The sequence below is a fragment of the Megalops cyprinoides genome, chromosome 19, assembly GCF_013368585.1.
Source record: "Megalops cyprinoides isolate fMegCyp1 chromosome 19, fMegCyp1.pri, whole genome shotgun sequence".
NCBI lineage: Eukaryota > Metazoa > Chordata > Actinopteri > Elopiformes > Megalopidae > Megalops > Megalops cyprinoides.
The window spans coordinates 26,421,237-26,482,184 of NC_050601.1; the positions used below are offsets into that span (position 1 = coordinate 26,421,237).

The 60,948-nt window shown below is 43.5% G+C and overlaps 4 protein-coding genes and 1 non-coding gene across 5 annotated transcripts; 2 read left to right on the plus strand and 3 right to left on the minus strand.

Annotated features, from left to right (window-relative positions):
- Positions 1 to 2,166: 2,166 nt before the first annotated feature.
- Positions 2,167 to 21,640, plus strand: sdr42e2 (short chain dehydrogenase/reductase family 42E, member 2). The gene is made up of 11 exons (XM_036552138.1): positions 2,167 to 2,559; positions 3,249 to 3,344; positions 4,258 to 4,315; positions 5,067 to 5,185; positions 6,599 to 6,674; positions 11,769 to 11,851; positions 15,255 to 15,392; positions 16,749 to 16,814; positions 17,463 to 17,526; positions 18,332 to 18,405; positions 21,374 to 21,640. The coding sequence occupies exons 1-11, from the start codon at positions 2,167 to 2,169 to the stop codon at positions 21,638 to 21,640; spliced, it is 1,434 nt and encodes a 477-aa protein (XP_036408031.1).
- Positions 21,641 to 23,734: 2,094 nt separating this feature from the next.
- Positions 23,735 to 23,816, minus strand: trnal-uag. The gene has a single exon. It is a non-coding gene; the product is annotated as a tRNA-Leu (tRNA).
- An 8,194-nt stretch (positions 23,817 to 32,010) lies between these two features.
- Positions 32,011 to 41,175, minus strand: LOC118794006 (cerebellar degeneration-related protein 2-like). The gene is made up of 5 exons (XM_036552139.1): positions 41,089 to 41,175; positions 39,738 to 39,850; positions 36,276 to 36,424; positions 35,191 to 35,367; positions 32,011 to 32,821 (listed from the first exon to the last, which is right to left on the minus strand). The coding sequence occupies exons 1-5, from the start codon at positions 41,168 to 41,170 to the stop codon at positions 32,011 to 32,013; spliced, it is 1,332 nt and encodes a 443-aa protein (XP_036408032.1). The 5' UTR covers positions 41,171 to 41,175.
- Positions 41,176 to 41,683: 508 nt separating this feature from the next.
- mfsd13al (major facilitator superfamily domain containing 13a-like) lies at positions 41,684 to 50,973 on the plus strand. The gene is made up of 6 exons (XM_036553146.1): positions 41,684 to 42,145; positions 43,074 to 43,823; positions 44,347 to 44,501; positions 47,515 to 47,598; positions 48,798 to 48,941; positions 49,474 to 50,973. Exons 1-6 carry the CDS (start codon positions 41,987 to 41,989, stop codon positions 49,613 to 49,615), a joined length of 1,434 nt encoding a protein of 477 aa, XP_036409039.1. The 5' UTR covers positions 41,684 to 41,986; the 3' UTR covers positions 49,616 to 50,973.
- A 556-nt stretch (positions 50,974 to 51,529) lies between these two features.
- si:ch211-139g16.8 lies at positions 51,530 to 55,823 on the minus strand. Its single transcript, XM_036552030.1, has 6 exons — positions 55,742 to 55,823; positions 54,049 to 54,375; positions 53,802 to 53,902; positions 53,136 to 53,186; positions 52,226 to 52,339; positions 51,530 to 51,600 (listed from the first exon to the last, which is right to left on the minus strand). Exons 1-6 carry the CDS (start codon positions 55,815 to 55,817, stop codon positions 51,547 to 51,549), a joined length of 723 nt encoding a protein of 240 aa, XP_036407923.1. The 5' UTR covers positions 55,818 to 55,823; the 3' UTR covers positions 51,530 to 51,546.
- Between the last annotated feature and the right edge of the window lie 5,125 nt (positions 55,824 to 60,948).

The following is a 60,948-nucleotide window of genomic DNA, read 5'->3' on the forward strand; positions in this document are numbered from 1 at the left end:
CGAGAAAAATGAGCAATTATCTTCCTGCACTGCGTTTCTCGGCTCAGAATGTCAATCCAGGCCACAGAAAACATTAAAACAAAGTTAAAACGTGCGAAAAATAAACCACGTTTGTTCCGCAGGTAACATAGACGATCGGGTTCTTTGTACTTCATCACCCCAAAGCGCGACATGCGTTTGTACGACGATTGCTCTTTCGAAGCTAACGGAACAGCGGCCAGTCTTCATCTCATATGGTTCGCTTGGCTTCGGCCCCATCCCCTCCCCTGCGCCACAACAATACCTCTCACTTAGATGGCCGCCATCAGATAGGCTACACCAATCCATTTTACGCAAATGCAAAGGTGAGGTAACTACAGCATTCTCGAATTACAGAAAAGACATACAGACAAGTCACATTTATTCGTTGTGGACTGTTAGGGAGAAATTTCAAGCCCACAAGCATTAATTTACACGGAACCCAGTTACAGCATGCAACGGGGTAAAATGTGCGCGTTTTCTCGAAGCCATACGGTAACAGAATTTCAGGTGAAGACGGTGGGCCAACAGGTGATTGACAAGTTGTGGGCATCAGCGGAGAACTAGACTTTACAAGAGGGCTTCGGAAAATTGGGCTGCCCTTCAACAAATGCGGCGCCTTGAGTTTTAAAAGTATTTGTGACTGAAGACTGGCGGGTAATGTATTTATTAACCCCTTTTCTTAAAGACGAAATGTGAAATGTAATTTTGAGGATAACGGCAACCCGAGCCTTACAGTACAGCTACTAGTTTATTCATTAGTAAGACGGTTATATCCACACTGTAAAAAGTTTAAATGTAACAAATACACGCCTGTGTTTAACTGGTTAGTATTAACATTGCTGTGGGTGAAACATGAAATCAAATACGGGCGGCAAAGCTAGAAAACTTCCTCGTTATATTCCTTTTGTAATACCTCGTCCTCGTGTACATAGTTTTATCCTATCATAGCTAATATGTGCTGCGATGCAATTGCATTTTATTTCATTTTGTTTCTACCAGGGGAAATTACATGAATGAGGGGGTGTTACGATGCATTGAGAAGGTTTTGGTATCCTATACAATTCCGAATAGGGTGCTGAGCGCCTGTTCTCCAAGCCCTTTGGGCCAGCGTTTAGACTTGGGAGGAATTTCAGTGAGAGTATTGCAATGCACGTCATGATAAAATATTCAGATAGGTGTAATCATATTAACATTGTAGCAGCCGAAAACAGTAATCTCAAAATTAGCATCCATTTTTATTTAAAACCTTTTCTGTTAGGCTATATAGCCTACTTTTCATGCGTGACTTCATTCATTTATTAGCAAATATAACCTCTCCCTGGTTATAGAGAAGTTTATATCACTTGCATGTAAAATGTAGAGGTTACTGCACAAAATTAGTCGTATTTTGTTACAAATTCTGATAATATTCAAATTTTACAAAAATAAATCGGTACGTTGTGCTTCTTAGAAACGCTGCGTGTATTTGGTCCACGTTGTTCTGGAAAAGTAAACAGTATTCTGGGAGTAAAGAGGTATACACGTGTTTTAAAAGCAGACATTCTACTGTCGATGGGCGACAGTTGAATACTATGCATTTTAAGTGCTGATCATTAAAAGACTTGAACATTGTGCGATAAATGGAATCTTCGAGAAATTGAGTTTGCACGTTTTCTATACGTTCGTAAACTTGTGGAATGTTCTTCGGGGATTAGCCGAACACTGAGTGTGGCGGAATTGCTGACCGTACAGATTAGAGTGATAGGCTATTGTGGGTGTCCGAGAGCACAGGTGGACTGCGCGCGCCACCTCTCCTATCCACACCTGTGTCCGTGGGTTCGTACAGAAAGGTGAGTGAGAACTTGCAGTCTGTGTCTTGTGGATTTGAATTACAATGTTACAGCTTCCAAAGGACACACCAGTGTGACACCAGCTCCAACGCTATAATTTAATTTGGCGTGGTTTCTTACTCCCGGGAAAATGTTAGCAACCATTCGGAAAGGCACGATTGCTTTGTTCAGTTCAAATTCATTGACTGCCAGATCAATTGCATTGTGGACGTCGGTAGTGAACGATATGAAATGAATTCTGGCAGTGGAAGATAACTTATGAGTTGTTTTACTCATTGTGCATGTGTTTTTAGCTGTTCAGGTCGGGGCGGACGCTATGGAGGTGTGCAGCATAAAGAACAGTGGTCCCTCGTGTCAGGTCGAGCAGCTGGCCAGCGCCTGCTTGTCAGAACAGAGCCGGAGCCCCTGCCGGCTCCAGGCCAAAGGTCTCCGCCCTTGGACTGGCAGCGCCAATACGGCCTCCAGCGCCGTCAGACACAGAGCTAACGGAAGGGTGACGAACTGCCGCAGGAGCTCCAATTGCGCGGCCAGCAGGGCGGAGAGCGCCGACCTCGCGAGGAAGGGGGCGGGGAAAGTACTGGTGACAGGGGGTGCTGGATACTTCGGCCACAGGCTAGGCCGTGCCCTGGCCAGCCGGGGGTTCGATGTCATTCTACTGGATCTGATCAAGCCGTGCTGGGACACCCCTGACGGAGCCGTCTTTAATCAGGTATATCGCAGTGTTGGGGTTCCAGTACAGGCGTCGGGTGGGATGGGGATTTGCTGCGTTCATGATGATAGAAGGTCTTACAGTTATTGTTTTCAATTACATATCGGGATTGTTGCTTGAAACAAATTTGATATCTTGTGGAAGAGCTGTTTGAATATTTGAAAGCGATCAAGGGTTAATTTTAAAAGGCACCTAGGGTGATTTGACAGGGGAAAGAAATTCAGGGAGAAGATTTTGTTTGGAAACACCAAGTCAGCAGCCTTTAGAAGGGTCATTTAGAAATAGTTTGTACAACCAAGGAGACTTTTAAATTGGAGGTTTCTGATGAGACGTATGGAGGGGAGTCTGATTGCGGTTTATTTTAGTTTTACTAATTTAATAGAAGTGACACACCAGCTGTCCCTTTTACCATTTGCTTTACAGTGTGTCAGACCCTCTGAATGGGAATTCCTGGCCTGAATGGAATCAGAGAATGCTTAACTAAATTCAGCCAAGGGAAGAGGGCTGTAGCACTGAGGGGTTGCTAGTACCCAAGCAGAGGGAGCCATTGGGGGCTCACATGGGACAGCCCTCCACACAGATGTGATGTGCGAAGGTGTCACTGTCACACTGCCATTGCAGCACTGCTGTGAATTCAGACTGGTGAGTTTTTAGTTCAGTACTGATGTATTTTTTGTCTTTTTTGGCAGGGTGACATTCGCAATCATGATTCACTGTATGAAGTCTGTGAAGGTGTTGACTGTGTGTTCCACACCGCCTCCTATGGAATGTCTGGCCCCGAGCAGGTGAGGACAGGAAGGGTGTGGTTTCCCAGAATTCCTCCCAAAACCAAATGGAATGGTTCCTCCGATGAATATAGATTAGGGCAACATTGCAGCTTTGTTTTTATGCTTATCCAGGGTATCCACTGTTTTTACGCATTGTCTTATTCATCAGAATATAAGGCTCTTCAGATTAAGTGCCTTACGTAAGGTTACAATGAGAAAGCAACATCCTGGAATCAAACCAGCAGACCTTTGGTCACAAGCCCAGTTCCTTAGCTTCCACTCTACACTGCTATCATGTTAACCAGCTAAAGTAGAGCTTTTTTTGCAGTGCAGTAATTGAAAAAATATACACAATTTTGTGTGTTGCTCACTGCTGTGTCATGGGTTTCCTTGTTGCTTTGTGTCTGAGAAAGTTATAGGGTACAGTTTGCCTGTGTGGGCCATACTTTGCTGTCTGGTCTTGTGTGTGTGTGTGTGTGTGTGTGTGTGTGTGTGTGTGTGTGTGTGTGTGCACGTGTGTGTGTGTCCACAAATCCTGTAATATAATCTCCCTAATTCCATCCCATCTGCATGGACTCCCTAAGATCTAAGCATATTACTGTGGTGTGTAGTCAATATATTCCAGGAAGTAACATTGTTTCTAATAATTCAGCTTTGCACTCCCTTTTTGCTATATTACTTTGCTCTGTAACTACAACAAAGAGGTCCAGTCTTTCTTTTTTGTTGTAAAGAAAATGCTTGAAACGCAGGTTATACTGTCCTGTTAGAAAACCATGCTGGATTCACAAGTATTTATGAAATCATAGATTTGGCAGAATAATACTTTAAGGACAGTGAAAGAGTTGCACAGTTGCAGTTAAATGTATAGACACCTGAGTGGGTGGAGGAGTGTGAAGGGTGGAGTGGTGATCTTCCACTCATTGTTTTGCAGCTGAAGAAGGAGCAGGTGGAATCCGTCAATGTTGGTGGGACAAACAACGTCATCAATGGTAAGGAGATTCCCCCCTTCTGGCCTGGCTTTGAATGAACATCAACTCTGGGTTGTTATTTTGGGGTGGGGGGTGTCAGTGCTCCTTTGTGCAGGTTTTCGTGTTGCCTGTGCACGTTGTAAAGTTGGTTGTCCTTATTTTGTGCACAGACTGTAAAACAGTGCTACGTGTCTCTGTGGGGTATACATTTGTCTTTGTTCAGTGTCTATGTTGACAGTTTCCTGTGCTCAGTGTGTCTGTGGGCTACATGTCTGTACACTTTGTCAGGTTGCCTGTCATTTTGCACTGTAATGCTACATGTCACAATGTCTTCCTGAGCTGTAAAGTTACCTGTGCTGTGTCTGTGTGGGCCGTAAAGCTGCCTGTGCTGTTTGTCTATGTGGACTGTAAAGTTGTCTTTACTGTGTGTCTGTGTACACTGTTTCCTGTGTTGTGTACCTGAGTGCTCTGTGAAGTGTCCTGCACTATGTGTGCTTCAGCTGTAAATCACCTGCTGTTTGAGTTGCTTGTGCTGTGTATGTGCTGTGTGAGGTTGCCTGTATTGTATGTGTGTGCACTGTAAACTTGACTGTGCTGTGTGTGTTTCAGCTGTAAAGTTGCCTGTACTGTGTGTGTGTGTGTGTATGTGCATGCTATAAGTTGCCTTTACTGTGTGTGTGTGGGCTGTAAGTGTGGTGTGTGTGCATGCTCTGTAATGTGTCCTGTGCCATGTGTGTGTGTACTGTAAGGTGCCTGTGCTTGCTGCTTGCAGTGTGCTTAGAGCGGGGGGTCCCCAGGCTGGTGTACACCAGCACAGTCAATGTGGTATTCGCTGGCCGACCCATCGAGGACGGGGACGAGGACACTGTGCCCTGTGTGCCTCTGGACATGGTGAGTGCCCATAATTACTGACCCTGGCTCTGTAAACCTTTTTTTTTCACCAAAGGATGGAGACTCAGATTACACTTGGGTTTGCTGATCCTGGATCTGCACAACATCTGCTCAGTCAGTATGTGTAGAATACAAAGTTATGAACATGTATTAGTTTGTGACATCTCATAATTAGCAACATATATATTTTGTGTTTCTCCTGTGGTTTTGGGATACAGTGGAGATTTGTTTTTCCCATTCTCACAGTAGGACAGTGTATGAATGTGGCAGCATCATGCAGTTGTTAAGGAGATGAGCCTGTAACCCAGAGAGTTGCAGGGTCAATTCCTAGGTTGGGTCTGCTGTTGTATGCTTGAGCAAGGTGCTTATCCCAAATTGCTTCAGTAAAATAATGAGGTGTACACGTGGATCATTCGTAAAAATAAAAACTGTTAGGTATGAAAATTACCCTGGTCGGTCATATTTTATATCTCCGTGATGGTGGATTTAAACCTCAAAAACCCATTCACAAAATCAAATTGCCTTGTCAACAAACACTGTTGGTCCTAATATGATGTGGACAAGATGCTAATTGGTGGAATCACTAGGCAGGATGATCCTTTTCTGATAAATATTTGTTGCCCCACTGTCTGTCAGAGGGAAGCACTTTCACCATTGCGCTGTGATGTCATTAAGGGGCAGAACAGGGTATCCTGGCTCGGATGTGTCATTCGTTCCTTCTGTGGAGAAGCTAACAGGATTAGCCGTCTGTGTCTGACACTGAGTCAGCCATGCAGCTAATCCTTTGGACTGGCCACTGATGGGCTCTCTTGTGCTTCCATTATTCATGCTATGCTCAACCAGATAAGGACAGGTATACCTGTCATCACTCACTGTATGGTGTAGAATGTATTTCTCGTTTTTTACAGCATGTCAGATTAAACAATGTGCAATGTTTGCATACAATTGTGTTTGCCCTTGGCAACTCTTTTGGTCTTATTTACTTGAAGGTTTTGAAATTACTCAAACAGCTCCAGCTAAACAAGGTTCTCATAGTTTGTCTTTGTTTTTTTAAATCTACACACCCATCAGATTGAAATGAAGGATTGTTCTGGAGCCAATGTAACTACATATAAATTTTATATTTATACCTCTGTTACCTTTGAAGTACAGCCCTTTTACAGGACACAAGTCTATTACAGAGCCACTACTCACAGTCCCTCTCTTTTAAATACTGACTGTCACGCAGGGATGCAGTAGGTCCTGCTGGCTTTGGTGTGAATAAGCCAGAAATCAAATCCATGACCTTCTGTTGATCAGGGCTGCCATATCTGACAATATACTGAAATGGCCTCCTTGTTTCTGAGAGGGATGGGGGCGAGGTGTGCTCAGCTGCACTGGCCTCATAGTAACATCTCCACCTCTGTCTCTCAGCACATAGATCACTATTCCCGGACCAAGGCTATTGCTGAAGGCCTGGTGCTGGCGGCGAATGGGCGGACGCTGAGAGGTAAGAAGCCAAGCCCCACAGTGCTGGCCACGAGGGGTTGGGGAAGGTGAGAGTGGTTGGGTGGCAGGGTCGTTTCCACCGAGTGGTGCGCAAGCTGAGTGAGGTAATGGCGGCTATGGTAATGAGCCCGCTCCAGGCCCTGCTCTGCAACCTGATACAGCACGACCTGCTGACACGAGTTTTAAATTTAGAGCCTGGGAGTACAATGCGTGAGGAGCACAGCGTAAACCTGATACCAGCGTGTGTTTGTGTGTGTGTGTGTGTGTGTGTTTGGGTAAAAGGAGCAACAGCATATGCCTGCGCACTTACATTCATGTATGCACACACGCACAAACACACACACACACGCTTTCTATCAGGAGCAGACGCACACTAACCTACATCCATTTAAGTGATCTCACACACAGGCAGACAAACAATCATGTAAACACACACAAGCATATGTACTGGTAAGAATATGGACACACAAGCATATAAACAGAGGCACACACACTCCAGCCAAGAGAGTGCAGATGGAAACCCTTTGGTTCACAAGTGATCACATGACAACTGTACAATCATGTGACATTTAATCAGACACCTGTCCTGTTTCAGAACAGTACACCGGACACAGACAGAGCATGTCTACACTGATATCCTTATCCCATATAAAGCATGTCTACCCGGATGTCCTTATCCTAAGTAGAGCATTTTTATGCTGATATCAAAACCTTGCATATTTTCTGCCAAACTATAAATACTCTCTCGTTTTGCAAAATGTTTAACAGAGGTCTCCATATTTAGCACAACTTTCATTTGAGGATGTCTTGAGGTCCTGTTAAAAGTATAGGATCTCAGTTAAAAGCAGCTGATGTCAGCTACAGGAATTCACACCTCATGTGTGAAAATGGAAATTGCCTCGTTCTTTGACATACATCAGTGAGACTTTTCACATGCATAAAAGGGGTCACAGTTGGGGTCCCCTCTGTTGGAGTGAGGTGGAACCTGAGCAGGAGAAGAACGTGAGAGCATCACAAACAGAAGCACGTTGAACACCAAACGCAATGTGAAGGACCGTTGCTGATCATGTGATTGATCACATATTGACCGCAAGGCATACTGGGTAATGGCTGCAGCCCAGGGCGAGCAGGCCAAGTGTCACATCAGTTGGACGCCTCCAGAAGTGCAGGTAAGTGGCCATTGCATTGTGTGTGTCCTCACAGTCTTGTGCACAACACTACAGGATACGTGAGGAAAAAGCAAATTTGCACTTGAAATTCTGTGTTTATTGAATTAAACATTGTGTTCCCATTCCTTCCTTTTTAGGACTGATTGAAAACCCCCATCTGTTGGCAGAAGAAAACTCATAACTGCAAGAGACCTGTAGGGACAATGCCTACGATTAGAGGAGGGTACCACTTACGTGTAAGGAATATCCTTACGTGAGGTACCAATTATGTTGGTGATTATAAACACATGGTAAACACATGGAGGCGCCATACAGAATATGGCATCTACCATAGTGCTTAAAATAAAAGATCAGTCTCAATTTCGTTTGTATATCAGTCTCATAAAATATATTAAACTATTAATTTGGAACTTCAATTAATAATTAAATCAATAATCATAATCGAAATTATCACATCAATAGTTAATCTTAATAAAATCACAATATTATCTATTTAGCTAACTAAACAAATAACACTGATGATTCAGAGGTGAAGTGGTGAAGGCATTTAGAATTTTGATCAGCAGAGGCTGGCGATATTCATTCCACGTGTAACATTACAATAGAAAATTTTGGAAAAATAATGTATTTATTGCAATATAAAATCAAAGTAGTAATGCAATACATTTATATACAAAAAGTGATAGAATACGTGAAGCACGTGTATGTATTTACACTTATATGTAGGTTCGAGTGAATGTCTTGCACTAGTGTGTTTGAGCGCGTCATAGGGTGTGTGCTCCTTTGTTCTGAGTTGTGCTTGTGTTGCACATGCACATATGTGCGCATGCTTGCTGAACACACATGTTCAAAGAGAACAAAGGAACATGCGTGTGGCGGCGAGTTTGAGTCGCCTATGTGCATGTGTTAGCGAACATAACGTCTGTCTGGTACAGGATATGTTTGGGCAGTTGATAATCGTGGGGTTATTCTGTGCGGATTAAAAGAAGGTACCGGGGGTTAGCAAGAGGATACGCATGCAAAGACCCTATGTCTCTGTGTGATATCTTAACTAATGCTGCGCGTTGAATAGTGTGTGAAAAAACAACTAGGATCAACAAAATATAGCTAGCTACATTCCTCGTAATGATCTGAATCACACGTAGGTACAAACATTCATAAATGTAACAGTCAGTTGTTTAGCTATGCAGTGTCCTATTCCCAGAGTTACTGTAGCTCCTGAAATGAGGTCCAAATCTTTAGGTTCTGTGAGTTGTTTCGCTGGCGATTCCGTCGTCGGGGAGCCAGGGCTGGTCTGCTTTGGTCGGTTTGGTCTGGATTGGTTCAGGCGCTGATGAGGGTTTCTTCTGGGAGATACGTTGAGGTGAATCCGGTCGCACAGTTGTCTCTGGCTGGTAACTAACGGTAAGTTTGTGCTGCTCTGATTGCTGGCGCTGAAACTCGGCTCTTGTTTTATTGCTCTCGGCTAGCAATTAATCGCTAGCTTGGTGAATCAAAGCCAGGACAGGGCCTTCGGCTCAGCTGTTCGTGTCCCGTTCGCATGGTGTGGCCTTCAGGAGAGAGTGAGGTACGTCCGGCTTCTTCGGACGCGGGGAACAAGAGAGTGAGGTACTGTCCGGCTTATTCGGACGTGGGGAACGAGAGAGGGATATGTCCGTCTTCTTCGGATGTGGGGAACGAGAGAGGGATACGGCCATCTTCTTTGGATGTGGGGAACGAGAGAGGGATACGTCCGTCCTCTTCGGACGTGGGGAACGAGAGAGGGATATGTCCGTCTTCTTTCGACATGGGGAATGAGAGAGGGATATGTCTGGCTTCTTCAGACGCGGGGAATGAGAGAGGGATATGTCTGTCGTCTTTGGACGTGGGGAACGAGAGAAGGATAAGTCCGGTTTCTTCAGACGCAGGGAACGAGAGAGGGATATGTCCTATATGCCCTGTCCTGGCTTCTTCAGATGCGGGGAACGAGAGAGGGATACGGCCATCTTCTTTGGACGCGGGGAACGAGAGAGGGATACGTCCATCTTCTTTGGACATATGAAACAAGAGAGCAAGACAGATAGCAAAGGAATGCACTAGGTTTTTACTAGCATCACTGCAGGGGGGCATTTCCTGTTTGCTATAGCTGTCCTTGGTTGGGTGAGAGGTCGTGAAACTGCAACATCACTTCCTGTGAGATTTCACATTAAAAGCGATTTATGTATTACTGTTCGTAAAAGTTGAACAAATAAAATGAACGAATCTGTGGACTGCACTGCACTGTACCTACAGACCGCATGCTGGTGCTGTTCCCATAAAATACATCCCAAGCCATATCTTTCAGTCCTACCGATGCATGAACTGCATGAACTACAGCAGTTTGTAATCACAAACTGCTGTAGTTCATGTAGAAAGGCAATAAAAATAAAAAAGTGAACAGAGTGCCTCTTGAGAGAAATGTCACCTGAGTAAAGGAGGTGCAATATCCACATGAACTGGTGAGTCATTCTCTGCATTCTTCACTACATTACAGTATGCTGTGACATAAAACAACTTCTGCACTGCTTCCACTAGAGACATTGATTTTACCATCATCCTGAAATTATATACAGTAGTGCTAACATACTAATATGTAACATACTAATAGTACTACATACTAATAACATTTTTTTCCACAGAGAATAACGGAGCTTGATATGTCATCTGACACATCAAAAGTGGGAAGATCCAGCACTGACCACCTGTGAAACAGTTTGAGATCCTGTCCTGTCCTGTCCTTCCTTCTGCCCAGGTTGATACATACCAGTGGTGGCTGCACATGGAACCAGAGAGGACATCCTCTGGTGCTCGCTGATAACAGATCAGAGACATGATGTTGAATAAAGTCTTCAGTTGCAAAAGTTTGTTTGTTTCTGTCATTTATATTGTAGAAAATGTATGTACAAGTCTTCTGTGATTGCTTTGCCTAAATGTACTTGGAAACATACATATGTGTAACCACAGTCATTGGTAACAAACCACAGCTGAAGTACCAGATGAAGTTTCCCACACAACTAACCAAACCTAGACAAACCGGTCCCATCCAGGACTATAAAAATCCCATTCACCACTTCCTTTCTGCGTCAGCTGTTCACAGCATCCCTCCTCCATCCCATTTTCTTGTTTTCTTCCCCCTTGACTCTAAGCCAAATATACATACCATTATACCCACACCAATCACAATTATGCATTGATTGTATGTAAATTCATATCTACTGAATGCAAAATTTACTTGTACAGTAAGAGGTCTTAATGGGTAGACGCAAAGGAAACAGGAGGGAATTAAATATTTTGTTGTTAATATTTTATGTGTATTATGTCTTTGTGAAATGATTGCTAATGTGAGCTATTCATATGATTTTGATGCCAGTGTGGTATTGAGTCATGAACATTGGATTTGAAAGCAGTGCATGTCATATGTGATTTTTTTGCTGTGTTTGCAAAGCAAAAAGTGTTTCAATCTTCTAGTTGACTGCTTAGAAAATGAACAGACTTGTTTCAGGAGATGTACTGGAGAGATCCAGACTGGAAAATTGTTCTTGCTGCTGCATAAGAACACAAACAACTAGAATAACTTTCACTCTGTCAAGAAAAATAAAATTGTGAGCTTAATTGTCACATTTTCTGAATGAACTATCTGGATTGTTCTGTGATTGGTCTATGTACTACAGTGTGTGTTTTATGGAAGTCCTTTTCTCACTTTCCCCTGCTGTAAGAGTTGCTCTCCTTGCTTGGCATTGTAGGAGTTTTCTTTGTGGCACAGGTTGACGTCATTGGCAGAGGAAAGAGCTCTGGTGTTTCATGCAGCAGCCAACATACAGTGCACACTAAAGGCACAGAGGGTAATCTGCTAAATAAATAAATAAATGTTAATATAAATGTAATCTCAGGTCTGTTTCTTTCCACAGACGGCGGCTGCCTTCGGACCTGCGTCTTGCGTCCCTCGGGAATCTATGGGCCGGAGGAGAGACGCCACCTGCACCGAGTGATGGTGAGCGGCAAGTCTGCTCTCTGGCTGTGTTCCTCGCCTCCTCTCTACCCTTTCTTTCCTCTTCTCCCTCTCTATCTTTCCCCTCTCTTTCCTCTTCTCCCTCTCTATCTTTCCCACTGTCTCCTCTCCCCCTCTCTACCCTCTCTTTCCTCTTCTCCCTCTCTCTCTTTCCCTCTTACTCCTCTCCATCCCTCTCTTTTCCCTCTCTCTTTCCTTCTGTCTCTCTCACTTGTGACTACATGATGTATGGTTGGAGAGTAGCAGACAATCTTGCAGCTAGGCACAGGGTCTGCTCTCGGTGTCTTTTAAGGAGAATGTTAGATGGCAAAAGGGATGCTGTACCCAAGTGAAATTTGGTGCTGGTTCATTTTGGCTTTCAGAGCGGCCAATTTTCTCACTCGATGCATAGGTTGCCAGTAAGTGCTAACTTAGGACCAGATCCCCCAGTACCAATTCAAACCTCAACTATTATAAACTAAACATACCAACTGGTCCGAGACCAGCACTTACAGTGTGAGTGTGAGTGTGAGGGCATGCTTTCAGCTTTCAACTCTCCCACACTAGGGTGTTCTGAATAAATCCACAAGAAAGCCTGCAAGTAGTGAGCTTAAAGTTTTGACACCCGTGAGCTGCGAGTGCTGTCTGTGGTGTTCTGGGATGAGTTTGCTGGGGGACCTAGGGGCAAACTAGTAATCAGCTCAGGTGTGGCTCATTACCTTTGTTAGGCCTTGACTGAAGTACCCGTGTGCCCAGTGTGCGGGAGTCACTGATAGGGACACTGCATGTTTTACCCCCCTACCTCCCCCACGAGCCAGCCACTGGAGGACTCCCTCAAAAAAATCTGAATGGGAAAACCCTCTGTAGTTTATTCATGTCTGCTTTTAGGTTTTTGGTGTTTGTTGAACCCCATCATAGAGGATAGAACTGTGGGAAATGCACCCTTCTTTGAGCTTGTTTCCAATCACCACTTAGCACCAGGCCACCTGGGCCTCCAGTGGAGGACTGCTCATGGAGTGTAGCCACAGGCAGACGGCTGGCATGCACAGAGCTGGCGCTGCACTAGGACTGCCCTTCTGTGGGGAGGAGGACCCCCTAATTCATGCTCATGTGCTGCGTGGGCCATTGAGCCCTGTTTTTTTTTTTACTGTTGAGAAAGGTGTGAAGGACATTTGGAGCGCTTTATGGTCCAGATAGTTTTGTGATGTTTTGTGACATTAGTTGTTCAACAAAATGAACCCTGTAGAAAGTGCATTATTTTGTGCTTATACCAATTCAATGCACCTTGTAAACACTTTGGTACATCCAACTAAACACTTTCCCTGGGTTTTAATTTTTCTGCAAAGAACCACTGCATGAATGCTTCTCAGTGCTATGGCCTGGCCTTGTACAACTTGTTAAACGCTGCGGCCTTTAAACCTGCAGAGTGTGCCTAAGGGCCGTGCAATATTAATGTCCCCTCTCCCAATATCCCGTTACGTTTGTCCCAGGAGCACAAGGTGTGTGCGGAGTGCCGGGTTTACTACAGGGCAAGATTCTAAGCTCTCCTAGATTATGAAACTGCCCACCTGTTGCCCCCCCCCCCCCCCAAGCTCCTGTGAGCGTTCTCCTTATTTACAGCCATAAAAGCAGCTTAACACTCGAAGATGTGGCTGTGAGGAAAGGTCTATAGGGTGATTTGAAATAAGACTCCCTTAGAGAAAGAAAAGAAAGGTTTCCCTTCACTGTGAAGTATGAGGTATCCTCAGTTGACATCAGTAGTATGTCATATGTTCCATTGTGCTTGTATTGTTACAGTCCCTTAGTTGTAATGTAAAGCTCTCCTACCTTGCAATACATTCAATAGGTTTGTCATAGTTGTTCAGTCCACTTCAGAATGTGTTTATTGAATATTTGCTCTTGATGGTAAGGTTGAAGTGGCAATGTTGATGGCTGATGTTGAAGTGGCAATGTTGATTTTGAGTTGTTTAAACTCTGTGCAGTTTACAAATTATCATCTGTTTTATGACCAAAACCGGTTTTTCCCCTCATTTTTTTAACCAGCTGCTACTCACTCTCAATCCCTCTTAATTATGTCAACTCAATCTCAAATAGTGCTTGATTGGCATGAATTCACAATACACAGTATTGTCAAAGCTGGGTTACATTTGTGAAATGATACATTACATTACATTATTGGTATTATTGACACTCTCTTTGTCAGTCTTTCTCAAATTCCTCACTATCTCCCTCTTCCCTTTCCCCCTTCCCCCTCTCACTCTTCCTTTCCCTCTCTTTCACCTTTTCTCTAACTCTCATTCCTGTCCCTCCTTCTCTCTCTATCTCTCGATCTCCCGCTCGTTCAGTCTATTTCCCCCTCTCTGTCTCCCTTTCTCAATGCAGTTTTATTTATTCAAACCACTTTATTGGCATGACAAATTAGTTCATAGAGTAACATAGCATGAACTATGTGTGTACTCTGTGAATGTGCATGTGTGGGTGTTTGTGCCAGTATACAGTTTTCCCCTCTTTTCGGGACAAGCGGTCATACAGTATATTTTGTGGCTAATTTGCCACATTCACGCACTGAATAGGGTATCAATCAGTCATCATGATGAGGTAGTCTTCTGTGGAGTATTCTCTGTTTAGAGCCAAATAACCTTACAGTTTAATGTGGATTTTTGTCATTTGAGTTAATTTTCTTCATTAATAATTTGGTTTGAGTGAAATTTCTGAGTGAGTGTTTCACTATCGTGAGGCTGGTTACTGTTAGTTGCTTTAGTAGTCATATTAACTAATTCATTAGATAATCCATTGAGTCTCAGGACCTGGCTTGGGGGACTCTTCTCCATGTTCATCTCTTGACTTTTTAGGGTTTTAAAATGACAGGGGTTGGGGTAAGTTATTTTCAGATGTTTCCAGGATTTGATGTTTCTGTTTTCAATATGAATCAATAGGGGGTATTGGCCTAATTCTGCCCTGCATGCATTGTTAGGCGATTTCCTCTGTACTCTGATGATGCTTATAAAAATTCTGCATGCAGAGTTTCAATTGTATTTTAATTCCATTTTTCAAATGAATCACCCCATTCCTCACTATTATTTAGTACAATGGGTTGAATAACTGATTGGAATATTTGAAGCAAGATCCTAATCGGAATTTCCAAGTGAATTGAGTTTTTAATGGCATAGAAAGCCCTTCTTACTTTCTCTCTCAGTTCATTCATGAATACATGAAAATGTCCTGTGGAACTTATTTTCAAGCCTAGGAATATATAGTTTGTTGTTTGTTCGATGTTACTGGTTCCAAGGCTGAAATTGTAGTTGTTTCCTTGACATCTGGGTCTTTTTTGAAATACTAGTATTTCAGTTTTTGTGGATTGATGGTCTCTCTCTCTCTCTCTCTCTCTCTCCCTCTCTCATTCCAGGTAAATGTGGAGAGGAGGTTGTTCAGTTTCAGCTTTGGTAACCGTGACGCCAGGCTGAACTGGGTTCATGTGGACAACCTGGTGATGGCCCATGTGCTGGCTGCTGAGGGCCTGACCCTGAAGAAGGGCTGTGTGGCGGTGAGTCTCTCCAGTGTGTATCCAACCGTGGTGCCTCAATTTAAAATTGCACAGAGGGGCTACTGGGAGTTGTAGTTCAAACCCAGAGGTTGTGACTCAGGATGGGAGAGTGGGGCTTTATGCACTCCATTTTGGGGGGGGGGGGGATTATGTACATTACATTACATTATTGTCATTTAGCAGAAACTCTTATCCTGAGTGACTTAGACAGGGTACAATTTTTACGCGCTATCCATTTATACAGCTGGATATTTATTGAGGCAATTCTGGGTTAAGTACCTTGCCCAAGGGTACAGCAGCAGCACCCCAGTGTGGAATCAAACCAGCAACCGTTCAGTTTTGAGCCATGCTACTTACTGCTATGCCACATTGCGGCCCTTTAAATGTTATCAATGTCTCACTGATGTGAGCATCTAAGAGAATCTTGCTGTGGAGGGCAAAATCTTTTAATGGTGTCTGCTAATGTCAAAAATGTAAATGTAACATTAAATGTGCTTGCAATGTCTTGTACATCATTCTGGATGAGAGCATCTTCTGGATATAATAAACCCATATTTTGTATTTTGGAGAACAGGATCAGCTTAATGTGAGTGTGGGGTTAAATGTACTTTTATCTGGTACATCGCTCTAGATAAAAGTATCTGTCAAAATGTAAATGTGGTTTAAGCCAGTCAGTGACTGACAGCACATGATAACCCCACTCATCATGGTGCTCAGAAAACCTCAGTCTCCATCACTAGTCATGGCACACCAGTGAGCTGTGTTTTGGCTTCACCTGCAATCAGCACCTCTGCAAAATGTTTCCAACTGCTCTCTCAGGTGGTGTGTTTAACTTTTTACGACGTATGTCAGTTTCAGTTATGAAGCCACGGTTAGAAAAAGCTAAGCTTTTTTGTATTCAGAACCCATGATGCATTTTTACAGGGGGAGCTGATGCACAAATATACTTCAGCTGCCATCGACAAAGAGCACATGACAACCCATGTGCCAGCAAGGGTCTATCTCTCTCCCTCTCTGTCTCTCTCTGACTGTCTCCCTCTCTCTTTCTCTCTCTGTGTCTCTCCTCCTCTCCTTCTCTTCTGTCTGTCCCTCTCTCTCCTTTTTTCCTGAGATGTTTCCATTGACTGCTTTTCTCTTTTTCTGTCTCTCCCTCCCTTCTATCTCTCTGTGTCTCTTTCCCTCTCTTTTTGTCTCTCTCTCCCTCTCAGTCTGTCTGTCTCTGTCTCTTCTTTCCTGAGATGTTTCCTCTGACTTTTTATCTTTTTCTCTCCCTCTCTCCCTTGCTTCGGCCTCTCTCTGTCTCTCTCTCTAAAAGACACTTCCTCCTTGACTGTTTATCTTTGTCTCTCTCTCTAGAGCGGACAGGCCTACTTCATCAACGACGGCGAGTCGGTCAACCTGTTTGAGTGGCTGACCCCACTGGTGAGGAACTTCTTAACTTGTTTTTACTAATATCCTGCAAAGAAAACATTGTTTTTGAAGTAGTATCACTGTACAAAGTACAGGATTGGCAGCTGGGCTTCCAATCACAGGGTTGCAGGTTTGAGTCCTGGGTGAGGACACAGCTGTTGCACCGTGGAGCAAGGTATTTATCCTGAATTAATCACTTCTGGGAGCATCCATCTGGATATTGTGTAAAAAATATGTTGTATAAGTTGCCCTGGTTAAAGGGATCTAAACGTCAAAATATAATTGTGAAAAGGCAGTAGCTACATGTTTCTCTCAGATTCACTGTTTGTGTTAAAATGGAAAAATAGTGTTTAATTACATTTTGAACAACTGGAGATGAAACATGTTCCATGTTACATGAAGAAAACTGTCAAAAATGCACAGGCAAATTTATGTAGAATAATTACAAATATACAGAGCTGTTTTACACTGTACATTATATTTAAATCTTTCTATAGCTTGAATGAGTACAACATATCTGCTTTTACATTTCAGGTGTGACTTGAACATTTAAAATTGTCACTAGGTTTTCTTTGCTGGTGTATTTGTAACTTTGCTGTGATGAGCTGGGGCATCTAACACATGCTCTCCCCTCTGTGTCCTTCCACTTGCCTCTCTTAGTTTGAGAAACTGGGGTACAGTCGACCCATCATCCACCTCCCAGTCTCCCTGGTCTACTCTGCAGGTAGGTCACATCCACCGCCCAGCTGACAGCCAGCAGTCACCCCAGTTAAACACTGCCATCTAAGCACTTCTTTACATTTCACTGTGTTCTTCTGCCAATTTCTCTTTCAAGGGACTGCTTTTTTTCATATTAGTGGAACACAGAAAAACTGAATGAAAAACAATGTTTATCCTGTTCACCATGTCTGCATACCATAAAATTTCTATTAGTAGCCCAGGCGTTTATTTGGTTAGAACCCTTGGCCCTAGCATCAGTAAGAGAGTACTACTACTGCTACTGTTGGAGACAAGTGCTTAATGAATATGATATACTGCACAAGTATCAGTTAAATATCATGTAGATCACACAGCCGTCCTGCTTGTGGAGGGAATCCCTTATTGTTCCTCTAGTCTCACCTCACACCTCAGTAATTATCCTTTCTGTTGTGACACTCATCTCAGCCCAGCTCAGGAAATGCTCACAAGTCCTTAAAAATAGGTTTTATTTACTGTGGAACACATCAGTAAGACCTAACTACTGTATATAAAAGGCAACCTCATCTAAATATAGGTGAGTGTCCAACCAACTACTTTCCCTGGTTTTTAATTCCTCTTAGAAAAAAAAAAAACCTATATCTGATAACAGTTAGCCTCTGAATAAAGATCAGTTGTGCCTGATGTTCAAAATGCAGTGATACTGTACTGCACATGTTAAAACTCCAGCCCACTGTAATTTGACTGTGCTTGGTTATTACCTGTAATAATTGAGGGAGTGTGTACGCTGTGCCAGGTAGCAGTGAGACTGACAGAGTGTCTATTCCTTACAGCCATTCTGATGGAGCGTTTACACATGGCCCTGAGGCCTATGATGGAGATCCCACTGATTTTCACCAGGAACGAGGTACATAGGTCTCCATCTGTTTCTTTATCTTTTGCTCACTCCTGACATCCTGATCTTTCCTTTTCCTCCATCTTTCTTTCTCCCTCTTCCAACCTCTTTGTAACATTCTCCATGTGTTCCCTGGCCTTCTGTCCCCTCTCTGTCCTTCTCTCACTCTCTTTTTCTTTCTCTCACTTTTCTTCCCTCAACCCCCACTCCTCTCTCTCTTCTCCTTCTCTCCCGTCCCCCTCTACCCTGCACCCCCAAACTCAAAAATTCAAAATTCCTCTACAGCTGTCCACCCTTCACTCTCCCTCCTCTTCCTTTCTCCCTCTTTCTTCTTCCTCTGCCCCCTCTCTCTTTTCCCTACACATGTCAAAGCCTGACTGCACGCCCTTCCTCAGCTCCATCGCAGCAGTTTGGCAGGGTTTCAGACTGTCCGAAAGACCAGCCTCCCCAATTAAGCAAATGAGCCGCAGTTCAGTAACGGAGATCTGACCAGAGAATAAGGGCTTAGGCAGTAAGGTGCTGCTGCTCGTGGGGTCTGACGTTTTGTTGCGCACAGTGATAAAAAATAAATGACAAGTGCTATTCCAGCTTGCCATGTTATGCGTGTAACCTAAATCGATAGTCTCTCTCTCTGTGCTCCGTTAGATTTCAACGCTGCGGTAGCCCACACAGGGTCTCTGTGATATAACCTCCACTTCGCGTCACGCCAGCGCCGGGGCAGCGGCGCAGAAGGTGTCAGTTACAGTCTCTGATTAGAAACTCGTTTATGTCTCAGAGTACTTAACGGAGATAACAAATCTCATTAAGGGAATTATTTTTCCGGTACGAGCCTGCCTATCAACTATCTATCTCTCTGGCCGGTACGTGTTATTAATTACGAGTGATTCAGACGGCTTTAAAGTCGTTGGTAGGGCTCAGATGCAGTCATGGCTTGAATAACGGTTTATTATCGCTGTCTAATAGAATTCAGATTTACTTGCTACGTGTTTATGTTTCCAAGAACTGACCGCGACGATCAGCTAAAAAAGGCACCCGCTGACACAGCACATTGGCATGTTATTTTTGCCACACCACAATGGACAAGCAGCCCGAGGATCCCCCATTAACTCGTGATGAGAAACTTAAGACTCACTCCTGCGGCACGGATAGAAGATTGACGATTTGGCTTGAATAAAACATGAGCTGGGTGTTCGACGCAGCTGTGCACCGGAGCTCTGACACGTGCCAGTGTTTGGCACTGGAGGACTCAGCTTAAGACACGAGTGTCACGGCGGTGCCCTTTGCGCGGTCCCAGACATGGGGAGACTTGGGCCCTCAGGACTTCGGTCACAGGATAAGTTGCGGATGTATCAGTTACCGTCTAAATAACGGCAACCCGACTTCATAGCGTTTTCCAACCACAGTGCTCGGCAAAATTGACACAACACAAAACGCATTCGTGAGTGGCTTTTCTAATTTTACGGAAAAACCTGAACGTTATTGGGAAATGGGTTGGTGTTAATTGTAGGGTATATGTTGCTCTAAAATACACTAAACCGATAAACAAAGCTAAAAGGAAAAAAAAAAAAAACATTTGCACATGCAATCAATACCAAGCACTACTTTCTACAGTAGTACTTTCTACACCTAGAATTTTCCATTTGTGAAGAAGTCAATGTTCTCTGTACTGTCTATATTTCCTGGAAATGCTCAAGAAAAGAAGCGTTGAAAAGGTATTGAAATATAGACAGTGTCCCCTGTCTATATGCAGTGTTTCCATGGTTACACAGGTGCTTTTGAAGGATATGGCACCAGAGAAATGTGTTCTGGATTGCATAGATGAATACGTATGTGCATCTATGTGTGTAAACTTGACACTTTCAAGAAGATCTACACATCCAGGTCAGGCAGCAGGTCCCACCAAGTATGTGAGCATGCCTTATACAGGAAACAGTTCAATCTGCAACACTGTTTGTGTCATGACCTTTGACCTCAAGTGTGTATTAAGCTCATACATTAAGTGCCCCTCCTGATAAGGCTGAAAAGACGACATTGATATTTTCAGTTAAGTACTCTGAGAGCAAAAGCACTTGTTGGCAACTAGCACATACTCCATCTTTACTGCATTCCTCACGTGACCTTGAGCAGGTACATTGTTGGGCTAGGGCTTGTATGAACAGCAAGTAGAGGTACAATATTTGCTGATGCAAACTTCAATTTTCAATCCTGCCAACTACATCAGAAGATGTCTGGGGAATTTCTATGCTTGTTCTTGCAAACCGTATTTAAACATACACAGACACAAACCTAGGCAAACACAAACCTCAGTACTGCTATGTGTGCTGGCAAGTATGCAGGCATGCAGTTTGGAAAGTATCCATGGATTTTGTGAAATTGGATATGGGCAAACAGACTGACAGATCAACAGGCCCAGAGTGACAAACATACAAGTGTAAAGACACACACAGTCTGACAGATAGAGAGAAACCGACAGACACTGAACCATGGTAAACACTGTCCACTTTATTATAAAGATGTAGAGAGGAGAGAGCGTGGGTGCTGTCACCTCTCAGTCAGGATGTGTGTGAGCGGAGCAGTCTTGACTGTGCAACAGCTTCTTACACTATCAGGATTTTCCACCTGGATACCCAATCTGCCCCAGAGGTAAGGGGATATTGGAACTGAGGGCATTCTCTGGGGCCAAAAGCGCATGTGCACAGGGAGTGTAAATGGGGGTTAATCAAATGATCCTGACCCTTGGCTGCCATCCGCAAAGTCTCACTGCCTCCCTGGCAACCCAGCAGCATGTCTGTCTGAGTGCCCACAGCCGAACCACTTCAACACAGATATTTTATATGACAAGCAGATAAAGCAGGGGGCATCAGTCAGTCACTGAATTTTGTGTTTGATGACAGGTACAATGAGAATTGAGCCTCTTGTGGGACTGCTGTCACTCTGTTGGCCAGTGCTCTGATGGACAAGTATTGTCCCTCCCCTTCAGGTGAGGAACATCGCGGTGACCCACACATTTAAGATTGAGAAGGCACGTCGAGATCTGGGCTTCTCCCCACTCAAGTATGACCTGGCTGACTCAGTGGACCAATACCTGAAGACCCGCCCAGTGCGGCCCCGCCCACAGCCACTGACTCTCCCCAGGGTTCTCCTGGGCCTGCTGGTGCTGCTGGTCAGCATGGCTGCCCTGCTGTTCTACTCCTCCGCCTGGGAGAGATGTGGCCCAACCCTCCGCAACAACAGCTCCCAACCCTGAGCGGGAACATGCGCGCACACACACACACACACACACACACACACACACACACAGACCATATATATACACACATACTCACATCCCCCATACATACGCACACATACACACAAACACACACTTACTCACACCCCCCATACTGTCCCTCTAAAACAACAGCTTGCAACCCTGAGCAGATACACACATACACACAGTAACACTCACACATAAAAATAAACACACTATATAAACAGTGTGTTTAATATTCACACACTTACCAACACCTACCACCCCCCCCCCACCCCCCCACCCCCACACACACACACACACACACACACACACACATACACAGGTACACATTATGCTAACACAAAATGCTTGTGATGTTAAGGTAACATCATAACATTGTGTCTATATTGCAGCAAGTCTGTGATAAATAAGAAAGAAATTAATGTCTCAGATTAAAATGTGTCTTTAATCACATTGCACCAGTATTATAATGCAGGTTTAAATATAAAAGTTGAAGTGCATTAAACTTTGACTTTTGGTTAATCCTGGCATTTGGTGCTGGCATATCTGACAATGAGAAGAGAGAGGTTCTTTGAGGAGCCAAGGAATCTTCTCATAATGCATTTAAAAGCAATGTCTTTTTCATTTACTAAAGTAGATGTTAAAGTTTATACCTCCTGATCAAATAGTTAACAGTGTCTAGTATGTTGAAGTTCTACATGTTAGCTACTGCAAGAATATGAGTTTGTGTGTGCATATGTGTGTGTGTTTGTGTGAACAGTCTCCTGGCAAATTTTTGTGCAGTAGTTTAAAGCCAGAAGAACTATTTTAACTCTTAAATTTCAAGCCATATTAGAAATGTATGGCACAGTATGGTATCTATGGCACATCTATGGATCAGTTTTAGTACAAAGAGGTCTGTGTATGAAGGCAGAGAGCTTTCCAATAGATGATGAATGTCTCAGTGGAATATCTGAAAGTGTTAATTGCAATAGATAATAATAAATGATTTGTGTGAATAGAATTATTTTATACTGCACTCAAATTACTCTTATTGTGTTATAGCCTCAGAAGAATAGGGGGAATGAAATAGTTTGTGGATAACAATGGACTTTAGCATGAGCATAACACAAAAAAGGCACTAAAGTCCTAGAAAATAAGTGTGAACATGATTGACCCGCTGTATGCCAAAAGATCTTCAATGACTCTAAAGAATGAGCTAATTAGAACAACTGTTTTCTATTTTGTTTGCGGAGATTATGTTTGTTATTAAGTATCTCGCTGTAAGAAAAAAACTTCTGAGTGTAGCAATTTCATATTGAAAGATAATCGTTTCACTTTTAAATGCTATCATAAAATTTTGTGTGAGTTGAGAATTTGAATTGGTTTTTAGTAGTGATGATTTTTAGTAGTGTCTTCAGTGGTATAATATCTCATAAATCATGTATTGCTATACTTGAAATAAACACGAATACACGCACACATGCACGCACGCACGCATTTGTAATTTTTAAAGAGCATTGTACGACATGATTTTTAAGGACAAGGTTATATAGTATACTTTTTCTCAGAAAACTCCACTTGAATGTAATTACGAAGTGGTTATTTATTTATTTATTTTTTGAAAATCGCTGTAAATGACAATTATTCAATAAATGGTATCTGACGACAGAATTTATAAGTCGTTGTCTTCTGATAATATTAGCATTATATACCTGCGGTTGTCTCTGATCAGGTTTACACGTTTATGACACTTCAACAGTAACATTAAATACATTAAATAGACTATAAAAGGAAGGGGGAGGAATATTAAAATGCTTAACAATTAGAGTGGTAATGATAGTGAGTTTCTTCTTGCGTTACACACTAATAAAAGGCGACTAGTTAAATTTGCAGAGGATCGCAAGCAGGACAAATAAATGCGAAACCGCACGAGGGCGCTATTACACAGTTGTACAAATGACAGCAACGGCATGCATGACACCTTGATGAATTAGCCGGCTGCTTCCACTTAGTTTAATTGAATTTCACGCTCTGGGTATGATGAAGTTGTGTACCACCTACAGCAACACCGCTGTAAACAGTACGTTTCCTGAAAGCAAAATCATGTGGCAGCGGTGGGATTCGAACCCACGCCATCGAAATGACTGGAGCCTAAATCCAGCGCCTTAGACCACTCGGCCACGCTACCTTTTCGAGCGCTAAGGGGCTGTGCAGTATTGATCAATAGTGTAATACATGTGTACTGTAATATACAGTTTAACAACACAGTGAAAAGTATTTTCATAAACTCATGTTGTGAGCATACTGCTGCGCAGTAAATTCATATCATATTGCTAGCTAGCTAGTAGCTACTGTCAGGCTTTTGCGTTTCGTTTCACCCTGGCACTAGATTTCCTAAAATGTAAGGAATGCACTCTCCCACACTGCACAGGCTACTTGAAGATCTGCGTGAACAAAACGTTAACGTGAGTAAGTACACTGTTGCAAAAGTGAGCGGGAGTGGTTTCTTTTTACATTGTAAGGGTATTTGTTTTTTTTCCGCCAAAATTCATTAAAAATAGATATAATTACAAAACGTTGCTGTGCTTCTCTTGTGCTCTAAAACTCTAAAAGTAGGCTAAGTGAATTCATGCTGTGAAAACTCACACGCCCTTCTTCTCCGACGTAATGCATTTGTTCATTTTTTGTGTCGGTATCGCCAGTGGCGCCCTTCGGACACAAACTGTTTTCCGGCGTTTGTTATGTGCGGAGCGGTCAATTTTAAGGAATGTCGCTGAGTCGGGATATCCGATTATGTCGGCATGTCATCAACGCACATTTTATTTTAAAAAAATACTGTCCTGTCTCTGGTGAAACGAATCTGTCAGTTGCTGTCTTACTACAATTGTATTAGGTGTCGCAAATCGGGCCGCCGCACAAAGTAGCCTACAGATCTCCACATGTTGCAGTTTACTTCTATTCTTTGGAGAATATGCAGGTGTGATGGAGATCAGTCGCCATACCTGTTCTCCTGTTTTCCTGTACGTCATGGGACGCTTTCACCAGCTGCAGTGGTCTCGTTAGATTATAATTGGCTCCTAGGAGCGATCACTAAAACGTTCTTAGATTTGAATAAACCACAAAAACGAAATGGAGTGAAAATGCACCGATTGTTGCTGGGGTGCCAGTTTTCACGCATTCGGCATGATTTTAGGACTTTATTGAAGCTTGTTCTCATTCTATAGGCCTACTTGGGCAACTGTGCGACAGTTTTGTTGAAGTTCCAATGTGGAAAAACGGAACGCGAGGACGTCAGCCCATACACATGTAAAATACAAGGGGATCTATACGGTTGACAGAATGGGCAGTTCACCGTAAATATGGTAAACTCTATGAAAGACGCATTTGACGGAAAATAGTGGGAAATGTAGACTATGAGAAGATGATGTTCCCTAAGCTGGTGAACTTTTTCTCTCTTTGGAAGAGAAGTAAAAAATGTGGAGTCCAAACTGGCCCATCATTAAAGAACCTGTAACCCTGATTGTCGACAATTGTGGTCCTGACATTCGAAATCTGACCATCTGTTCACCTCCTTGTGTAGCTGGTTAAAAACATCCTTCCCTCTACACCTCAGGTCATGTGTGGTGAGCGTTCTGGTGCAGAGCAACAGATATGTCCAACTGTAGGTTGCACAGATGGTGGTTAATCCTGCCCTTCACTGAGATAAAGTCATACATAGCCTACTATAGCCTATGCATGCAGTATAATTTTTACATTTACTTAGCAGATGCTTTTATCCAAAGCGACTTACAAAAGTGCATTCAGTAAGTATAGCGACAGTACGGGGACAGGATGTGTACAGTTCCACAATGAAACAGTTCTCAGCTGAGAGCAAGGTCTGTTTGAGGACACAGTACTATCAGATTTGTACAATTATAGCCTATAGGGCAACTAATACAATACACCTTCAAACAGCAAACTTCAACAACTTCAAACAGCGCAATGAGCGTCAGGGTAAAGGCGGCAACAAGAAACAATTTAAAAAGCACAGCAATTTATGACAGCACTGATTGGGGGGGGGGGGGGGGGGGGGCAGCAATTGTGTGCTGGGTCAGTCCAGGTAGAGTCTGAAGAGGTGCGTCTTCAGGCCCCGTCTGAAGGAATGGGGTGAAGGAGCTGTCCATAGTGAGACAGGGAGTTCGTTCCACCACTGGGGAATGATGTAGGTGAAATGCCGATGTCTGGCAGAACGAGCAAGGAGTGAGGCGTCCAGTTGCTGCTGAGCGCAGGGGTCAGGCTGGTGTGTAGGGCTAGATGAGTTCTTGGAGGTAGGCAGGGGCTGTCCTGTTGATTGCAGAGAAGGCGAGGGTCAGGGTCTTGAATCTGATCCTGGCAGCGACAGGAATCGGCAGGCCCGTGACATGCGAGCAATATAATCCTTGAAGTCCAGGTTGCTGTTGAGGATGACGCCCAAGCTCTTTGCTGACAGAGGATGGTATTGTGGTGCCATCGACGGTGATGGAGAGGTCATGCAGGGGGGAAGGGCTGGCTGGGTGAAGAACAGTTCCGTTTCACTGAGGTTCAGCTTTAGATGGTGGGATGACATCCATTGGGAGATGTCAGCCAGACATGCAGAGATTCTTTCGTTGACCTGGGAGGTAGAGGGAGGGAAAGAGAGAGAGTTGGATGTCGTCAGCATAGCAGTGATTGGAGAAGCCATGTGATTTGATAACTGAGCCAAGAGAGTTGATATAAATTGAGAAGAGTAGGGGTCCCAGTACTGAACCCTGTGGAACTCCTGTAGTGAGGGGGGGTGGGTGCAGAGGTGGAGCCTATCCAGTAGATCTGGGAGGATCTACCAGTCAGGTAGGTCTTGAACCAGGAGAGGGCGGTTCCAGAGATGCCCATCTCAGAAAGGGAAGAGAACAGTGGAGGTGAATGCAGAGTGGGAGAGTGTGTGGAGGTTTCTTCTGAAAGTGAAGGTGGGGGGATCAGTAGGGGGGTTCAGGGTGGAGGGGAGAGTGAGGGAGAATGATACGAAGTAGTGGTCTGATACGTGGAGGGGAGTCACCGTGAGGTGGGTTGTGGTGCAGCTCCTGGTGAACACGAGGTCGGGCTGGTTGCTGGCCTTGTGGGTTGCAGGTGATGGCGAGAGGTTGAGGGCGAAGGACTGGAGGAGGGAGATTATGCCGGCCATCGCAGAGGTTGCAGATGGAATATTGAAGTCTCTCAGTAGAGTCAGTGGGGTGTCATGAGGGAGGGAGCTCAGAAGAGTGTCAGAAGATGCCGCAACACCAACTAGATGCACACTGATGACGTAGACTATGAGCACCGGCATAGTCTACGTCATCAGTACCGGCAGCCTCTGTGTTAACTAAATACCTGTGATGCTAATTAGCTTGATCAAACGAACAAAGTACAAACAGCTGGTTACAGCTGAGGACAGGTGATACTAATCGATGATTAACACCACAATAGAACGAAACTGGTCACTGCAAACACGAAGTTAATTACAACTACAGCTGACAATTATCAACAATTATGAAAGCGATACACTTAACCGTGTCCTGCGCGAAGATGCTGCAACGCCAACTCATTATATTTTCATGACCATGTTCACCATTCCTTGGGGGTGACAGTTAATTTGTCAGTCTTTTCAGCCAAATATTTCTGTGGATCTCAGCCATACTGGCTCACCGATCAGCTCAACACAAATCATGTCAGAGCTCATCTTTCCAGCTTGGTGGCTGCATTTGACCTCAAGACACGCCATCCCCAAAAACTGACTCTGAGCAAGCACAACCCCCAGACATGGGGGTTTGAACCTTACTCTGCCCCCCAGTGGAACTTCTCGACCATCATTACGTAATAGTTTCCCCCCAGTTCACAACATTCCCAAGTCATGTAGCATTCCTTAGAAGGGATTACATGATAATTTTAAAAGTGAGATTATTTTGAAAATCCCCTCCGTGCATAAAGTCATAGATGAGGAATCTGTAGGTCAGAATTCCTTGCTTGGTATTTAAGGATTCACTGTGATTATGTTAGCCCAAAGCGATGCTTAAATATTGCATAACTAAAAAGGTGGTAACCTTGCATATCTATCCCTCTATTAACAGAAACATTAAATTATTTATTTACTCTTTATTCTGGCCAATTGGTTCATTATCCAGTAATTACAATACGGATATAATAACTACGGCTGTGCTGTTATAGCCACTTGGTATCCTGGTCTTTTGAAATCACAGCACCTGGCCTTTTCTGTGTTAGTTGGGCTCACTTAAGAAGGTTTGAATCAGCTGAATGAAATCAGCAGTTATGTGCTGTAAGTCCTCAGTAAAAATGTTCTTTGCCATTTTTGTGGTAATTGTGATGAAACTATAGTTTTTTCTGTTTATTTTTCATTTGTGCCCTTAAACTCGCCAACTGAGATTAATGGTAATCTCATTTAGGGATATTAAGACTAGTTGTTCAATTCATTATTATAGAGCCTTGGGTCATGGATTAATCAAACAAAAATTTAATCTATGTATGGGATATTCAACCAACTTCAACAACCACAGCAGTCACCTGCTTGCCATATTTTCTCCTGACTGCCACTATCTTGTGTAAGACACAGTAAAGACACATTCATTTCTGCAGAGTTATGTTTATTGGTTTATGATCTGACATCAAATCTATCTGTAAGGTTTACAACCTGCTGTGATGCCACTTCAATAACCTTAAGAGCTTTCCATTCTCACATTACAGACAGGTCTTGTGTTACAGCCTAAGCATTTTTAAAATGCTCAACCATCTTGCAGTAGACATTTACATTTCTCAGTCCATGTTACGGAAATTATATACATGCATATTTACAAAATGAAAATAAATAGTTAAGTAATAAAATAACTGAGTCCCAGTTCATTAACAAATGTGGCTGGCACTGAGAGAGGCAGATCTGGCAGGGAGATGGTGAGAATCCTCAAATTTGGATGACTCTAGTGACCGGATGGCATATGAGAGGAAAATGTTTCCTCTTAACGGACGAAATGCTTCAAGAGGGTTTAATATTCAAAGGGATTTGAAACAAGTTCAAACTCCATTGCAATTGTGTTGAAGGATAACAGCAGAAGTGTCCATCCTTCCCCACAGAGGCCATGCCCTGAAACTGTTCTTCGGTATGTCGAAAATCAGTTGAAAATCACTAGTTTTTCCTCACAAAAAATTGAAAATCATAGTTTGTTGAAAATCATAGGTTTTCCTCACAAAAATATGAAAATCATAGTTTGTTGAAAATCATTGTTTTTCCTCACAAAAATTTTTCACTGTTTCCATTTACAGAGCTAAGTATACTGCATGTGGATAAAATAAGATCACAATGTTTCATGGTGAAAGAATCGCTTCATAAAATTATGCTCTGTGGTTTTGATCCGCTGCTTGGCCACTTAAGTATTATTTCATGTTCTTGTGGCACACGTCGATCACTACTGAAAACATATGCTGATCCAAGTGCCAGTCCTGAGTGTGTGTATGCCCTCACCAGAATAACAGGGCTATAAAAAGACTGCAGCTGGAGGATGCTTGAATCTCCATAGCTTTCATCTGCCGGCATTAGCAGTGTGCAATGAGAAATGGCATCAACACAAATGGACACATAAAGGATTGCTTTGATAGAAACGTCTCAACTAACAGGAAATAATTCAGTGACTAACAGGGAAACACATTTACTAAGTGCCCACCCTGCCTTCACCTTTTTCACCCCTCACACAAATCATAGACAAAGAATTACTGCTTTCCGTGAGGCATCATCTTTTGATGTACATCATGTTTCACTATCCAATATGAAGGTTTACATGCAGGGAACAGCCACCTGACATTCTAGAATCACAGCATCTTATCTTGGATATGGAATTATATTTCAGCTTTGAATAAAGGGTACATTCGATCTCAACCACCACTGCTACTCCGCTCTCCCACACAAGTGCATTTTTCCATTCCTTTTGTAATGAATGGGACTGATCTAGTAACTTTATATTTACGCACACAGAACTGTCTGGCCTTATAATGCCCTTCAAATATATGCATTTATAATAAGAGGAGGAGGCAGGGGTTGGACGGGAACAAAGGAAGGATTTGTCATCGCAAGGAGTGATTTCCGATTCTTATTCTCTAGCCCTGGTCCACAGACACAAAAACCACATTCATTCTAACAAGACAGAGAGAGAGACCTTTTCTGTTTATTTTTTCAAAATGATCTCTGATGTATGTCTGTCTTTTTAACAGGGGAGGGGGCCTTTTAGGGAAAAAATAATGGATGTTTTCATTTTAATGTTTGAAGTTGAAATGTTGGCCCGTCTTCCCCATTCTGTCACACACTGAGTCATTACATCTTGAGTGGAGGCCTGAGCAGTGAGACCAGACCTGCATACACATTTAAAGCAGAACTTTTATGTTCTGTGCTTGAAAGCACAGTGGATATGTTATCTGCCCAGGTCCAAAGGGTATAATTAAACCCGAATCCAGAGAATGCAGAAACTCCACTGGGAAGCCAGGCTAAAGTAGGGAAAAGGAGCACAGCAGTCTGAAGTCTTGAAATAACAACTGCCAGATATTTGCATGAGATACTGTGTCTCTGTACTCTCCTAATCAGAGTCTTCCCTCCTGCTACATTTTTTGTGCAATCGTCATGTTTCAATCATGACAGGAATCATACAAACACGCGCACACACACACACACACACACACACACACACACACACTTGTACACTGTACATCTTTTCTGAATTGCACCATCTACACTTTCAATCACATTATAATTCCAGAATACAGTGGAAAGGCCAGAATAAGCATCTAAACATAAATAGCTCAATCTTTCAAGATAAACATTTATATAAAAAGGTAAATAAATACAAAACTGAACTGTACACTCACATAAAGTGCATAACAGCATGGAGAGAACAGTGGCGTTCGTCTGCTTAGGCTGTGGTGACTATTGTGCTGACATAAACGATAAATAATAAATCAATACAAATGGTGATAACTGACAGCAGTCAGCAGTGCCTTCAGGTACAGCCAATGGTTAAGCCTAGATGTGTACGCCTCTTTACCACTGCATCCTCCGATGAATTAACTTTCCTGCCACATCTGCTACAGATTCACTTCTTTGTCTATACACTAACAGGCTAACAGGCTTTGTTCTACAAATGCAATAATATTTAGGAAAGTACAGCCACATACATCTTACACCTGGTAATGCAGATGTGGCTAAATTTCCATAAATAATATATTTGTCACCATATACATCATGTGAGATCTACACTAGTGTGTCACAGACTTTTAACTTGCATGCATACATTTGGAATGCCTTGCATTAAAGAACATGCCTTTTAACATGTACTTTGCAGACACTCTTATACAACAACTTGCATCACTTACAATTTTTACATAATATCCATTCATATAGTTGGATAATTACTTCAGGTTAAGTATCTTGCCCAAGGGTACAGCAGCAGTGGCCAACTTGGAAACTGAACCATTAATCTCTGGGTTACCAGCCCTGCTCCTTAAGGCTATGCTACAGTGATGCCTACATACATATTAAAGCACATATTGACTAGAGCTATAATCCCTCAGCAGAGGTCCTATATACTGTCATTCACTACAGATACACTACAATGCTCCTGCAGCTACAGCACTACAGCCCTCTCATAGCTGCATTTGATGAATGCCCCGATTATACTTCTTTAAGGACGGTAAGAGTCAGCTCCTTAATTCCAAAACAATTCCACATGGAGTCACATGACCCGAAAAGCATAACAGCAGCTGGGTGAACCCCTAATAGGAAGCTAGTGCAGCACTCAGAGGCACAAGCAGGTTAGTGCAGGCCAAAGCGATGGAACTCTTAAACAACCAGGGCTGTTACTGCTACTAATTACTGCAAAGACAGTAGGAGTGCGGGATTGGTTTGGCGGGACAGGGGTCCAGGTTTTTGCAGTCAGATGGAGGCTGGGGAGCAGCACTGTGGTCAAGGCATTGGGATGGTGGGCCGGACCGATCCAGCCCAATTTCACAAAGAGTTCTTCATAAGAACCTTAAAATACCTGGAATACCTGGAGAAAAAGTTGAGCACCACAGCCCTGCCCAAAATCAATTCTAGATGGGAGGGGAAAATAAGAACAGCATAAGAGCTGAGTCTTTTGGTGGATTCCCTTCTCAGTGGCCATCTAGTGGCAAAACACAGACACTGCTACGGCCTTAGGGGAGCCAGTTGTCAATGAGTGTACAATACTACTCTCTCAAGGACGGTTAAGTCGCAGGCCGGCAGTGAAAACGTTGCCGGCACAGTTCTCAGAACTTGGTGAGTGACCAGGTTCTGAGAATCACCACTGGGAATCACCACTGTAGGATGCTGTATGGGACTGTTACTGTGCCTGACTCAGGTCCTCTCTGGTCTTCTGGATGCAGGTGAAGATCTCCTGGAAGAGGGCCCTGTATTCAGGCTGCTGGGCGTCCTCCTCACCGGGGCAGTGGGGGTGGGCAGGTGATGTGGAGGCAGAGTGCCGGTGTTGGCGGGCGTAGGCCTGGGCCACTGGGGTCTGCACCGCCTTGTGGTTCTGTCTGTCCGCCCCCTGCTGGCAGCGGCGCAGCAGCTCCTCGTAGCGGGCCTGCAGGGCGCTGTACTGGGCGTCCACCTCGTTGAGCAGGGACATGCCGCGCTGCTTCGCGGCCCGGGCGCGGCGGATGCAGGTGAGCTCGTGGCCCCTCCGGATCTCATCTGCGCTGGGGCTCTTAAGCAGTCCCTTCAGGCCCCGCCCACTCCATTCTGGCCCTGCTTCCAGCTCTGCCTCGGTCCCCTCCTCTGCTTCCTCGTGCCCCGCCCCCTCGTCCCCGTGGAAGAATACTGAGTCAGGCGGCTGGGCATCCACCTTCCTGGAGCTGGCTGATTCAGAGCGCCACATGCGCCTCAGCTCCTCCAGCTCGGCCTCCAGTTCCCTGACACGCCCTGGCCCATGGCTGACCTCCAGCTCTGCCAGCCGCTGCTCCAGCTCAGCGATCTCCTGGGCCGTCAGCTCCGCCTCCCGCTCCGCCTCCTCCCGCCGCGCCCACTCCGCCCCCAGCTGCTTCTGCAGGGTGTGGACCGAACACCTCAGGGCCCCGTTCTCCTCCTCCACCTGACTTGTGTCCATTGACGACCAGGCGTCGCCTTCGCAGGCACAGTCACGCGATGCACATCTGCAGGGAGAGAGGACACCCTAGTCATCCCTGCCCTGAAATACAGCACCCTGCGGAGCCTGACAAAGATCCACACACGGAGAATGAACATTACAACAAAAAATTGGGTACAAATTACACTAACCACAAACATTATGCTTTATAAGATGCACTTTTCAGAAAACCATCTGTAGAGCATATGCACTCCAGGTGCACTCCAAGGATTGCTCTTATCAGAAACTTCTTGAAATTTTTTAGTGGTCTTATAAAATCTTTAAAATGAAATATATTAAGATTATTCTACATAAATTGTCTTAGACTGCAATTTCTTATTTCAAGATCATTTTTGCCAGATAAAAACATATCTACTTGAGAGATTTTCTTATATTGTCTATACTGTTTTCAGTTGTTTTCCTTGCAGTAAGAAAACAGTGGAAAATTTCTGCTTGGCCGTGTGACTGTGTATGTTACTCAGCCTCTGCCGGAGTAGCAGGCAGGGATTAGAGAGGAAAGTCCTCAGGCAGATTACGCTGCCGGGTACATACTCCTTGCCGGAGCTGAGTCAGCGGCCGGCCGCTAATGCCATGGTGTCGCATTGGAGATGGGCCAGGTCATTGCCAAGAATGTGACAGAAAAACGCAAGAGCGCTGGCAGTTTCAATGTGCTGCACCCTGCACATGAACTATGTGATGCGGCATCTTTCTCCCTGACACTAGCTCATAGCTGCGCCTCCCAGCGAAGGCTGACAAAAATTCAGCCACAGAGAATTCCAATACAACAGACGTATCCAAGGTGATTGCTCAAAAATAGTTACACTGTTTCACTACGGCTTGGTATGTTTAATAATTACATTTACATTGTCCTTGTTTAGCAGATACTCTTAACCAGAGTGTGAGTGGTGCATTTAATTTAATTGGCATGAAAAGGTGTACAAACAGGACACTACTGACAACATTCCAACATGTGTCAGGACAAAACACAGTGTGTTGAGATCACAAATGCATGCTTGGTTTAACAAGTATGTGCAACACAATATACCCTACAGTAGGACTACACCATTCCAAAATGAAAGTGACTGAATTACTATGGTCTGAACTGCAGTGATTACTGTAGCGCAAGTGTGTTTTTCTACAGTTGTAATGAACTAAAAACAACCCAGTAAATAATCTGTTTTTTTTACACAAATAATCATACTATGATGAGCTATGTAGTTAGTTACTCATGCTGCCATGTTGTTCATTAGCTGATTGTCATTTGTAGTTCTTGGTCTTATCACTTAAGTACAGGTTGTGCTTCTGTTGTTGTCACTACAGATTCAGTTACATAGCACACAAAAGCAAACTATGGTATGCTAAACAGGGATTTTGGGGTGGTGCAGAACCTCAGAAATTCCCATTTGAAAGGAGTAAGCTTTCTAAAACCTGTGTAATCGGATATTCAGGGCTACAAATGTTTCTGAGTCTTGAGGATTGGAGTAAGCTTTCAGCATTTAGCTTTCTGGAGAGACTTTTTCTGAGCACAAATGTACTGTTATGAGAAGGTAGTAGGTGTATGCAAATATGTGGAAGATGATGAAACACAAACTATACGCAATACAGATTTATCTGCCAAATATCATTCATTACATATTAATTTATTAATGGAAGTCATACACCTTGCATATATCTTCAAATATATTGTAAAAGTTGTCACATGACATGCTACCACATTGCAGGCAGGCAAATGGGAATTCCACCTCAAAGTAAAAATGGATATGTTGTTGCTTTTGACATAAAAAGGTCTCTTTGCTCTGACAATTTTGAGCAGAACTGCTTAGAGGACACTGTAAGACTCTAAGGAGAGTTTTACCCTCATTACAGATGACAGCTAAAGCTTGGGTCAGTCTCAACAACTTTCCCGAACCAGCCAGCACCAACTGCAAGTATGAGCAGATCTTAACAGGGCCAAGATACTGAGGGAGCCAGCTATGGTCAAATATGGCTTGGCCAGCTAAATGTTACTGGTTTTACAAATCTTTTCTAGGGACATTTTGAAATCCTTGGATCAGTCATTCAATAGTGAGAATCACGTGTATGTTACTTGGCTGTGGCTGACAACAGGAAGTATGCAGTATCATAAATGTCTAGGAAGCTAATGATGCTTGCTACTGCCTTTCAGTGGAAAGCGACAGCTGCCTGCAGTGGGCATGCTCACTGCTGTGGAGAATCTGAGTAGCCACCAGCCTACAGTCCCACCTTTCCTTTTCACCTGGGAGGGAACTATTCAAATGTAACTGAAAGGAGACTCAGGTGCGCATGGAAAATCCTTGACACGGGCAAAGTTTTTAATCTGAGGTGCGCTTTTAGACTCCCCTGTGTCAAACTCACAGGCCGTGGCGGGTGTGGGCTCACCTGTCCCGCCGGCTGTGGTACAGCTCCTTCAGACAGCACACACTTTGGGCTCCCAGGGTGCACCTCTGCTCAGCCTGCACTCGGCTCTGCGGGTCTGGCGAGACCACCTGGAGCTCCTCCACCTGCCTCTGCAGGTCCTCCACATGGGACTGCAGGCCCTCGATGGTCTCTGTCAGTCTGAGGAAGAGGAGGGGGAAGAATAGGGAGCTTCATTTAACCTTCTGCTGAAAGCCAAAGCCCTATTAAAGGAACCTCTGGTTTAGAGGAGTGTAAAATTACTTTTTCAAAAGGTGGGGAGTGAATTAAGTGACGTGATGGGTTTTTTGTTCCACCATTGAAATACCTAAATATTTATAGCATGATGCATTAGTGTGGCTCTGTCCTTCTCTGCCACATACCCCATACCCCACCCTCTTTAATCTCACCTCCCATACCCATCCTCCACCTCAGCCCCTGTACCCTCCAACTCCTCCAATTCCCCCCCTCTACCACATCCTCCTCTAATTCACCCCCTGTACTAGAGCTGGGCGATATAGCCATCGTGATATATCAAATAGCTATTTTTAGTGCAATAACAGCTATCCCCAGTGTGTGGCGTTAGGTTTCTTCCCATATTTTTTTCCCTTTAGTCATACCTGATGTGGGAGCACACCTCCGAAGTACAGTGAAATGCTTCTGGGGCAGAAGAATATCACTTGTATCTATATGTTGGTTAGCATTAGCTTTGAAAAACACATAGCATATGTTTTCACTCTATCTTTGTAGCCATGTGTTTCTATCTACCACATGGAAGCAGCATAGTGCTGTTGCTGTGAAATCACCATTGCATAGATACGAGTGGCGTTTTTTCCCCCAGAAGCGTTTTGCATGGCCTCGGAAAACTGGAGGTGTGCTCCCGCATCAGGTATGACTAAAGGGAAAAAAATACGGGAATAAACCTAACGCCACATACCAGGGATAGCTGTTATTGCGCTAAAATAGCTATTTGATATATCGCGACAGCTATATCACCCAGCCCTACCCGGTACCCCAACCTCCTCCACTTCACTGCCTGTGCCTCAACCTTTTTGTCACCTCCGGCTCACCTCTGGATCCTCTGCTGGGCGGTGCGCTTGTCCTGGACCAGCCTCTTATGGTCCAGCTCCAGCTCCCGAGCAGCCCCATCCAGCTGCTCGTACACCTTGGCATGCGTCTCATTCACCTGCCGCAAGAGGTCCACCTGCTTGGACAGGTACTGCAAGAGGGGGAGGGGTGTCAGAGAAGCAACACTCTGGGGAAAAACAGCCACATTACTGTTCTGGAAGAGTGGAGGTTACAGGGCTGTGTGTCTGTCTGTGCAACCATGCAAGGATGAACCTCCAATTTACAAGAATTGGAATGACTGTCTCCTAGACCATATACATAATATATATGTCTAGTTTCAGGACTTATATATACAATAATTTCTTTATAGAACTGCCACATATTATATATGAGCTATTCATAAATGGCCAATTTTATCTGAATACAGGGAAAGGGGTCCTTCTAACTCAAAACAGTGAGGTCAGCGGGTGTGCAGTTTACATCCCTAGGCTGGTCTATCATAGTCAAGTGCCGTTCAAACTATGATTTCATCAAATTGTAGCTTATTTTGTGTGATCATTTTTACTATTTCTTTATTTGCTTGATTCGTCTTCCAGAACGCTGGATCAAGTTATACATGGTGTCATGACATGTGTGAGCACTGCATGTCAGTTATTTCTGACCATGCAAAATGACAATATCCCTGACAATCGCTTTGAAGTTGCTCTGTTAACATACTGTGCCTGTAATCGAAGACTGACTTATCAGGCACCAGAGTGGCGTGCTCTCAAGACTCAATTGACAGGCACAAATTAAAAGGCCAAGTGATAAAACAGACTGAAGCAACTACGGTTGCCAACTTTCTGAAACGGAAATAAGGAACACGGGGGGTGCCCATGCCCACATACTTGGTTGTGTGAAGTCCTATCCATACCACACATAATCACAAGGAAACTGCAATGGCTTCAACCATTTACCAGACATGTGTCTATAAGCCCATGTATTAAGACAAGCAAACACATAAACCTGAATTTGATCAGTTTTGTATTTTTGAGCCATAGGAATGTGCGTAACAGATTATCGCTCAAGAATATTATTTGGGCTGTGCAAAACAACAGTTTATATTATATATATAAAAATATATTATTTTCTCATCCTTTAGAATAAAACAGAACTGTATTTCAAGAAAAACAACATAAATAAAAACTACATTTGATGGACTCGGATAAGGTTCTTGAATCCCTCATTTTCGACAGTGCTAATGGGAAGCATGTCTTTTGCAGTGCAATATGCAATTGCATTTGTGATGTCTTTGTGTCTTTTGTTTTGTTTTTTTTTTGTCGTAAAGCACAGTGCTGGAAAAAGCTGATACGATCGTTTGCTGCTAGGTAGTCGCACTGGGTACTGGCCTGGTGCTTGTCGAGGGTCCACTAGCAATACTCGTTTGGGACTGTAATTTCTTACTTTCTGTGTGTTCTAACGGGTGATATTGTTTTCAAATGATGAAACAGGTTTGTGGTGTTGCCTGTCTTTGATGGTTCATGTCTTCGGCACAGTTTGCAGTGCACGCTGCTCTGTTTTTTGTTGGATTGTAAATAGCCAAAATATCTCCAAACTACTGAAGCTGAGTGACCTTTCTTGTCGACGATGTCTTCGTCCTTCGAGCTGGTCATGGGCGCTGCTTTTTCTTCGGTGTCGCTCATTTTGCTCATTTTGCTTATTCTGCTCCAACTACAAGCCTGTCAGCTACTGTGTCTGTAAACAATACCATGTGCTGGCCTGAATTTATACCTCTCACCATGCAACCTAACTGTGCAATGCATACCTCTATTCCTGCTACATGATTGGCAGTTCGTGATTCATTTCAGTGAATGCTATCTAAGCATTGAAAGTAATTATATTGAACATTTATACCTCTATTCCTGCTACATGATTGGCAGTTCGTGATTCATTTCAGTGAATGCTATCTAAGCATTGAAAGTAATTATATTGAACATTTATCGAACATTTTTTATATTTCTATCGAGGAAAATCATATTGAGATAATTATTGTTATCGTTTTATCGCCCAGTCCTACTTTTGAATAAAACAGACCTGGTATTATGAAAGAATTTCAATCATTAGCGCTGTCAGGTGTATCATAGCAATGCTGACAGCAGTTCTCATTGGTCGTGACTTGATTCTCAAAAATACGGAACAAAGCGTGTCCCGTCTTTTATTTTCCATTTACGGAATGATTCCGTATTTTACGGGACAGTTGGCAACCCTCGGAGCAACGGACTAAGACAATCACACCCAACATGAACTCTAGGTACCTCAGGAACACTGTGCATCAAATGAGGCACAAGAAGAATTGTTTTTCGTGAAATTTCAATAAATGAGTTTTAGAGTGAGGGTGCACTTACATAGAACGAGGCCTGAAGGCCTGCTAGCAAACAATGACCCTTAATCATCACAATTTATTGTTCTGAGTGGTCGGGCCTTAAGTCATAAACTAACCCATAATTCAACCTACAAAAATGTTATATTTCTGGACACCGCTTCAGCCAAACGCTTCTTTCTGGGACAGTAATGTTTCTGCCAGATTCAGAGGGGGTTTTCGCCAATTAGAGAGACCAAGGAAATCACATTTGTCAGAGTCAGTGGGCATGGAACTGTGTGATCCCCTTAGGGCGTTTACATCCACATTTAATTTGTCAAAAAATCTCCTGTTGGTAACCCTAAACCTAGCCCTGTCAGAGGTTTGGACCGAATGCTCAAAGGGAACTTACACATGTCAGATGAACAGTAAACCACAGTTTACATTACAACCATCACTATGACGCATCTAACTGAAGCTTCAAATAAATTTGTTTCCTTATTAAAAACACTTAATAATATACAAGGAAAATGTAAAACATGCACCAAACAAATAGCCCTTGCAAGTCTGATTAATGAAACCTGCAGTAAGTACCGCATATCCAATCAAAGCACATTTCCAGGGTTTTATTTTTCCATATAAAAATCAAAAGTGCCTTTTACTTCTCATAACCACAGACATGAGTCAACAGGACAGCAGAAAAGGACTGCAGTTAAAGGCCACTTATAGATACACAACATCAGGCAAGGCACAGCAAATAAACCACAAACAATGGGACTTTGATCAAACTGAACAACACCTAGATGTGGAACGTTGCATTCATAGCACAAAACACAACGTGTATTTCTGTAGATATGTAATGTTAAGCTATTTTTATTGTTTGTATAGCAGACTCTCTTTTTCAGGGATGATTTGCAAATTAAAAAGTCACCTGTTCATACACCGAACAGAATATGTTAAAGGAAATACCTTCTTCATGAGCAGTATAATACAGTCCCACCTGCGATTTAAAACAAAAAACCTAGCCACTATGCATCACACGTGTCTTTCAGGTCCAGTGCAAAGGGGAAGGAGTCTAACCAAGGCCACTCTTGCTGCTTAAGATGACTAATGGGCAAAGTGTCACCTCTATTTCCTGCTGCTGCTCCTGATTGGTGGAGTACATCTGCTGAAGCCCCTCCTCCAGCTCATGGTTCCGTTCGAGCAAGGTCTTGCCCAGTTCAGCAGCCAGATGCAGATCTGTGACACACACACGACAACAGTGAATGCCAGGAAGAAACAGTGGGGAGCACTCAGCCCAGCCGTGAGGAAAATCTGGTATAGCGCAAGTTGCCTGTACCGGTGTTAGGGGATGTGCTGAGCCAGTGATGGACATCCCTCTCGAATCAATTCTGGAGCCACAGCAGGACCACATGCTTGCGGTCACATGGTGTAAATGTCACGAGAATGTTACCTTCAAGCAACAGACAGGGCTTTCACACTTGAGTAGTTTGTAGAATGATGGTCACACGAGGTCAAATCGACAACAACAGCTACATTCATTTGGCATGTTGGGAAAAGTCTTAAAATCGATTTGTATAACGTACGTATGTGTGCGTGTAAAAGCATTTTCTCTATATTATTAGTCCGAACCTGATTTTTAATAGCTGCAAAAAGGATCAATGCAAATTTAGGTAGTGATATCACACTTCAGAGAGCTGATCAGACACGCAACTAATCGCTGGACAAACGCACGTAATGAAAAGAGCTCAAAGATGTTAATTTTTGTTCCCGTTTCTAACGCCATAATGCAGTTTCAGGGAAGTCTTAAAACCACAGGAATCGAGTTCACTAACCGTCGCGCTGTAGGCTATTACATTTCAGACCAACGAAAACACAGCAAGACTTTAAAGGCAATCGAAGCAGTGTATTAAATGCACGAGACAATATGTCAAAAGACTCTTTAATTTGTTCATATTTTCCCTTTCACAGACAAAGACGAGAATATGCTAAACAGGCTATAGTACTAGCCAGAGGTGGGTGGTCACGGTCCAAATTAAATGCAGCACTCGAGTATCTCGGTCAGCGCACACTGTACCACGGAAAGACTGATTTAAGGCCACGGGGAGGTTCACGGTTTATGTGATTACGAGTTTTCATCAGTGATTCTTCCGCCTTAATTAAGATATAGTCAATGACAGAGATAACACAGACTGGACATCACGTCTATGGGGTTCAACGTTTTATTCTGCAATCGCTCTCAGAATTTTTCTTAAAAATCATTGTACCTGGTAACTTTAACAACTGTCACGGTAGTGTAGCATTAGTCGTGTGTAAGTCAATAGCCTGGTAGCTAGCAAACTAGAAGTGAATTAGAGAGTCCGCTAAAGCGTCCTGCTACACTCGTTTTAAAGGGCCCGACCGCCACCGTGACTATAGCTAACTGCCCATCCCCTACCAGTTAAGCATCGCCAGCTGTTTATTGTCTGCTGCCTTACCACGCTCAAGGTCCCGCTGATCGTACCACGGTTCCTCCTCTTTGACTTCGAACTCTTCCTCCGTAATCATGTCTGTCAGCATTTTCGCCCGAGCCGCATCTGCTATTGTAATCCAGCGGTCACTAAGTTCCCAGTCAGGCGGAGTCCCGTACGACCAGTGTCCGCTGAGTGATACAGCCAACGTATTTGCCGGCGACTTTTGTTGCGTACAGAACCTGCAGCAACGTGGCAGCCCCTCCTTTCAGCCATATGCCAATAAGAAAACTAAGACGTTGTTTAAAAAAACAATGCAACATTTTTGATTGACATCTCATTGGCGAATGCTTGGGGAGAAGGCGGAGTCGGAGTATTCATCAGCCAATGAATGTTGACTAAGAGCTAGCACACCCAATTGGTGCGAAACCCGCTTGTGTCTGAGTTTCTGTAAGAAATGTAACATGTAAAGAGTATCAAAAATGCTTACCGACGTGCAGCACTTGCGGTAATGTCTGCGGTTACGGTTGTCGAGAGTTGGCTGTAGAGTAATTGATCGACGTGAACACTATCTCACTGTCAAAACTGTGCAGTTTCCGTATATTTTCGCATGGAAGGAAAACATACGGCGAGCCGAGCGCCAGTTGTGTGTTTTCAAGCTTTTACGAAACTAGTCTATTGATTTTGCAGTTAAACTCGACACATAGCGTTTGCTGAGGTCTGGTATTACCTCCCAGCTCTATTGCCAAAGTAGTTATTTAGCTCGCTGGCAGGAATCTGTACTAACTTTTTAGCTAGCTTAGCTGCCTAAGTGGCAGCTAGCCTATGTAGCTAGTTGGGCATACATTTCAGCTCCATACGTGTTCCAGTACCAGGAAAGCGAATTCAGACAGCTTTGAATTCGGGCTCCGGGACATCCCTCATCATGCGAGTGCTAGCTCGTTTGGGGGCGCATCCCGCAGCGGTCGCTTACTCCATGACAACGCTGGGAGCGGGGATGATGAATAGCATTTTCAGTTTTTACTACGTGAAACTTTTCTTGAACAAGTACAAGATATCCGAGTCTGCCTTCCATCAGTCACAAGTGAGTAACTGCAATGTCGTGCACTGAAGGCCCATAGACTTGACATTTGGCTGACACCGATGTCACTTACCGTTGCCTAAATGTTGTAAAATAAACATTTCCATGACAGGCGCTTTTATACTGGGCGCCTCGTATATCTGGCATCTGACATATCAGTTGCTACTGTTGGGTATTTACTGGTGAAAAATCTTCCTTTCGAGTAGCAGCGCACAACTTGGGAATCAAACCAAAAGCTTTGGGGAGCAGGTTCCTGAATCAAACCTCCATGGGGTTGACTATAAGGGGGTCACATTGTATTCAGCTGGTGTTCAGAAGCTGGTGAGAAAGAGGCTGGGATGATGCCTAAGTTTTAATCACTATACACTCTATTACACACGGTCTTCTGGGACAAATGAAAAAGTAACACTGAGCACAGGCCGATCCCCAATAACCTTGACATTCCTGCTGACGTGGCAGAGCTGGTTTACATCCAGGGCTGTTTTCCTCAAAGCTAATCAGCGAGCCCTTAGACACCCCTAAACTGAGAAGCTGTCTTCTTTGGAAGATGCAGCAATCTTTTGAACCTTGTTGCCTCTCCTCTTGAGTACTGTGGGACTTGAAATGTGCAAAATAGCAGCTGGCTGCTGAAAAGTGAATTGGATGATTGCACACACCTCGGTGTAGCATGTCCTGTGCACGCAGTAGGATGGGTTTGTGATGACATGAGCTTAACGCTCTCTTGCTGATCCCAAAGCCCGAAGGGCGAACATGGAGGTAAAAATCAAAAGGAACGTCCCTCTGCCATGTTGATAGCTTTGGTCATTTTTCATCCTAGCATGTCAAACAGAACGTGGTGATTTCTCTTCAGCATTCAGGAAAAGAAAGAACATTCAATCCTCACGTTCCAGAGCAGTGTGCAGAGTGAATGTGACTCTCTCTCCCCCTGCAGGTGATCTACATGATCTGGAACGCGGTGAATGACCCGTTGTTCGGTTACCTGCAGGACAACTCGCGGGCAGCCTGCTGCACCCGCCGGCGGCTCTCCATCCTGTATGGTGCACCATTCTATGCCCTGGCCTTCCTGCTGCCCTGGTTCCCCTGGCGCTCCTACGAGCCGGGAGACTGGCTGAGCGGCCTCCACCTGACGGTGGCGCTGTGTGCCTTTGATGGCATGCTCACCTTTGTCCTGCTGGCCCAGTGCGCCCTCTTCGCTGAGATCTCGGGCCACCACCAGAGTCGGCTGCAGCTGGTGGCCTATAACCAGGCAGCATCGCTGGCGGGCTCATCCAGCGTGCTCTTCTGCGGCCTGCTCTCGCGCAACATGGACGACTTCAGCGCCTTCCAGTCAGTGGCGGCACTGGTGGCAGTGCTGGCCTGCGGCTGCATGACCTACACGGGGCTCCACAGTGAGGGCCGCTTTGACGGGCGGGCCTCGGAGCCCCCGCAGCAGCAGGGCCATGGCCCCGGCCCCAGCCCCGCCCAGCCTGCACTCTCCCTCGCTGCCATCACCTCTATGACCTGGCAGATTGTGGCACACCGGGACTTCCAACTCTTCGTCCTTATGAACTTTTTCCAGGTGTTCATGGTGGCCTTCTGCAACAACTTCACCATGATCTTTGCTGAGCACCTCATCCCACAGGACGTGCTGCCCTCGCTGGCCAAGAGTGTGATGTATGGAGCCGGGTTCATCTGCCCCCAGGTACAGCCGGGGGGTGGCTTGGTGGGGGATGGTGTACTGATTGGAGAGTTAGGTTTTACCAGCCCTCAGAAACAGACTTTGCAACTAGTTGTAGTGTTTTGGTATGGAGGGTGATAGCATCTAATTGGTTTGTACAAGTCAGTGGTTGATAGTGTATGGTAGCGCCCCCATACTGGGGCTCATGAAGCTTCACTCTTCTATCATGAGGATTGGAGTTGGGAAAAATGTATGTCATCTAGAATGACGGTGCTCTAGACTGTGGATTGAATCCTCAGACAGAAACTTTTCATAACTCACTTTGATAACATAAGTGTATGTCTTGAGGGGGATACACATTTCCGTAAATATCATATTTGTGGGTTGCTTTGGACCAAACTTCCATACCAGAGATTTCCAGATGTCTTTGCACCTCTGTGTCACATGCCGATAACTTTACCAATACACTTTATCACTAACATCTGGGACTAAACACACTGTTATCATTTAATCAGGGTGGAGATTTCTCTCTCTCTGTTGCTTCCAGCTGTTGGTCCTGAGCAGCCAGCGTTTGCTCCGTGGCCTGGGATACTACAGACTGATCCTCATTACCTTTTATGTGGAGGTGGGCGCGGCTGCTGTCATGCTCCTCCTGGGTCCTCAGCACCACTACGTCCTGGCACTTTTCCTCACAGGCATCATGTGAGTTACTGTATCGTCATGACAACACTTACGCTGGGGGGGGGTATCCTCACCACCTTATTTATTGGCTGCATCCTAGTCCAGTCCCTGGCCCCTAGCTGTGATTGGTCCTCTGTCACACATGCTGCATCACCAGGAGGGTCACTCATGGGAGAAGGGTTAAAATCCGGGCAGGGGTCACATTTTTTTTATAATCTGTGTTACCGGCACATGTTTCTAGAGGTAGAATTGGCAGCTGCAGTTGCCCTTGCAGTGGTCGCCTATAAGCTTTACTATAAATTTAATTTGCCATCCTAACAGTCGATGGTATGGTTATGGTATATAAACAATGCTAATATTGGTGATTATGTGAATGCACAATGATGTAGATATTCAACTGCAATGTCTTATTAGAAACACCAAAAGCATGTATAACATAGTTACAATGATATGTTGGTAAATCATACAAATTTGATAATTTGTGTGTAGGAACAATATAAAAACAATGTTATGATATCAATATGGCCATATATATACAGTACTGTGCAAAAGTCTTAGGCACGTAAGATTTTTCACAAAACATTTGTCTTAAAACAGTTCTTTTCTATCTTCTTCATTAGTGTGTCAATAACAAATATCATATTTTAGATTTCCAAACATTTCTTTTGAAAATAGTGAAATGTACCACTAAAACTAAATAAAGAAAGAAAGTGGCAAACTAACACAAAACCTTCCAGACCCTCCAAACCTTTTTTTGTAGGCATATACTCCAATGCATGATAAAACAACTATACCAAACAACAAAACAAAACAGGTGGTAATCATTAGCAACATAAGCAGGTTTAACCACAATTATTAACTGAAACAGAAACACCTGTGTAGAGGGAATAAAACTGAGTGAGGATCAGCCATACTGAAAAGGTGAGGTTGCAGATTGCTAACACCATGACAAGGGTGAGCACAGAGACACAATACAAGGTGGTCATCCTGCATCAACAAGGTCTATCACAGGCAGAAATTTTGAGGCACACAGGTGTTTCCAGATGTGCTATCCAAGCTCTTCTGAAGAAGCACAAAGAAACAGGCAAGGTTGAGGACCAGAAATGCAGTGGTCGGCCAAGGAAACTTTCAGTTCAGCAGATGAAAGACACATCAAGTTGACGTCCCTCCGCAATCGGAAGCTGTCAAGCAGTGCCATCAGCTCAGAGCTGGCAGCAACCACAGGGACCCTGGTACACCCATCTACAGTCCGGAGAAGTCTGGTCAGAAGTGGTCTCAAGGGAAGACTTGCAGCCAAAAAGCCATTCCTCAGATGTGAAAACAAAGCCAAACAACTCATCTATGCACAAAAACACAAGACCTGGGATGCAGCACAATGGCAGCAACGGTGCTCTGAACCGATGAGTCCAAATTTGAAATATTTAGCTCTGGAAGAAGGCAGTCCATTCGTTGAAGGGCTGGAGAATGCTACAAGGATGAGTGTCTGCAGGCAACAGTAAAGCATGGTGGAGGTTCCTTGCAGGTTTGGGGCTGCATTGCTGCAAATGGGGGATTTGGTCAGAATTAGTGGCCTCCTCAATGCTGAGAAATGCAAGCAGATTCTTATCCATGATGGAATACCATCAGGGAGGCGTCTGATTGGTCATAAATTCATTCTGCAGCATGATAATGACCCCAAACATACAGCCAGAGTGATAAAAAAACTCTCTTCACCAAAAAGAGGAACAAGGAGTCCTGCAACAGATGGTGTGGCCCCCACAAAGGCCTGATCTCAACATCATCGAGTCAGTCTGGGATTACATGAGGAGACAGAAAGAATTGAAACAGCCAAAATCCATACAACAACTGTGGCAAGTTCTCCAAGATGCTTGGAAAACCTACCTGCCAAGTACCTTACAAAACTGTGCACAAATATACCTAAGCGAATTGGTGATGTTTTGAAAGCCAAGGGTGGTCAAATATTGATTTAACTATTGATTTTTCTGTTTCGTGCACTTTGTATGTTGTTAATACATACATTAAAAACTATTCATTTCATTATTTTGAAAGCATTCTGAATTTACATCACTTTTTCACAAGTGCCTTAAACTTTTGCACAGTACTGTATATATCCTAACAGTGTAGTATATTAATAATGTGTAATATTATTAATATAGAAATATTATATTTGAACTTTGTAATACTGTTTAAGCATAAATATCCAAAGATAAACTTCTACACCTCTACAATGCATGTACATTGTGTGCAACCACTGAGCCTATGCTACTTAATGCAAAGCATTGTGGGGTACCCTCATAGCCAGACAAGTTGCTGGTTCCATAGAGGATGGTAACAAGGGCCTCGTAAGGCTCTAAACCCTTGCTGAACTTCACTCACCTCAGACATGGCATATTCTGGCAAGAAAGCTCAGAACAGAGAGGTGCTGCACAGGGGAAGGGCATTGGGACTAGATTAAGGATGTAACCATAAAAAACTGGGAGATGATGTTCATGTTGCACTTTTCCCCTTCAGTTGCTTTTTTAGCTTGAAATAGCACCCCCTTCTGGCCATTTGATGTCACTTTGAGTAGCAACCCTTTCATTGGAGATCTCCTAACCAGTCACTGACCAGCCTGAGCCCTGCTTTGTTTCTGATCTCTCAATGGTATACAGATGTATAGTCTAGATTATTGCCTAACTCTGTGAAGGAGACCTTGTGCTTCTTAGTCTCATCAATCAAGATGGCAAAAAGCCGAACATAGGTGAAAAATGGTCACATACAGGAGCTTGCTGTAGATTTTTTTCAAAAAGGCAGAAAAATTCAAAAATGGCAGAGACAGTAAATGTGTCACAGATGAAAAGCAAGCTGTTTGTCAGGTAAAATTCAAACCTAATGAGTATGAAGTCATTGCGCTGGATAGACCTATAAGCACAAACTCTCCATAGCTCCTCCTCAGGATTTGGGTGGCAATTCAGACTGTGTTAAACATGTCTTAATGGTTGGGGCCTCATTGTAATACAGTGCACATTATGACATTGTTGCTTCTGTGATCTAGGGTGCTGATCCAGGCCGCCTTCAGCCTCTTCAACTTACCCCTGGCTGACATTATTGACTCAGACTTTCACAAGCACAAACGCCGGTGAGAGCCCCCCTCCTGCCCCTTCCTGCATGAGCTCAGTCTGCCTGGCCGATCTATCATAGGTATAAATAGCCTGATATTCCTTTATTCTGAGGTCGTGCTCGCCCCTGATGGTCTGTGAAGGGCACTCAAAGTTAACCACTGAAAAGGATTAAACCCAGGGGAAGTGCTGCTTTCACAGATATTGAGCGTGTGGCACTCAGCCTGGCAAGCGTATCAAACTGAACTTGGACCAAAAGCATCTTTTCCCTTGATTTTCGAAGCACAAGGACATGACAGAATCCCAGAATCCTGCCTGTTCACTAATGGTTAGCGAACTGCTAAGGTTTTTGGATCAACTCAGTTTTATAGTGCCTCCTTCGTAATGGTTATGTGAGGAAGCCAATATTCAAAAAGTCAATAATTTATTTTAAAAACCGACAAACAAAAGGGATTAGCCTTTGACACAGTCAACTGCAGAAGCAAAAAGTGAGCTCACCTGCTTTGCAGCCACTCACCTGTCTTTTAATATGCCTTTAATTATTAGTTGCCCTATACGCTGTAGTTGTACAAATCAGATAGTACTGTGTCCTCAAACAAACCTTGCTCTCAGCTGAGAACTGTCTCATTGTGGAACTGTACACATCCTGTCCCCGTACTGTTGCTATACTTGCTGTATACACTTTTGTAAGTCGCTTTGGATAAAAGCGTCTGCTAAATAAATAAATGTAAATGTAAAAATTAGGCAGGTGTGGCTCATTAACCAGGCTGAGGCTAGTTGTCTACAATTAAATTAAATATAATGACAATTAATTAACCTGCTCGTATTGATGCTGATAGTATGAGATTTGTCAATTGCAAATATAGTACATTCCTTAAATTAAGCAATTATACAACACATACAACATGTGACGAGCACCACATTAATATTGCAATGATTTTGGGAATAGGTGAAGGCTCCTCTTTCACAAGCCAACATGGTGTTTGACCTGTCATCAGCCAGTCAGATGGCCCTGTGGTGTGTAATTTAAGGCATTTTTGGTGTATTGTAGGGAACAGTTTTCACTTGCATAGCATCATGCACCTCTTGATAATATCCATAGTGTATTATAATGTATTGGTTGATACCACACTGGAGGGAGAGCTATGCGTGAGGTGTGGTGACAGGATTGCATGTAAGTGGCTATGTGTTTGCCCTCCCTGATGGTCTTCGGCTGCAGGTCCCCTCTCTCATCCATGGTTTTCGGGACCAACGCCCTGTTCACCAAGCCGGCGCAGTCCCTGGCCCCCATGCTGGTGGTGTCCATCCTCAACCAGTTTGGGTATGAGGACCTGAAGGATGCCAGCCCAGCTGCAGACTCGAGGTGCGGGACTGCTGACATCAATCGCTGTCAATATCGCCGGCATAATGACAAAATTTACTTGGGTCCTTCTGGGAGCTATTTCCCCTTCCATCACACATCCTGAATCTGTAGGTAGCCTCAGGGTAAGATAAATGATAATAATTGCATACACAAGGTTAGCCTTGATAGCATCAATGAAGTAATGATTTAAAATACAGCATTTAATTCAAAGCATAGTGGAATTTGAAGTTGGAATTTGACAGGAAGTTTCTTAGATCACTTCTTACCTCTTTCAGGTGATTTACATGTAATTTACATGTATTAAATGTATTATTATTGTATTACATGTATTTTACCTAGAGTGACAAAAGTGCATTGAATAGGGTTAGCTGCACAGATACTGGAACACTGCTGAACAGGTGGTGTTCAAAGGCTTTTACTGACTCCATGCCTCATTTTTCTCCTTTGTAAAATGAACCTGTTTCCTGTGTGTGTGTGTGTGTATGTGCATGTGTGTGTATGTGTATGTATGTGCGTTCTCTCTCCCCTCCAGCTCTCTGCAGACGCTGCACAGTGTCATGTTCTACCTGGTGTGCCTGGTCCCGATGTTTGTGGCTACGGTGCAGATCCTGGCCTGGAGGCCCTTCTCCATCCGCGACAGCCACACAGTGGACACCAAATACATTGACACCTAAACCTAAATGAGCCCCACATTCCTCATAGTTTCTTCTCATACAGTCATTCTTATCGGCAGAGAGGATGGAGGACATTTTCACAAACACTGCAGGCTTACAGAAAGAGGGTCGGCCATGACAGGTGTTAATTCCACTACTGATGGACCTTTAGCAGGCTGTACAGCTGTGATCACACACACAATGAGTCACTGAGTTAGTCTTTCACAAACCAACCTCAGCTGAAGTTAAAAATCCAACAGGAAACTGAAAGCCAGTGAAGAATGAAGGAAAAACAATGCCCTACTCTAAAGGAGGCATTTCTGTGTGCATAGATCTATGATTGTTATCAATGTAGCACCCTGCAGGAATTCTGCCAGTCACATTTGAAGTGCACTTTTCCGATTCCAAGTTACTGAGTAATCCATATGACCTGTATGAGGTACGTTATTTCTAGCCATAGGAGACAAATATATGCAACCAGTGTCAACCTTAAACTCCTTACATCTCTACAGTTGTATGTACAATATTTTCAGCATAGAAAACTGTTATTAAAAAGAGCAGTTGGCTATGCATTGATCAGCTTGGCAATGAGCTAAGGGGTGATACAGGGTTATTGGGTTCTGAGAACATAAAACCCAAAGAAAGTGGTTGGTTGGACATCCCCAAGCATTTTGCAAGGCCCATTTACACATTGTGTCCAGATAAACACTTTACCTGGGGGTTTGGTTTTTGGATACCTATTGGCTTTTTCCCAAAAGACAACAAATTTGTGTCAAAGTCATGCCCCTTATTCAGACCAGTCCTTTATGTCTTTCAAAACCAAATCAGTTTTGTGGATGGTTTTAGTGGGCTTTGTTTTTATGCTACCTTCCAGTTTGTGTATTTTCTTGGATACATTTGCAGAAAATGGAATATTAAATTTGTGCCCAGGAATCAGGTTCAACTTGTGCCTTTATTTGTCAGTGGAACTGAAAGTAGAAGCCAGTGTATTATAAGGTCACATAGTTTATTTGAATCGATGTGGTGGGGGAAAAACATTTTCACCTTCTCAGAGACTCACTTTTTGTACTGTGTCTTTTTAATTAAACATTTTGTGAATTCGCCGCTTTACTTGTATTGATTTATTTGAACCTGAAACTGTGACAACTTGTGTTGGGCTCTGGGTACCCATGTTCTCCAGTCTGATGGAAACTTCAATTAATTGTTGATACACTACCATAAAGTTGGACTGACAATTTAAAGGGGATAGGAAAACCTGCATGTGTTTTTTGGCCCTCTGACAGCAGATACTTGTAGTCAGCTAACTGCTATCAGAGACATACTACAAACAAAAACAGATAATTGATTGATTGATCAGATAATGTTGAGCAATGGATTGCATTCTCGTTAACTGAAAAAACGTAATCTGCTTGAGTTTGAGGTCTTCTATTAACAGAAAAAAATCAATCAGAGCAATAACTCCAGACAAACAGGTATGATTTGAATCCTGATTTGTTCTCTCATCACTTCCCACATATTAGTTCTTGGTGTGACAGGTTTTAAGAGGCAGATTTCCAGCTTATCAGCAGTCTGATCCTGCCTCGCTGGGATCAGCACCAGCTGGTTATCAGGTCCTAACCCAGTACAGGTGAGCCTGGCTGAAGTGCTGCTCTTTCTGAAGAATGTGGAAGCCAGACAGGAGAAGGAGGCATGAGTCTTTTCTATCTCTTCAGGAATGCAAGCACTCACACTGGTGTTATCAGCATTAGAGCAGCTGTCCCATGAATCCAGAATAGCAATAGTTAAAAAGCATTCAAGGACATAAAGATAAAAGGCTATCCCTCCCCTGCCTCTTTAACTCTCTTCTTCCCCCACATCTCTTTCCTTGAATCATCTGTCTCTGTGTAGAGGTCAGACGGACATCTGGTCTGGGGAAGAGAGGCTCCATCTGTCATTCCCCTCCTCTTCTTCTGTCACATGTTCTGGTACACATCCTCATCCGGTGACTGAGTGTGGGGATGTTCAAACTGGAAGACACAGAGAGGAGAGGAGTAAGAGTGGAGTACAAGCGGAGTAAATGTGGAGTAAGAGTGGGGTAAATGTAGAGTAAGATCAGAGTAAAGCAGGAGTGGAATAAGAGGGGACGAAAGGTGAAGCAAGAGTGGAGTAAGTCACAAGTGATGATGCAGTTGGTCTGATCAGAGGCAAAGCCCAAGTTGGTGACAAAGGCAGTGTTTTCAAGCAGGGAAGACTAAGGAAGCCTGTGTTGAGGGGGCTGGTCCATCCCCGGCTACTGTATCATTATCAAAACCCTCAAATACCTGTGGTCTGTACACGTATAGCACGTTCAAATACAAGTTCTCATTTTAAATGCAAACTTCCCTCCTTCCCCAGAGAAGAAGAAAAAGTTGCAACCATATGCCAGAGTAAGATCTGCTGGCAGCCTTTCAAGCTAACAGCAAACAAGGCCACAGCTCCCTCTTCTACATCATCATTCACAGAGGAAATTTTCTGGAGCTACATTCTGTTCATTGAGAGCAGCTCTCCCTCCTTCTCAATGGCTGTAGCTCTACTCTGTATATGTTCTGTTTTCCTTTTCAGTAAACTTTGAGCACTGGCCTGGCTGTGTGATCGCGTGGGTCGGTACGGTACCTGGTTTTTGTCACAACGTTGGTGGTTTGTGTTCCTGTCAGCATGGGGCAGGGACCTCTTCCCATACAACTCTTGCAATACAGCACGGAAGTGCGCCCTCCTGGTGGAGGTGGGCTGCAGGGAGGGAGAGGGGAAGGGAGAGCGGTCACACTCAGCTGTCACGTTTGCGTCTCCCCATGTATGTTACTGTCCACATGTGTTATCGAATTAGCTGCCCGTTCATGGGCATCCAGACAACGCCTGCATATGCTGATTTTTATATTATCTGGATGGGTGGATGGGCATCTAACAGGGAATGGGTATGGATTATTAGCCCATGCATGTGGTTTAAAGATCACTGCCTCACTGCAGTGCTTGATCTGAAGTGATGTCAATGCAGATGGACTAAATCTCCCCCAAACCCCTGCAGAGCTCTGAACAAATTGTACCCCAACAGATGTTCTGAATCTTGTGGGTGGCATTGCTGTGGATTTTACAGTTCCCTTTCAGTCATGTAGCAATTGATTTCTGGAACAGTAATCGAAGTAACTGGAATTGGTATGGATGTATTCTTCACCCTGATCAGTGATCGTACAGCAGTATGCACTCTAAATAAATGATTGAGTGCTCATTTAGTGGTTGGGTAACTTGATCCTGGATCAGTGATCAAAGCCCTCATATCAGGATAGCAGCTTATTAATTAAATAAGTGAGAGCTTGGGCAGAGCAACTGGTGGATCCTGTGGCCACCCAGGACTGGGGCTGCGTATTCCTGTGATTGGTCACGAAAGTGGAAACTTGCTGCGCCTCCTGTAAACTTTGTCAAAGAGCTCTTTCTGATTTATTTCTCTTTTGATGATAAACTACCTTTGGCTACCAAGGTGATCAAACAATCACGCCAGTCAAAGAACCAGAAAGAAAAGGTATCAAACCTTTCTTGAGCTGTCCTTCCTTTTTCTTCCATGGCTCATGCCCCATCTGGTCTAACATACAGAGAGAAAACATTCAGCTTGTTACAGTCTGCTACCATGGTAAGCCTTTCTCAACTCACACTAGTCCATTTCCTGTACAGAGCAGGTTACATAACATAGGGAACTGACTTGTCTTTTCGGTAGTAATAATGATATATAATGATTTACATTTATATAGCACCTTTGATCACTATTAAAGGTCTGAAAGTGCTTTACCCTGTGGATGGGTCATCTGAATGCCTATGTAGCCCCCATCTGGGTGATACCCAATAGATGATATGGAGAGGGAGGGGTATATTTAAAGTAAAATAGAGGTATAAATAGAATGAAAGAAAATGATAAGGAAGGGGTTGGGGGGGGGTACACATCCTGCGATAAATGCCACAGGTTCAGAGGTGCCCCTCTTCAATGGCCAAAGTGAATCTTGTTTCCATGTCTTATCTTCAAGATAGCCTCTCCTACACCTGTTCCCATCATTGCACTAGGGCATTGTTTTTCCCTCTTTGTTTTAGAGAGTGAACTGTTATCACCGTTATTATTATAATAGCCTTGGTTTCCCATACAGAGTAGCTCTTTGGCCTGGTGCTTTTCTGCAGGTCAAGTCCTGTATAACTGCTCTTACGGTACCTTCTTATAAATGAGCAGAATGAGGACAATCAGGCTGTACACAGCAGCGATTGCAAACAGGGACCACAGCAGTGCTTGCCCATTTATGGTGCTGGGATTTTCTGTGGACACAAGCAGAGGAGTTGCTTGTAAAAGTGGGCATGGCACAGACAAAAATTGCAACATCTGCTGCCTTCTGCAGCACGACGTGAATTAAATCCAGTGTCCTGGTAACTGCCAAAACACCCAGAACTCAAACTGCACTGACCTCTCACCACTAGCCGTGTTCCACTTCCTATGCTTGGCGCCACCTGCTGGTTGGAGGTCTTCAGTGTCGCTGCACAGTAGTACACCCCGCTGTCATTGGCCTGGACAGAGTGGATGCTGAGGTTTCCCTCATGGATGCTGTATTTGGGAAGCTGGATGCTGAGGTGGTGGTGAGAGTCCTGCCTGAATACAAACCAGTGGCTATGCGTGTCCGCCTTTGAGCATGTGGGTGTGATTGTGCAGGGGAGGACGGCTGACTCCGCCCCAATCTGCGCTGTCATCTCGCTCAGCTGGCTGATCGTGGCACGGCACACGTCAGCCTGACGCACTGTCATGAGAAGAGAACACAATGACATGCGCAGATGCCATTGTTCTTTTCAGTTTTCTTTTTTTTAATTATTGCTATAAAGTCAGATTTTCATATAGGAAACATACAGCTGAGAGTACAAATGGAGTACAACTAATGGTGAAGTTTAAAGGAGAATCTGAAGCTGAAGCAGAACTGAATGGCAGAACTGAATGTGAAACCAATTAGTTATAAATCAGATGCAAAAACATTTCTGTTTTAAAAATCTGTGTGTCTGGGGTTGGCTTTAAAAGGATAAATGGAGGCCATGTATCTAAAGGCTCATTGACTGTCCTCTCTTAACGCTCAAGGAGTTTCATGGGTCAAAACAGTTACCATCACAAATTACTGTGGATCACTTCCAACTGTGGATCACCTGACAAATTCATTTCATTTTAAGGTAATATACCACTTAAAATTGTACTGTTAAATAGTATTTTTACGAAACATAGTGTGAGACTGTTTAGAAGATCACTTTCTAAATAAAATAATTCTAAATAATATAATCACTTTCAAACTCACGAAAGCCAAACCTGCCACCAACAGGGTTTGTCAATGACTACAGCATGTCAGGACCTTAGTTTAGAGATTACACCTCCCACAACACAGAATCCCTAGCATTGCTGTTTTTTCAGAATTGTTCAGAGAATAGACTATTATCACTGTTATTATTATTATTATCTACTTGGCTTCTCTTTGTAAACAACTCTTTGGCTGTGAGCTGTGAGGGTTATTTATATATAAAAAAAAGGTTGTAGTTACTGGACTTTCTTGCCAATGAGTAGACAAACACTGCCCAAATAATATTGTTTTATATAATCCCACCATTTTGAGGAGCACATTAAAGCTAATCCCTCCACCAAGGATGAGGACTGAGATAGACTCCATTTTACAGTTTCAGACTTTAGCATTACTGACTTCTGTAGTGCAAAACTAACGGGATCCCTGGCCCTGCTCACCGAGTTGTGAAGTTGAACAGCCTTCATTTATGTGCTCTTTCCTCACTAGAATACTACGTTTTCAGTTTGAAGAAGTTTAGAAGGGACTAACACTACATCTACACAATGCACTTGAAAAAAAAAGTCTTTGTCCAAGTGTATGGTTAATATGGTTTCTAACAGGCAAATTAATTAACAACAATCAGCACTGAAACAAGCTGGAGTGGTGATTTTCCATTTATAGTAAATGTCTATAATAGTAAGCAAATCCACAGATTGATTCATTAGGTCTCTGTGACATCCAGCTAAGTTCAGCATGATGTATCACAAGACTAGCGAGGACACATGTATGACCACTACGAGCACTGCGTCTGTGTGCTAATACCAGTCTTCATTAACCCCGTCCTTACCTGCCATGCAGATTAGAGAGAGGGAAAGCTGCAGGAGGACCAGCACAGCCAGGGAGGTGCTCAAAGTGGCGGCCATATCTGACTGTGCAGCAGCGTATGTGTGCTTACGTCTGTGGAGCCGCAGTCTTATGACTCCTTGCAAAACATAGGGCACTTCCTTCCTCTTTGGCTTGGTGGTGGTGTGATCTTCATGAAACTCCCTCCTTACATCACTGGAGCCCATGGCCGTAACCAGCGTTTGAAAAATAGGGAGGTCCGGGGTTGTTGGTGTTTAGGTTTTGTCAAAAGTACACATATAAACATTACATACATAGAAACCTTAGCTAAACCTTAGAAACCTTAGCTAGCTATAAAAATAAAAGAAAAATGCTTGAGAGTAACACCATTACAAGCTAACGTCATTATACACTATTCATTTCCAAATTTCGCTTTTGAAATGTGTGAAACATTTGCTAGCCTACTAATATGAAAGAAATAGCCTGGCCTTCATCATGGCCAGAGTACGCATATTTAACATGTTTCATACAATTGCATTTACTCCAGACGCTGTAAACGGTTACTGTTTTGAATGTTTCTTACAGATAATGGCATAACAATCATTGCTTTCTCTTACCGAATGGTATGCTGCCAGTTCACACACAAGCCACCTGCTGCTGCCAACGTGCGTAAATTCCAATTGCTGCTGTCAGTGGAAGTGCTGATGATGCAAGGGGCTGCGCTCGCGCCCTCTCTCACAACTCTCACACACAGCGGACACTTAATTACAATTCTAAACTGAATTAAGAATGCACTCATCTCGGAGGAGTTCTCAACCACTGATTTTTTTATCCAGTGGTATTTAGCTTCAAATTTTATTTTTAGCTCTAAAAAAAGGGGTCCGGACCTCATAGCTGGTTACGGGCATGCTGGAACCCCATGTTATTTAGCAACTTGTACTTTCACAAATGGGTCCAGTAACATGGGGGCTTTGATGTAATTTCTCAATTTTTCAGTAAAGGGGCAGGTCCACGGGACAGGCCTAACCAATGAGGTGTTAAGGGAGTACTGTGGCACCAATGGAAGTAATATTCCTCCTTAGTGAATGAGATGTTTGATTGATGACCATTTCTGTGTTATTTTGTTCTGAGGGTTTGTGGTAAATGGGTCAATGCCTGCTCAAGACCAGTGCAGGTACATGGTTTTCTTGCTTTGATTTTGCTCAAGTCAGATGGAAGGAAATGACATTTCACTGTGTGTAAAGACTTACTTTTTGTGAAACTGAATCAAATCTTTCAATCTCATGCTAATTGTCTCCCAAATTTCTACAGTTTCCTGTATTATTAAAAATACAGAACACCAAAGGAAATGGTCCTATGGATACACATTTTTGTTGCATACATTATGTCATTGTACAGTGCCATAGATCATTGATGTAAAGCCTTAAGAATCACCTTTCTCTGTGAAACATGTTAATACAGCACTGGTGATCCCTGTGCTTTATCTGACCATCACTTCAAAAGCACAGAATAGTGAAGCACTGCTTCTTATCTACCGTTTTGGTGAAAAAAATCTGAGGGATAGCCCCGCTGCAATACCATATATTGAAGTTTACTTTCAGACTAACAGCGCCCTCTGTTGGCCGCATATGAAATCTGAGAGGCCCCTGCCCCATGAGAGTGAGCTTCAAGAGGTCCCGTTTTGACCCTAATCGTGAACATGGGCTTTTTCCAATTCTTCTGAAACAGTTTAGTCCGGACATATACTAAATGGCTAGCAAGATGACTTGAAACAGTGTTATGATCAGTGATAAGACATGGTCCTGTCTGTTCCAGTGGAGACAGTGAATCGTAGAAGTAGGATTGTACCGTTGCACCAGCCATGGGTGTGATGGTGTGGGCTGCAACAGGGTGTCAACAGAGCTAATGGTTAGCGTTCCTTGATGGCTCATTGTCTGCAGAACGTTACAGAGACCATGTTCTCACTACAGACGCTGCACACAAAATAATAGCTGCATGTCTGATGTGCAACTACAGGTTTTGGACAATAAATACAAACGCAAGGGCGCAAGGGCCATGCATGATCTATGCAAAGAAGGTGGCTGGAAGTGTCTGTCATCTGAAATACACAAATTGCTTCCCACAGCCCACTTGTCATGTATCTGCAAGCTGTGCCTAGAGTCCAGTAGTTGTAGCTGGCATGAGTGCAAGAGGAGGTCTTGTAAATTCCTAACGGGGTTCAACTGCAACAATGGAAGTTAAGGCTGAGGAAACTGCTAAGGTGCTAATGATGAACCATCTTGATGGTGACATCTTGCTCTTTGATAAATGCCTAGAAAAAGAATGAAAGGTATTTATTGAAGAGCAACAAAGGGCGTAAAGCGTTCACACCTAAAACCGTGACAAACAGGCATTAGCCCAGACTGCAAGGTGAATCCTAAGAGCAATGGTGGATGAATTACTCCTAACACCTCTGTGTGGGTCCAGTGGTGCAGGGCAATGGACATCTGAGGGCCAGAGGGGTGTAATATGATCTCACCAACACACCCACTCTGATTCTTCTCAGCCAGGTTTACCTCAACAGTTTTGGATGGGCTTCCCTTTCTTTCAAACTGACCTTTCTATACACAGACAGCAAGCAGTCTCAGATTTGAATTTTATCACTGTTCTTTCTCAGGCATGCTGCAGTACCTGCAATCCCTGCAGCACAGGAACCATTCCTCTACCACTGTAAAATCCACCATCTGGAACATGATTCTGTACTTCTTCTTGGATGTCAGCTCTGTTCTGTAGAAAGCAATTAGTCAATACAGGAGATCCACACCTCCCATGTTTTTGTTGTAGGTTATGGCAATGCTTGGAGTCACCTGCACTGCCTCCTTCCTCTTTTCGTCCCATCTCAGATGCTGTTTGGTTGGCCGAAGCGAAGGTGGACAGGGGTGTAACTCGACAATTGTCAAATAATCTGACTGCTCAAGAGTTTGTTTGCATGAGAAGTGTAGATTACTACATACTACATACCACTACATAGTAACAGTGTGCTTTTAGATTCCATCATGGGACATTGTTGCCTTGAGGCAACATACAGATTTTAGCAATTTCTCAACAGATGTATACATTAAAATAAGAACAGATTATAAAATACAACTTTGCATACTTTTGCAATTTTTATTGGATGGAAAATGACAGAAAAGTGCCATCCAAAAAAGTTTTGTCGATGATTTTTCAAGAACCAAAATGGCTTCCATGCACATGTTGCATGATGACCAAAATAAGGTTTAAAATAGGAAATCAGTGGTCCTGTAACTAATTGTAAGTTTCCTGTTGATTTTTAGAGGATCCTTCCCTCACTATAAAGCATCACATTGTGTTACAATACATTGTATGTGTGTGTAAGACCAAAAATAGGTCTGTTAGAGGCAATAACATATGACAGTGTTAATTGTGACATTTTAAACCAAGGGCAAGGTACCATACATATGCAATTTGTTTGCTGATGCATAAAAAAAAAAACAGCAAAGGTATCAAAAATCTTGTGGTCTTTACATTTGTGGTGACTAAAACATCATAGGCTTAAACATAATAGTGTTGGTTCTTTAAAATACTGTCACTTACTATCCAACGTTGAATTGTTTATATTTATAATTACTACCAAAATCATGCATTGAGAGTACCCTACTATCAAGAGCACGGGTTAAGCCTCTGAATGTCCCAGTAATCATAGATCTTCGAGGTTCCTGAATTTATGTTTGATGAGTGTATTTTTTCTTCAAAATAGCAACCGTCGAGGTCTAATCAATATTACTTGTTGATTAAATTGGATAGTAATCAACAAACCAGTGGCTAATCTACGCCCAATAGAAAGGAGAGTCTGTGCCCGGCATGCATTCTCTCACATGTGACTGGGTGCACAACTGGAGCAGGGCACATAAAGCCTGGAGCAGAACAGGAGAGGAGTGATAACAGAATGCTTTGAGTAATGAGCTGAGAATTGCTGTTGCTCCACTCTGCCCACATGCTCTGCTGGGAATCCAAGTTTTTCCTGGGTCTTCTGGGGTTATAGGACCGTACACCACACCTGATTCTCAAACCTGGCTTTGAGGTGCTCCTGTGTAAACAGGGGAAAAATCCCTGGGCTGACAGCCTGGTGTAAAAGCACTATGGTTGGACACCCTGTGTTGAAGCTGGTTTTCAGTGTAAAAGTGGCTTTAGTTGCCTTTAAGTGCAGATGTAGGATCAGATTTTGCAACTCCGATCCTAACCTTAACAATTTTTAAGATTAAAATTAAAAGTGAAATTTAAAGGATGACGTCACCCAAGGCTTGAGATCTCCAAGGCCCAATGCCATTTTTTAAATCAATGAACTACTGTGGTAGGTTGTTGAGTAAGTTGTTTATCCACATCCCGCCACACATAATTTTATTCAACATGTGGGCTCAACTGTGTTACAATAAATAAATAAATAACAATGACACATGGCGTCCCCTAGTAATGGAACGCTCTGTAAAAGACATACAGCTTATACCCAGAACTGGCCCTGCACTTACTGACTCCATGCCAGGGGCATTTCTAGCTATTGAAAAGATCAGGGGCTAAGTCAAGTTTGCCTAGGGCTTGTCTTTTTTTTTTTTAAGGGAGATTGGCATTGATAGGTTGGGGAGGTTATGTGTGAATTATACAATGACAATCGGGGGGGGGGGGGGGGGGGGGGGGGGCAACTTTTTCTCCTGGGCATAAAGGGAACCCAGTACAGCGCAGGCGCGTGCTTCAGTGAACTGAAGTCTTACAATCCTTACAGTATCTTGCTTGTTTAACGTAATGTCTGCAGCCTGTGTAGATGATGATGATAAATCAAATCCATTACACCAGCTCATGGGTGTAATGCTTTCTTTACTATCAGTAGCTAACACTTTTTTAATAGTCCTAGCATATTAGTTGAGAACAGTAGGACATGATTGTTGTACATCCCATCAGTTTCTAAAAGTACTATTTGCCTAAATATCTGGTATGATGGCATACATCTTTATGTGCAGTCTCCTTTCTAACTCACCTCTTTGCTACTAGGTCCAGCCTGCTCAGTGTCCTCCTGACCTCCTCCTGCCTGTTGACTGTCATTCTGACCTCCCTCTGCTTCCTTAATACAACAGCACATAAATGTAAAACTCACCATCACCCATACTATCCTGCTCAGTATTAAGCCTGCATGACAACCACAGAAAATACAGGCTGCAT

Excerpts from the sequence above, each read along its gene's own strand:
- sdr42e2 (XM_036552138.1), top strand. The coding sequence starts at position 2,167 with ATGGAGGTGTGCAGCATAAAGAACAGTGGTCCCTCGTGTCAGGTCGAG. Across the intron at positions 16,815-17,462 it reads TTGAGTGGCTGACCCCACTG|TTTGAGAAACTGGGGTACAG; the intron begins GTGAGGAACTTC and ends TGCCTCTCTTAG. Across the intron at positions 18,406-21,373 it reads TGATTTTCACCAGGAACGAG|GTGAGGAACATCGCGGTGAC; the intron begins GTACATAGGTCT and ends CCTCCCCTTCAG.
- LOC118794006 (XM_036552139.1), bottom strand. The coding sequence starts at position 41,170 with ATGCTGACAGACATGATTACGGAGGAAGAGTTCGAAGTCAAAGAGGAG. Across the intron at positions 39,851-41,088 it reads TCAGCGGGACCTTGAGCGTG|ATCTGCATCTGGCTGCTGAA; the intron begins GTAAGGCAGCAG and ends TGTGTGTCACAG. Across the intron at positions 36,425-39,737 it reads AGCAGCAGCAGGAAATAGAG|TACCTGTCCAAGCAGGTGGA; the intron begins GTGACACTTTGC and ends CCCCTCTTGCAG.
- mfsd13al (XM_036553146.1), top strand. The coding sequence starts at position 41,987 with ATGCGAGTGCTAGCTCGTTTGGGGGCGCATCCCGCAGCGGTCGCTTAC. Across the intron at positions 43,824-44,346 it reads CCGGGTTCATCTGCCCCCAG|CTGTTGGTCCTGAGCAGCCA; the intron begins GTACAGCCGGGG and ends TGTTGCTTCCAG. Across the intron at positions 48,942-49,473 it reads AGCCCAGCTGCAGACTCGAG|CTCTCTGCAGACGCTGCACA; the intron begins GTGCGGGACTGC and ends TCTCCCCTCCAG.
- si:ch211-139g16.8 (XM_036552030.1), bottom strand. The coding sequence starts at position 55,817 with ATGGCCGCCACTTTGAGCACCTCCCTGGCTGTGCTGGTCCTCCTGCAG. Across the intron at positions 53,187-53,801 it reads TTCTGCTCATTTATAAGAAG|ACCAGATGGGGCATGAGCCA; the intron begins GTACCGTAAGAG and ends TCTGTATGTTAG. Across the intron at positions 52,340-53,135 it reads GGAAGGACAGCTCAAGAAAG|CCCACCTCCACCAGGAGGGC; the intron begins GTTTGATACCTT and ends CCCTCCCTGCAG.